The sequence below is a fragment of the Schistocerca gregaria genome, chromosome 7 (assembly GCF_023897955.1).
Source record: "Schistocerca gregaria isolate iqSchGreg1 chromosome 7, iqSchGreg1.2, whole genome shotgun sequence".
NCBI lineage: Eukaryota > Metazoa > Arthropoda > Insecta > Orthoptera > Acrididae > Schistocerca > Schistocerca gregaria.
In genome coordinates, this window is record NC_064926.1 from 236340162 (window position 1) to 236412250 (window position 72089).

Here is a 72089-nt window from a genome sequence, read left to right on the forward strand (position 1 = left end):
TAAAAACATTCTCCAGTGCATTTTTTTATGGTTTGTATTAACCAATTACTCTAGCCCCTCTCCTCACGTTCGGTCTGTGGAATCGATTCGTCAGTATTTGATTTAGTTAACGAAATATATGTATGGTGCATGGTGCATATGAATGTTTAAAAATAAAAAAACTTATGCTTATATTAAATGAGTTGCACTCTTTTGATACTTTACAAGCTGTTCCTGAATGTTCACATTTTCTGTTGCATTTTTCCCTAAATCTCAGAAACCACTTATAGCAGAGTATTCAAATTTCCATGGAGTTATGATATAAATATCCTGAGTCTGTTGAACTAAAAGAAGAACATGATGTCATGTATAATTAAAATTATTTAGGATAACGTACAAAAAAGTACACAAAATTTTTACCATGTATTTGAAAAAATGTGTATCGCAAAGCAGAGGCTGAAATACAATTATTGCAATTCCGTAGACTCAGAACATACAGTTCAATTTCCTGTAAAAGTGTCATGCCAATAGGTGTAGTGGTTCCTGAAATACAGGGAAGCCAAGACACTAAATTTAACATTGACAGGCTAGGGCGTTCCTACTCCCCTTATAACTATGAATGGAGTCACTCCAGCCACAGCCAATAATAGTCACTGATTGCCATTCACTACCTCCGAGTCCAACTCAGCGACTAACTGAAAACTTCAGCTCAGCAATCGTTCCTTCCTGATGTATCTCTCTTTGCTCACACAGTCGTGGCAATCATTGCTCGATTTTATCCCCACAGAGTGGCCTTACAGAGTGGAAGAATCCATTACCTGAGATAGAGTCAAGCAAGCCCTTAAACATTTGTTTGCAAGGTTAGAGATGTCATTTTGGCTCATCAGTTTGTTGAAATAGCGAAAATAAACTTTGTTACTGCCGGCCGGGGTGGACGAGCGGTTGTAGGCGCTATAGTCTGGAGTTCTAGGTGACTGATGACTTCAGCAGTTAAGTCCCATAGTGTTTAGAGCCATTTGAACCATTTGTACTTTGTTACGGTGTTGACAGACTTCTTACGGATAATCACCACTCAATGACTATTGTGATACCATGGCTCACAGGCTATTCAGAATGGGGAAACCGGTGTAATTAAAACGTCCACCGAGGTAAGCTCAGTTTCGTACCTGTAGAGAAGTATAGGACCACCATGTGAAAGAATTTTTATGGCGCTCAGGAGTTCACAATTTTGTGATAAAAACTCTTTCTTGCTTGCATACTGCTGAATGTAAGTTTCGAAATACCGCGGGAAGTAGGACGTCTTGTAAAGACATGAGTTGTAAATTGAAACAGAACAGGTTGTAATCCCTGAAGTTAATGGCCATGATATATTGTTTTAAATTTGTACTCTTTAGTAAAGACGGGTATTTTTTTACAGGATGTTTCTCAATTTTGATAGTAGACTGTCATAACTGGATTTCACTGGCGCTTTGTTTCCAAATACAGGATTGAAGAAAGCACATAGTACCCAATAAAGGATCAAACCCAACATGATGACATGGCTTTGTTCTGTCTTTATGACCCTTTTATGGCAACTATAATTTGTAATCTGATTAAATGAGCAATAAATTCATCCAAGAACTTGGTGATGGAGACTCACATTTGTTGATCACTGTTCAATCTCTTCATCTATGTAAATTTAAATATCTCAACTATATTGTCAACGGTGATTGATTTGTCTACCCCTAGGCTAAAATTACTTCCATCTATCTAATCCCATAATCCTTGTGAATGTTGATATTACCTGGAAATGAACATGTTACTTAGAAACGAAATATGATGAGCTTCTATGGAGGTTCATGATTTTTCTAGAACAAACGGTGATCTATAGGCATTTCAGTATTGTCAAATATGCAATAAAAAGTAAGGACTATCTCCGTACACCACAGACTGATAACATAGGATAATTATCAAGGATGGTTCCACCATTTTACAAGTACATGAAATACTTCCTTGGTTTCACACCCAAACATGTTTCACCATAACTGTGGCATTCTCAGTTAATTTTCTCTTTTATTTTTCTTAAATAAAAATTTATAGATTACTTTTAGGTTACGAAATGCATCACATCGGATTTTGTTCTTATTGCAGTTATGTACGCACTTCACCTTTTATTTTACATTGTGTACGAGCTGTGCCAGTCAAAAGTCTAAATTATTGCACCTTATCATCTGCAAACGTATGTTACAAAATACCTGCCTTGAATTTTTATGTATAATTCAATCTTTAAAATACCTATTCAGATATGAGTCGTAAAATATACCAGTTTTCGGTCTTACTGCTACAGCATCTGGTTAGTCCTGAGCTGAGACAAGTTTGTTTCAGTGTGCCACATGTGTTCTTGTGTAGTTGAACTGAACGTCTTTCTCCTGTTCGTTTGTGAATATTGCTTCATTCTCTGTTGTTCTGGTTTGGAAACACGTTTCATTGCCCAAGTTCACATTTCTGCCACGCTTCCGAATGTAGTTTGTTTACCATTATGCTTTGGTTTTATATAGACGAACTTTGAATCTGTTCTGCTTGTTGTGAATCTGTGCAGAAGCAAATATGAATGCACAGGTGTGTGTGTGTGTGTGTGTGTGTGTGTGTGTGTGTGTGTGTGTGTGTGTGTGAGTGTGTGTGTGAGTGTACACATGTGTTTGTGCGTGCTTGTTTCCATGTGTTTTTTTATGTGTGTTCTCGTGTGTGTATGTTTTCTATTTTGTGTTGTCTGATAATTCATTTAGGGCTGAATAGTGTTTTGTTGCACAGTACTGTCTGGTCATTGATAACTACTTTGCCCTATGTGTATTTTGGATGTGGTAATTTTCTTCTTTTGTTAAAAATTGGTACCTTTGGTTACTATGTTTTAGGATTTGAAGGTCTGTTTCTATGCCGTTAGTAGGGTGGTACATGTCTGTCTGTTGCTTATTGAGCCACAATCTTTGAAGGTTATCTCGTTTGTTCGATGCTTATTGAGTCACAATCTTTGCAGGTTATCTCGTTTATATCTATACTGTTCAGTTTATCTAGGGCATTCTAGGGTGTTTTGAATCTCCCTTGTAGTGTTGTTTGTTTTATATGCGATATGTACAGTTTTCTCGTAATATTTTCTATTTTATCTGTAATTTTGTTGTCAGATGTCAGGGTGCACCACGTTTTCTTGTTTATGGTTTCTTGGTCTTCTGTGTCTTGCATAATCTCTGTTGTGTGGCTGTTGATAGTATGTTATGTTGTGATATTGTTGTGTGTGTTATGTGTCACTTGTGTTTTTATGGTCTAGTTTGTCAACTATGCTTATTTTGTAATCATTCGAAGTTTGCAGATGTCGAACCACACAAAACAGCAAACAAACGACAGCATATCACAAAAACGGTTTAACAAAATAGGCTTATCTAAAAGTGTAATTCTTAAGCATGCCATGTTTAATGCAAAAAACAAATAATTTGCTTCACAATATGCAAAAAGAAACACAAACTTTGCATTACTTAGGACGAAAATACAAGAACTGAATTCGTAGAAATGACTGCTCACCATTAAACTATATAAAATACACTTACAACTAGGCAATCACACTAAACAATCTGCAATAATTAATGACATTATCGATCAGATGAAGTTTCACATACAAACGAAAATAGAAAGGAAACTTGAGAAGTCAGATGAGAAACTAAACAAAGTTTTGTATCCATACCAATATAAGCCCATCCGTTCGCGACAATTATAAACAAGACTCGTCCCACCAGGCAACGTGTTTCCAGTCATCAAGAGTCAAATATCAGTGTTGATGGTCCCAGGCGAAGCATAAAGTTTTGTGTCGTGCAGTCGTCAAGGGTACATGAGTGAGCCTTCATCTACGAAAGCCCATATTGATTATGTGTCCTTGAATGGTTCGCACGTAGACATTTGTTGATAGGTCATCATCGAAACCTGCAGCTATTTGCGGAAAGATTTTACTGCTGTCATTATGCACAATTCTCTTGAGTTGTCATTGGTCCCGTTCTTGTAGGATCTTTTTCCGGCCGTTGGGATGTCGGAGATTTGGTGTTTTACTGGAGTCCTGATATTCATTGTACACTCGTGAAGTGGTCGTACGGGGAAATCACCACTTCCTCGCAACGTTGGAGATGCTGTGTGCCATCGCACGTGCGCCGACTATAACACCACGTTCAAACTCACTTAAATCTTGATAAACTGCCAGTGTGGCAGTAGTCGATCTAACAACTGCGTCAGACACTTGTTACATAGGCACTGCCTACCGCAGCGCCGTATACTGCCCATATACACATCTCTGCATTTGAATAAGCACACCTACACCAGTTTTCTGGGCGTTTCCGTGTACATTCCAGAGATAAAATAGTCCCCCATTCACATTTCCGCTTGGGGACTGCACAGGACGGGAGAAACAAAACTGGCATTCTACGGATCAGAGCATGGAATTTTGGATCTCTTCATCGGACAGATAATGTAACAAGTGAAATAGATAGGATCAAATTAGATATTGTGGGAATTAGTCGAGTCCGGCAATCAGAGGAACAGGATTTTTGTCATATGAATACAAGATTACAAATACAAAATAAAACAGAGGTAATGGAAGAGGAGGTTTAATAGTGAATAAGAAAGGAGCAATTCAGGTAAGCTACAGTGAACAACATAGCCATATACACACTACACCAGTACCCATTACAATAATAAAAGATTATATGCCAACTATCTCCGCCGATGATGAACAGAGTGATGAAAATTATGATGAGATAAAATAATTTTATTCAGTTGGTTAAGGGAGAAAAAAATTTGATTGTGAGTGGGGACTGGAATTCGAAAGTACCAACTGGAAGACAAGGAAAAATTGTAGACGAGTACACACTGGGAGAAAGGAATGGAAGACAAAGTTGCCTGGGAGAAATTTGCATAGAGCATAATGTAATCATCTCTAATATTTGGTTTAAGAGTCATATAAGAATTTTGTATATAATAGAAGAGACCTGCAGACACCGAAAGTTTTCAAGTTGATTGTACAATGGTGAGACAGAGATTTAGGAAATACATTTTTAAATTGTAAGACTTACCGAGGAGCATTTGTATATCCTGACCGCAATTCATTGGTTGTGAACTGTAGATTAAAACTAAAGACGTCGCAAAAAGATAGGAAATTATGGAGGAGGGATCCAGATGAGTTGGATGAACCAGAGGTTCTTGAGGGTTTCAGAGGCAGCATTAGGAGACGATTGAGTAATACGGGGGATAACAAAACAGCAGAAGACGAATGAGTAGCTTTGAGAGATGAAATAGTAAAGTTAACTGAGGATCAAATAGGTGAGAAGACAAGACGTAATAGATAACCTTGGATAACAGAGGAGATAATGAATTTAACTGATGAAAGGAGAAAGTATAAAAATGCAGTAAATGGAGCAAGTGAAAGAGAATTCAAACGTCTGAAAATGAGACTGACAGCAAGTGCAAGATGGCAAAACAGGAATGTCTGGAAGATAAATTCGAAGATTTAGAAGCATGCTTCATGAGATTTCAAGATTGCTGGCATGTCGCGAAAACAAACAAACGCCGACGCCACATGGCAACACACCACTGTCGGGTTGCTTGTCAGCTCAGCCCCTGCAACTCAATGACGCGCCCACTTCGTCACTTGCAGCGCAACCTGAAGAGGGCATCCGCGTTCACCGGACCGCAGCACTGAGGGCGTGTAAATCAGCGGGAGAGGTCGCTTATACCATGATCCTGTACTGCATGAGCCAATGTCACGGGCAGCCAGTCAGGAAGTAGTGTACCTCTGCCGTGCGGGCCCTTGGGACCGCGTCCACGACGATAACGGCAGTTACGAGCAGCCAGCCAAGACAGGAAGTCTGCTCCGGATCCAGCACCACCGACTGCACACCGCCGTTGCTGCCTCGGAAACAGCTCGAGGGCCTGCGTATTCTGTCAGACTCAGTTGGAAAGACTGTAGAAACTGTGAACTCAGACAGACCATAACAATCGTGTTAATCTGTTCCAGTATGTTTCGCTCAAGGAGACCTTGCCCTCGGCGGTTCCAAAGTTCTGCAAGACCTGTTTTCTCTGTTAGACAGGCTCCACCAGGAATAGCAATGGCTTCAGGGCGAGGACATTCTGACACTGGTTTCCAACAGCAGATAAGCTACTCACATTATGGAAAAGCTGAGCGGTTCTACCTACAGCTTCCACTGGACACAGCTTCTCAGGAAGTGCTTGTACTCAACACGCATTTGCGGTTGTTTCACTATAATCAGCTGCCAGTTGGCATAATGAGCGCACCCAACATTTTTTGAACATACCTTGAACAGCTAATCCATGATGTGAGATGTACTCCTAATTACCTCTATGACATCCTGGTCTCTGGCACATCTCTTGACGATCTGGCATCCAACGTGGATGATTTTCTTCAGTTGCAGTGTAATGAGGACAAATGCCTCCTCTTTCGACAAATGGAATATTTGGGATATGAGCTTAGTGCTTCTGAAATTCGCCCTATTCCTCAGTACATAGAGGATATGCAAAGGTTGCCCACAGATAAATCTCAATAGAAGTCAGTGCTTGGAAAACTTAGTTATTACAGGTGGTTTATTCCACATGCTGTAGCACTTGCTCCACGGAAACGTGCTGTAGATCTGGTCACCAAAATGTGACAGAGCGTTTCGCACACCACATCATGCACTCCTGCAGCCCACTTGCCTGACCCCATATAACCCATCCCAACCTCTTATCTTGGCGAATGATGCATCGGATTGTGCTGTGGGGGCAGTCTTGTCACACATCATGCCATCGACCGATCTATAGCTTTTGTTTTGGAGAGCTTGAATTTTGTGCAGTGCAACTACAGCCAGATCGAAAATGAGGCTGTAGCGATTATCTTTGCAACTAATAAGTTTCAGAACTACATTGATAGTCTCACTGACCATAAGCCACTGATTCCAGTGCTCCAATCTACTGCCAAAGTCCCAACCAAGACACCATGACACATGCAATGGAGGACCCTCTTTCTATCGAGCTATACTTATGAGATCCGGTTCTACTCAATGGCACATGACATTAATCCAGACTTACTCTCCAGGTTTCCCATTGAATAAGACCCAATATTTGACATGGATCCAGAGGTTTGTTCCCACATGGATGTGGCTTCAGAGGAGGCAGTCGCTCAACCTCCACTGGGTGTCAGACTTCTCAGACAAGAAACAGCCAGGATTCCAATCCTCTGAGACGTTCTCCACTACATCAACCTGCTCTGGCATTCATACAATAAGATGCTGCCACATCCAGACTTCCAAGTGTTCCGTCTGCAGTGCAAGGTGTCATTCTCATCCAGGGCTACAGGGTTACACATGTGCGTCTTCAACCATCTCCACGAAGGCCACTGGGCATGGGGTGGGGGTGTGGGGCGCAGCAGCAACACATCTACTGGAGGGGCATGGATGCTGCAGTCATCAACATGGTCGCTGCCTGCCACATATGCCAGAGCATGCAAGCTGCTCCAGCTTTGATACTACTCCTAGCCAACTATGATCACACCCTGGTCCTACATCCATCTCGATTTTGCGAGTCCTTTCCTCGGAGCTTCCTCGCTCGCCATCGTTGATACTGGCTCAGGATTTCCCTTTGTAATTAAGATGACCTCCATCTCTGCCACAGAGACAATCGAAGTTCTCACACCCACATTTGCCTTAGAATTTTTCCCTGAAATTATTGTCATAGACAATGGACCACAATATACCCCCACAGAGTTCTCTTCCTTTGCTGCCATGAATAACATCTCTCCACTCTTATGGCTCCATTCCATCCAGCATTAGTGGCATAACTGAATTGTTTATCTGCAAATTTAAGACCCAAATGGCAAAACTATGTCTTCATCACTCCTTCAACTATGCACTCGTTTTGGTATCATGTACGGACACTCTGCAGGAGAGGACCTCCCCAGTGAAACACATGATCGAACATCTTGCTGCCCTCTTTCCGTCCTTCACAATCAAGAACAGCAGAGCTGCCCAGAGAGCACTGCTTCTCCTTGCAAGACCCAGTGTGGATCAAACACTTTGCTTGCGTTCAACCCTGCTGTCTCCCTGCTAAAGTGTCTAACATCATTGGCCATGCAGTGCATGTTACACTCCAAGATGGCTCCTGTGGTTGCAGACGCATCAGTCAGGTCCGACCATGGTGTAGCTCCCTTTCACTGCATGAAAACTCATCTCAAGGTTCTGTTCCAGACACTCAGCATGATCACAGTTTCCCTGGACATGCCGACTTCGATGCTTCTCTTCAGGGGGATAGAAGCAACCAATGTTACAGCCTGACACCCTGATGGAAGTCAATCCTACTCTGCCTGCACCTCCCCCACCAACCCATGATGTCACAAATGATCTCCTCAAGGACTTCAACAGCTGTCTTCGCCTCGCCTCTGCTATGCTGGGACGGGGAAGAGGAACGTCGTGTCACAAAAGCCGCCAAGTGCCGACGCAACACGACAACACACCATCGTCGGGTTGGTTGCCAGCTCAACCCCTGTGACTACACGATGTGCCGACTTCGTCATTTGCATCGCGACCTGTAGATGGCCTTCGCATACGCCGGATCACAGTACAGAGGGCGTGTAAATCAGCAAGAGAGGTCGCTCGTACTACGAACCGTTTGCTGCATCCGCCAATGTCACCTGGAGCGAATCTGGCAGAAGTGCACCTCCGCTGTGTGGGTATTTAGCACCGCCGACCGCACACCGCAGTCGCCGCCACGGGATCTCGGAACCAGGTCGATAGCCTGTTGGTATTTTGTCAGAGGCAGCTGGAAAGACTGTAGAAACTGTGAATTAGTACAGACTGTAATTATAGTGTTAATCTGTTCCAATGTGCTCCGCTCAACGAGTCAAATAATAGAGCGTGAACTCTGGCTGTGAATGCCTTTCTTTTGTTGTCCTCAGCCCTCAGAAATCCTTGGGCCGCCGAATCGGAAAAAAATCTGTGTCCCACACTACAGGAGACATACATCTCTGCATTTGCACTACGAAATCGAGTTGCGACTCAGAGAGAGGCACAGGGGTGCTTCACACAGAGAGCCTCCCAGTGTGCCTCTGAGACGCAGTTTCTTTTTTTTTGGTAGGGGGGAGGGGAGGGGAGGAATCAGGATTCTGTATTTATGATAATATGCAGTCAAATAACCAGTAAGTTTTACATTTTCAGGACACCAGATCCTTTACACCAAGCATAAGCAGCGCCATCTTGAAAAGCCTTACGATGTCCACGGATTCTCGCAACAAAAAGCATCGTCGAATAATAATAAGGTGTAGCAGTGCTCTTACTAAAAGCTTCACCATCACTGAAAGTACGGTAAGCAATGATATCAGGCGTAATAAAACTTTCAAGCCCACCAACTCACTCATAATCCGGTAAGCCACTCACTTCCATCTTAAATATACTACAACAAAAAGCATGAGGTATTCTTTAAACGAAAATTTTCGCTGAAAGTCACGGAAAGAATATAATATGATTATTAAAGCACTGATTGTAATGTAATTCCACGATAACTGAGAGAAACATCCAAAAACGGCGAACCTGATCCAAAGATTCTACATAAATGGCGCTAATGATCGCTATTAAAAGATGACAGTTACGCATTCACATAGCATTTCAGATTGCCATCTGTTTGATGAGGCACGATACATCAAGCCAGTGAAGCAATTGCCTACACCAATGTTCTAAGATAATTGGCCGATCAAATTGAGAAAAATTCTCACGTAACGAGCCGAGAGAGATAAACAGCAACTCGACTTCAGAGAGGTTCTGCTTAGTGTCACAGCATGAATAACGAAAGAACACTAGAAGCTTTTTCTCGTTATACCTTCGAACAATTCGTCACCAAAATTTTCATTTGAGCCTCTGTAAAAAATCTTAGAAAACAGAGCAAACTGCGATTATTAACATAGATTTTATCAATTTCAATGTTACTGAAGAAATTAAATATGGACGTTTGCAACAATACTCTCTATTTACATCAGAAGGAGAGTACATGAAACACATATGTTAACTTGTAAATATAGATTGCAGCAATCAGTCGTCCTTTTTAAATTTTGTTATGCAGATCTGGATTTCGGCTAGAAGCTAGCCATTCTCAATGCTAAGAATAAAAGAAATACATAGTCAGATGTTGTCATAAAGTGTTACAAATGATGGATTAACTCATATTGTTTGTATATTACGTACCACTGTTATTTTCGCTCAAAGCATGTAAGTCCCTGTTGACGGGCTTCACCCACAGTTCATTGAATACTACTGTTTGCGGAAGGCACGCTGTATGGGGAACACATCGGTGCCATCTATATGAACTACGCATACAAAATTCAAGGGAAGTGAACCACTTCAAATTTGCACGAGAATCACATAAAATGAAACAAAAGTAAAATTCTCTACATTACAGTCCCAATTATTTCATATTTTCCGGCAGATAATAAAATTTCCGTGTTCACTCTTTGTGAGTCCGTTATTATTGTTAAAACATCTGAATTCCGTCAAATGGGTAAACTGTTTAAATTCTTTAAAATTTTTAAGACATAAGAAGACACGTGCTGTATTCTCCTGTTAGTTTATATGGCTTAAATATTTTTATCTTTATATTATATCTCCCTTTATTTAAACATAATAATTATGTTGTTCATCATATTTACTAAATAGTTCATAGATGGCGCAAAATGTCAGGGGGACCGAGATAACACATGCCGTGTTGCCAATATGGAGCAATCATTTGCATAATGCTGTACGACTATGATGATTATAATTCTGAACCAACAGAACTTTTTCCATGATACGTTAGCGCAGATGCATATACAGTATTATTAACAGCAATTCAGTATATTGGTTGTTTTGCATTTACAAGGAAAATCGGTTTTACGGGATAGTAAGGTTAGTGCCCTCTATATCTATAGCGGAATAGCCAAATTGCACCAACCACGCATATGACTGACATTTAGCGCCGTATATGAACTATTTAGTAAATATGAGAACAATTACGTATTACGTTTTAATAAAGGGAGCTATAATATAAATATAAGAATATTTGAGCCATATCAACTAATGGGTGTATACAGCACGTGTCTTCTTGTGTTTTAAAAATTTTTGAAATTTTAAAAAAGGTTTTACCCATCTGACATAGTGTACATGTTTTAATAATAATAACGGACTCACATGAAGTTAGCATTGAAATTTCATTATTTGTGGTTCCTGAAGAGTGGCAGCAGCCTCTTCAGTAGTTACAGGGGCAACAGTCTGGATGATTGACTGATCTGGATTTGTAATACTAACCAAAACGTCATTGCTGTGCTGGTAATGCGAACGGCTGAAAGCAAGGGGAAACTACAGCTGTAACTTTTCCCGAGGGCATGCAGCTCTGCTGTATGGTTACATGATGATGGCGTCCTCTTGGGTAAAATATTCCGGAGGAAAAAGAGTCCCCCATTTGGATCTCTGGGAGGGGACTACACAGGAGGACGTCGTTATCAGGAGAAAGAAATCTGGCGTTCTACGAATCGGAACGTGGAATGTCTGATCCCTTAATCGGGCAGGTAGGCTATAAAATTTAAAAAGGGAAATGGATAGGTTAAAATTAGAAATAGTGGGGATTAGTGAAGTACGAGGTCAGGTGACTACACGGTTATAAATACAAAATCAAATAGGGGTACTGCAGGAGTAGGTTTAATAATGAATAGGAAAATAGGAATGCGGGTAAGCTACTACAAACAGCATAGTGAACGCATTATTGTGGCCAAGATAGATACGAAGCCCACACCTACTACAGTAGTGCAAGTTTATATGCCAACTACCTCCGCAGATGACAGATGACGAAGAGATTGATTAAATGTGTGATACGATAAAAGAAATTATTCGGATAGTGAAGGGTGCCGAAAATTTAGTAGTCATTGGTAACTGGAATTATATAGTAGGAAAAGGAAGGGAAGGAAACGTAGTAGGTGAATATGGAATGGGGGTAAGGTTCAAATGGCTCTGAGCACTATGGGACTCAACATCATAGGTCATAAGTCCCCTAGAACTTAGAACTACTTAAACCTAACTAACCTAAGGACATCACACACACCCATGCCGGAGGTAGGATTCGAACCTGCGACCGTAGCAGCCCCGCGGTTCCGGACTGCAGCGCCAGAACCGCAGGGCCACCGCGGCCGGCTGGGGGTAAGGAATGAAAGAGGAAGCCACCTGGTAGAATTTTGCACGGAGCATAACTCAATCATAGCTAAAACATGGTTCAAGAATCATGAAAGAAGGTTGTATACATGGAAGAGCCCTGGAGATACTGGAAGGTTTCAAATAGATTATATGGTCTTAAGACAGAGATTTAGGAACCAGGTTTTAAATTATAAGACATTTCCAGGGGCAGATGTGGACTCCGACCACAATCTATTGGTAATGAACTGTAGATTTATACTGAAGAAACTGCAAAAAGTTGAGAATTTAAGGAGATTGGACCTGAAAAAAACTGACTAAACCAGAGGTTGTGGCGAGTTTCAGGGAGAGCATTAAGGAACGACAGACAAGAATGGGGGAAAGAAATACAGTAAATGAAGAATGGGTCGGTTTGAGGAATGAAATAGTGAAGGCAGGAGAGGATCAAGTAAGTAAAAAAATGATGGCTAGTAGAACTCAAGAATTATTGAATTTAATTGATGAAAGGGGAAAATATAAAAAGGCAGTAAATGAAGTAAGCAAAAAGGAATACAAACGTCTCAAAAATGAGATCGACAGGGTAAGCAGGGATGGCTACAGGACAAATGTAAGGATGTGGAATCGTATATCACTAGATGTAAGATAGATAGTGCCTACAGGAAAATTAAAGAGAAATTTGGAGAAAAAAGAACCACTTGTATGAATATCAAGAGCTCAGATGGAAACCCAGTTCTAAGCAAAGAAGGGAAAGCAGAAAGGTGGAAGGAGTATATAGAGAGTCTATACAAGGGCGATGTAATTGAAGAAAATATAATGGAAACGGAACACCATATAGATGAAGATGAAATGGGAGATGCAGGAGTTTGACAGAACACTGAAAGATCTAAGTCGAAACAAGGCTCCGGAATAGACAACATTCCATTAAACTACTGATAGCCTTGGGAGAGCCAGCCTTGATAGTACTCTACCATCTGGGGAGCAAGATATATAAGACAGGTGAAATACCCTCAGACTTCCAGAAGAATATAAAATCCCAATCCCAAAGAAAGCAGGTGTTGACAGATGTGAAAATTACCGAACTATCAGTTTAAAGTACTAACACGAATTATTTACAGACGAATGGAATAACTTGTAGAAACCAACCTCGGGGAAGGTCAGTCTGGATTCTGTAGAAATGTTGTAACACTCGTGGTAATACTGATCCTACGATTTACCATCCAAGACTGATTAAGGAAAGGAAAACTTACATTTCTAGCATTTGTAGACTTAGAAAAAGTTTTTGACAATGTTGACTGGAATACTCTCTTTCAAATTCTGAAGGTGGCAGTGCTAAAATGCAGGGAGCGAAAGGCTATTTACAGTTTGTACAGAAACCAGATGACAGTTATAAGAGTCGAGAGGCATGAAAGGGAGGCATATGTTGGGAAGGGAGTGAGACAGGGTTTCAGCCTATCCCTCATGTTATTCAATCTGTATATTGAGTAGGCAGTAAAGGAAACAAAAGAAAAATTCGGAGTACGATTAAAAATCCATGGGGAAGAAATAAAAACTTTGAGGTCTGCCGATGACATTTTAATTCAGTCAGAGACAGCGAAAGACCTGGAAGAGCAGATGAACGGAATGGACAGTGTCTTAAAAGGGGATTATAAAATGAAAATCAAAAAAGCAAAACGAGGATAATGGAATGTAGTGGAATTAAATCAGGTGATGGTGTGCGAATTAGATTAGGAAATGAGACACTTAAAGTAGTAAATGAATTTTTGCTATTTGGGGAGCAAAATTACTGATGATGGTCGAAGCAGAGAGAAAGCATTTCTGAAGAACAGGAATTTGTTAACATCGAGTATAGATTTAAATGTCAGGAAGTCGTTTCTGAACGTATTTGTGTGGAGTGTAGCCATGTAGGGAAGTGTAACATTGACGATGAATAGTTTAGACAAGAAGAGAATAGAAGCTTTCGAAATGCGGTGCTACAGAAGAATGGGTAGACCACATAACTAATGAGGAGGCATTGAATAGAATTGGGGAGAAAAGGAGTTTGTGGCACAACTTGACTATAAGAAGGGATCGGCTGGTAGGACATGTGCTGAAGCATCAAGGATCACCGATTTAGTATTGGAGGGCAGCGTGATGGGTAAAAATCTTAGAGGGAGACTAAGAGATGAATACACTAAGCAGATTCAGAAGGAAGTAGGTTGCAGTAGGTACTGGGAGACGAAGAACCTAGCACAGGATAGAGCAGCATGGAGAGCTGCAACAAACCAGTCTCTGAAGTGAAGACCACAACAACAACAACATGCAAATTTCAAGTGGTTTACTTCCCTTGAAGTTTATATACGTAGTTCATGTAGGTGGCACCATGTTACCAACCGATGTATTCCCATACAGCCTGCCTTTCGCAAACAGTAGTATTCAATGAACTGTGGGTGAAGTACGGTCAACAGGGACTTACATGCTTTGACGGAAAATAATAGTGGTAACGTTTTATGAGATAATCTGATTATGTATTTTTTGTATTCTTAGCATTGAGAATGGCTATCTTCTAGCCGAAATCTAGATCTGCAAAATAAAATTTAAAAAGGACGACTGATTGCTGCAATCTATAATTTAAAAGTCAATGTAACAGTCACTGAATGCAATCGTATTACGAATGGAAGGTAACCTGATATATTTTTACGCTACACAGCTAGAAGACATAACAGCACCGTATTATGGCGAGAATGGCTGAAGTAAGCTTTTTCGCTTATTTTTACTATAGCTTGCAATGATTTGAATCATTTCAGTGATCTTGGCTCTTTTGTAAAGTCTTTCGCCAAGTTTGGCGTAAAAGACACAAAGACTTTCGCACATAAAATGAGACGGAAATTTACATTAATTACAGCAGTAACATTCTTATCGATATATAATTATTTTATGATTTATACTTTAGGTGACTTTCTGGGGGTTTCAGAAATATATCTCGTGAATGACATATGTATTGTTATAGTTCATGGTTATAAGGTATTTTTACATGACTGATTTAAAAAAATACCTCCTGTAATAACGTAAGCCCATTGCTAGTGTGGACAGTAACGCCCGTCTCTCAACAATTGCAACACTGGCACACATCACTTAATCTTCAATTTATACTAGAGTTTGATTCAAAAACAAGTTTGTGCAGCCAGTGACGAAAAACAAAACCGCAAACACAATGCACAAATCACAACGTCAGTGCGGAACCGTGTAAGTCAGGTGCATTTTTCATTCAAGCTCTCACTTTGCTTGAAATATTACCATAAGTTCCATATCTCAAAACACTTCCATATCTCAAAACACTTAGTTTGGGATCCTCAGTGTTAGGAACAGCCTGTGTTTGACAGAACGCCAACTGGTAAGCCACCTAAGTAGCTTCCATCATTATCATCACCACTGTATACTGAAACACTGAAACATATGACAGTTTACCTTAACTTAATATTATGGGGACGTTAAGAGTCTGATGTGGTAGCATAACATCAAGAACAAAATATTATTAAGTGCCAAATAATGCTATAATGCAACTAAGCAGACAAATCACGTTAAATGCTTGATACTTGTGTAGGGAGGTGGAAATACTGAGAGGTTACTACCGTTATATTTTCCGATCGCAACTCTCTCACCTGTTGAATCTAGCACTCAGGCGTACTAGATGTGTGGCCTCCCAGGCAAGTGCTTTTGATATTTGTGGATCGGGAATGTTAATATGACTTATCGTAGCCACTGTTACTGTACCTTGATAGCAAAGCCATATCGTCCAACTACTTTGCTATAATCTTTTCTTTTTAACTATGTCAGCAGAATGGAATTAAATGCTGACTAATAAACTTTAAATATGACCCCGTCCGCAACCATTTCCGCCGGATTCACTCCACCTCGGCAAGACCACATTCCCATTCTATTGCATTCCTTTTAATCAGAGGTTGACTATTCCAGTAATAGGGAGTTTATGGCAAAAATGTCTGAACAAAATGTCTACTCTGTACTGAATGACCATGACCACTATTTTGTTTCATTTCTCCTCCTTCATTTTCTGAGACTCTACCTCAGCAGTGATACAAAATTTCCTCCAATACATTTAAACATAAAAGAATTCTCTAGCCAGTGAGCATGATACTATGCACACATTTCAATACCCTATGGTCTCTTAACATTTTTCCTTATTACTATAGTGCTCTTGCTGTATTGGTACGGATATCCACTACCACTACTCTCCCTCCCTCTCTCTCTCTCTCTCTTTCTCTCTCTCTCTCTCTCTCTCTCTCACTCTCTCGTAATCTCATTCATTAATAACTTAGAGAATTTACTAACGGTCTGACTATCACAAGAAAATTCTTGCTTTTTTGTACAGTACTTGTAACTTAGTCACCACCATAAAATTACACAGATTATACCTGTAAGATAAAACAGAACAACCGACTTTCGTCAATACGTATCACATTTTCCCCACGACGTAATTTCAACCCAGCTTCACAAGTCACAGACCTTAGGATTAAATTTGACACGTAACCTTTCCTACAGACCTACCACATACTCTGGAGGATTTATGCTCGTCTCCCACTGCAATGTAACCCTCATTGTGTTGCTGGGCAGATGGCTAACTCACCTTTTTCTCTCCCAGAGTATCAAAATTTCTAACTTAATTCACAAGAATGTAATTAACAACGGTGATTTTGGTATCACGATTACTTAATTATCTCACACACGGATCCTCAACTGAAAGTTTGCACACGCACTTCTGTTTTCTATTGTCTCTTGGTCAGATTGAAACAGAGTCAATACTCATCATGTGGAAGTGATTGTTCCTAATTCAAATTCTGCACTCGCAATTCTTAGCATAAATTTACACACGCAAGTACCTCAGCTTAAAATTATCACACGTGGACTCATTGTGACGGTTGGTCACTTCCAAAGAATCGCAAGTTCCCCATGAGTTTTACCTGCCTACCTTTAAATGAATTTGCCACCAAAAAGTTTTGTTTCCGTTGATATTCAGAAAAGGGAAATCTTTATTTCTAGCTACTCTTAAATACTCCACATGCATACCATACCTATATTCTTTAGTTTTACGGAGCACACTGAAAATAGGTGTTTCAACTGCAGGAACCAGCGACAGAGAGTTGAAGCATACCCGTTCACCAGACCACCCCAAGCTTCTTCAGAAGTGGGGGAGGATCCTGTTACCGTATTGGTCAGCCACACTCCAAGCCCTCTAGTGCTCTGGAATACTTCCTTTCCTTGTTTCTACCAACGGTGACCAGAGGACTGTCTCAAAGATAATTACAGATTCTACATCCACTATCTGTGGTCAGCAGACAACAAATTCACTCATTTCTCAAACATCGCAAAACAGTATATAGGAATCTATTTTTAGGAAGTGCACGTACGAATGATTAAATAAAGAAATTTCTCTTCTTTTCTACATCAGTATTCGGTTACAGTGTATTGAATAAAATTCTGTTACCAAGAAACCGCGGTTCTGACAAGAACTACGAGGTATGTTGTTACACAACGGGTATTCCTGTACCCAATGAGGCATATCTTTTTTATATCGGCTAGTAGTGTACCCTTTCAATACCTATTGAGGTCCAGTGTGGGCTCTAGTTACCGTATGGCATCGAAACGTGGTAGATATTTTAATGCATTAATGTGAAAGCGTTTGACATTGGAAAACAAATTGGTTCCATTTGAGGACACCAGGTGCAAATCTGGCGCTGTGTGCTTTTTGTATGAAGGTATAACATCCGTGATGTCCTTTCACAAGCCGTAATACAAGTGAACAGTATTGCTATTGAGAAGAGAGACCGTGAGCTGTTAGTGAAAGGATTGTATGTAAACGGCAGCAATTACAGTGCTGCATTGAGGGTCTGAGGAGAGGCCCGATGTCATTAAAAGCTCTGATGGGTTAGCGTGGAGTGGCACCTAGAAGAGGAAGGGGTTCTGCCCCGAAAGAAGCTGGCCTTTGCTTCTGGCGTGGTGAATACTTAGATCATGCAAATATTTTATCCTTTGGATTGCTGTTACAATACTATGCTGAGCTTTTACTAGTGAGCGAACACTTTTGTGAGTCTATTCAGACGTACGCTGAATGTAATCTTAAGCCATGGCGTGTGCAGTTTATGGCTTTTATATCAAATTTATGTATGAAGGGAACCGCTAGGCTTCAGTTAATGTCATTTACCAGTTTGTGATGAAACAAGGACCACTCCCTCTGAAGCAGATATGTTTAGAAATATCGAAACCTAGGTCAAGGGCTAAATAAACCTATGATTTGCAAGTGGTTGGCTGATTTTGGTTTCAGCCTCTACAAACCCGTACAGTTGCTGATTCGCAGCCTTTTTCAAAATATTCAAGTAAGGAATGTTTTGTGGTCTGTTTTACCTTGGTGCCCATACAAGATCCAGACGGTGCAACCTCTATCTCTTCATCTTCAGTTTGCGATGTCGGCACTTGTACCTGAACTGTCGTTGTCGGTGTTGGTCTGCGGTCGATCCCGATAAGAACAGCCCTGTCGCTCAAATGTTCATAGTTTCTTACACTCTGCCCTACTTTCTATTCATAACGAATCCGACTGCCGTTATACCATTTTCTTCTTCAGTTCATATTACCGTATACTCATCCGACCACAAATCCTTGTATTCTCTCCATTTCACTTCACTGAGCTGGCCCTGCTGTATCTAGATTGAGCCTATGCAGTTCCATTTTCTGATTTTCTAGCTTCCCTACCTCGTTCAAGCTTCTGACACTCCTTGCCGCGACTCCTTGAACGTTATCCTGTCGTTGGCTATTCACTCTTTTTATCATGGTCACCTCCCCCCCCGGAGATCCGCGTGGCACTTTCAATTACAGGCCACATGTCCTGTGGATACACGTTATGTGTCTTTCATGTGGTTTCCATTGCCTTCTGCATCCTCTTGCCGTTGATCATTGCTGATTCTTCCGCCTGAAGGGGTTAGTTGCCCACCGCACGGAGAAGAGAGTGATCTGGGCCTGTGTCCGCTCTTCTTACGCCGGATCTTCGGCCGCAGATACTGATTACTAATCAAAATTTAATCTGTGGACGGTTTCGAGCCAGGGAGCAAGGACGTTTTGATTACTTATCAAAGACGCTCCCCCCCCCCCCCCCCTTTTTCGTTGCATTTGTTCGGTGCGGATGTCCCATGACATCCGTTCAAGTACAGTGGTGAGCCGTTGACTCAGTTGTTTTATTACAGAGGACATATAACCCTCTGAGCGAACACGCTGAGCTACCGTGCCGGCACCCCTAGAACGGGAATATGTCCAGAGAAAGAGAACAACCTTTTTCTGGGGTAGGTGAGGAAGTTCGTATTCGCCATACTTCGGATACTCTCTGATCTTGGATGACAGTTCCTAACATGGGTCCTCAGTTTCTTTGCCCAGCAATTGGCCGCGGTTTTTTCTGCACCCTGCTGAAACATTTCAAAAGATACAATGTATATTTATAATCTGAAACATTTCTTCTACTATAAATTACAGTTTTTCTGTGTGTAGCGGCCTGTTATCTGGTACAGTACTTAAAGTGTAAAAATTATACACTTTAAGAGACATACAATCATACAAATTGCTGGCAGGAGGTGAAATGCCATACTGGCTACAAATTACCACAGCAATGCACGTAAGTCGCCTATGAACGGGTGGAGGAACAGCTTAACTCAAATAATTTTGTTACTGTGATGTTTGACTGTAACACAAAAGTTTCCTTTGAAGAGGAAATTGCAGTTACGCTAAAGTGCTGAATGTGTAAGGAATGATTCTTTATTCTATGAGGAGCTGCCTCTTCGTAGAATTTCATCAATATTTAGATTGTCCCAAAGCACGTAAATCATTATTGTGTTTTTAATTTATAATTTGTACTTAGCTAATCTGAGTCACATGTTCCCTCGTAAGGATTGGCGACTGTACTTTTCTCGAGAGTCAGTGTCGCTAATCATCGGACTCAAGAGTTTCAAGCACCATCGAGATGGGGCACTGGAGAGTATCCATCCGGTACTGATAATAAAGCTTCTAATGATACCACTGAATGACACAAAGCATCTCGCAGAAGTTTCCCTTCGTACCTCTCCGATAATATCAGTGAGAAACACTTGTGCGTTACAAAAGAAATCTGCTGATTAATGGTGATAAGAGAAAACTGACTAATGTATTTGCGGTTTTGTAATGATGTTACGAAACCACACTGCAACTACATTATATATATGTAAACCTGCAGTAGCTCACATAAAGACGCTGGACACTGAGGATCATGAGGTTACTGATTGCGCTCACGGCTGTGCTCGCCGTTGCTTCGGCACAGACAGCCACTAACCAGTTCCCAGATGACTTCATGTTTGGAGCTGCGACAGCCGCATATCAGATCGAAGGAGCCTGGAATGAAGACGGTGAGTTTAGAAGCATTAGCTGTATTCTGGAGAAAAGTAAGAAGGAACAAAAGAAAACTCGGTACTAGAAAAAGCTCCGTTATTATTTCCTTCATAAACGGGTCCACATTCTCAATATGATTCTTGAGAGCAAAGACCATTTTGAATATATCCGTACAATGTCAAATTGTTTATACAAGATGACCTTCATTGTATAATGTATTATATCACATTACGGGCAGCTTCGTTCAGTGGCCACATCCACATCCCTATTAGGAAATTATTTGTGGGAGAGAGGACAAGTTTTGATGTCCCCGTAGAACTAAATAGTTTTTAGTATCATCGACGCAACTGCACTTGAAAATTGCCACAGGCATAAATTGGCTAGTAATGTGATGTGAGATTGATGCGATGAAGATCATCTTGTATAAACAATTTGACAAGGATACAGTGTTTATTTAGAATGGTTTTAACATTCAACCGTTACCTTACGTGCAGTATTTACAACAGCGTGAGCTGTCAATACGTTCCCTGTTGTTGCTTGTCCACAACAAACCCATTTACAAATTTCTATGAAAATACTTATATTACGTATTGCGATGTTCTGGCATGTCTGTACAGGAAAGGGAGAGAGCATTCAGGACTACTTCTTCCACAACCACCCTGAATATACCACAGGAGACACCGGGGACGTCGCCTGCGATTCTTACCACAAGTACCAGGAGGACGTGCAAATGCTGAAGGCTCTCAATGTAAGTACATTTTTCAAAGCGAAGAGGACTGTTCCCTGTTTTTTCTCGTGACTGCAATACTATGTTTCTCCTCATTTTATCATCCATTCATTAGACATAAAAAAACGCTGGTGACGTACTTATTAATTTTATGTGCGTATGAAGTGTTCTGCATCTACAGCAAACGGGTCGTACGTTCGTTTACAGGTGTAAGTTGCTTTGGATATACACTTAAAAGTGAACTGAATGTTGAATCTCAATTACGTGGTTATGTGAAAAAATTCCTTATCAGTTACTTACGAATGACATGTTATTACGCATATAGTATTATGTAAGTTGTGTGTGTAGTTTTTAATTTTCAGTGTTCACTATCGCATCCATCCGTCTATTGAATAACTGCAAGGTAGTCTTGTTGTGTGTTATAAAGATTTCCCTCTCACGTTCTTCATGTCTATCACTGCACAAGTCTAAATTTATTTATAAGTTACTTATTGCTCTAGAGAATGACAAACAGTTTTTGACCTTCATTTCATCGAATTTTATGTTATGTATCGCAAATACAAGTAAGGTTTACATTAAAAAATCTCAGACTTTTTTAGTTTATTAGATAAAGCGTAAAAACATTGTCCACAAATAACGATGTCTGTGAGACACATTTCGCTCTTCTGTGTAGCTGTCTTGTACTGTATTGGTTAATTAGGTGGTTACCATTTCAATGTGTCTTATTTGTTGAGCTCAGTAAAGTAATGATCACGTATCAGCTATCAATCAACAATATTTTAGCCGAGACTTTTATTGAACAGGCAGAGGTATACCGATTTTCGATTTCCTGGTCACGTGTGTTGCCTACCGGGGACGTGGACGTTATCAACCAGGCTGGTATCGACTATTACAACAACCTCATCAACGAGCTACTCGCCAATGGAATACAGCCTCTGGTAAGTAAGAAGTGACAGAATTCACACAGGCAGTAAACACCCTCTTGCATTTAAAAGCACCTAATATTAATATATAGGACCCCTGTATCTGATTCCAATACTAAACAAACAAACAACAACGCTTTTTTTTTACAGCTATGGCAAAAGTACTAGGGTACTTCTGACACAGGCAGACAATATGCTAATTTTTCCTTGATATATAAATATTAAGGCTGTAAAAGAACAAAACAAAAACTTTTGCAAACTCCTTCTCAGTTGCCGCTGACCGCCTCTGGAACAAACTGCCCCTTACCTTGAGGAAAATTCAATCTCCTGTTGCTTTTAAGAAGAAGCTGAAGCATTTCCTACTATCATCCGCATAAAATTCTCCACAAAATTAATGTGCAAGGCCAATCCTCTCATCTGTCAAATAGCAAACTAGCGTCTCCTATCTTGCTCCTGAGATGCCTTCCTCTTCATCTATCTCTATTAGCCACGCAGTCTCCTTTTCCTTTATATTTTCATTAATTATGTTTCATCATGTCTCTCTATTCTTCTCCTCCCTTACCATGAGTCTCCCTCATACTCCCTGCTGCCAGCACTCCTATCTAAAATCTTTCTCTTCAATAATGTATTTTTTGAGGTGTACCTTTCTAATTGTTTATCTCACTTTTTGTATTAGATGTAATTTAACATGCCTACTAAAACATATGACTGTAAAATAAGTAGAATGCCTGGTTAGATGTAAGAGAGGGCCTGATGGCCCTAATCTTGCCAGGTTAAATAAATAAATAAATAAATTTTGATTGTAACACTTTCGGCACTTAGGATCATGCGTTACGAACATTTCACATAAATATGAATGGGATCATGGTAGAAATTAACAGCGATTGCTTTCAAACCTGCTCGGAAAAACGAGTTAGTTCTACATGTCTTTCAGTAAGGCGGTCATAGTGTGCAGGGACAGCTGGAAGGACATTACAAGAGATTCAACCATACAGCTACATGTTTCCTTCTCCGTGAGGCAATGACCCATGCAGTTGAGTATAGAGGAGTTGAGGTTGGCAAACGACAGAAACCTTAAACTAGGATGTAAGGAGAGAGACTGAATATCATCCTTCCGAACTTGAATCCAATACATTAACTACTGTGCCGCTTTCAACAGCGATAACGAAAGCAATGTTAATAGTAAAACAAATATTAGCAGCTGTGTAATGGTGTCAGAGGCCTACAGAAATTTCATGGTACTCGTTCGTACAACAGTAGCGTCCAACAAGCAGTAATAATTAACACGTAAAATTGCTTTGCTTATGTAAGTAATAGGCCAATTGTGTGAAAATAAACAAGTGAAGCTAGATTTATAACTAACACATTTTCAATAATGTGGTATTTATTTTAATCTAGTACAATTTACGATAATTGTGTATGGGTATCTTCAGAATTAAAGAAAGTGTTCTCATGTGGATAGTACCTGGTGTAAGTCACGGCCTAGGTTAACACTGTTATAACCGACTGCATGAGTGGCACTTTGCGGTTACATTTCAGTGAGCGTTGTGACTGAGGGGTGAGAAAGGATGGCAGGCTGTTTCCACGGCATGAGGAGTGGATTAGTATTTGGTCACCTGGTAGGCACCGTTCGATGAAGTGGCTGAAACACGTGCTGGCACTTTGCTTAGCTGATGTCAGTTATCAGTGCTGGGCCTGCAACAACACCAGTGGTGCGTACTGGGAGCTTGCATAGGAAGCCCGTCTTCGATGAACGACTGCACCCAAGCGACCACGGCGAATGGCAAGGGGTCCTTCCAGCAAATCATCAGAAGGCTGCAGCTGTTTCCGGGCTGCAACCCGCTACCTCGTAGCACGAGTCCAAAAGCTACTGATGTGGACCAGCAAACCAATTGTGCTGTGGCACCAAGTCAAGAGGGTGTACTTACTACAGGAAGCAGGGTCGCGAACACACAGCTGCTGCTAGTGGTTCCATCTCTTCTCTTCATCTGCCATAGCCCCTGCGTCCTAGTGGGAGGAAAGGCCGCTGGACCTGATGGGATACCAGTTCGATTTTACACAGAGTACGCGAAGGAACTTGCCCCTCTTCTTGCAGCGGTGTACCGTAGGTCTCTCGAAGAGCGAAGCGTTCCAAAGGATTGGAAAAGGGCACAGGTCATCCGCGTTTTCAAGAAGGGACGTCGAACAGATGTGCAGATCTACCGACGTATATCTCTAACGTCGATCAGTTGTAGAATTTTGGAACACGTATTATGTTCGAGTATAATGACTTCTCTGGAGACTAGATATCTAGTCTGTAGGAATCAGCATGGGTTTCGAAAAAGACGGTCGTGTGAAACCCAGCTCGCGCTATTCGTCCACGAGACTCAGAGGGCCATAGACACGGGTTCACAGGTAGATGCATTGTTTCTTGACTTCCGCAAGGCGTTCGATACAGTTCCCCACAGTTTAATGGACAAAGTAAGAGTATATGGACTATCAGATCAATTGTGTTATTGGATTGAGGAGTTCCTAGATAACAGAACGCAGCATGTCATTCTCTATAGAGAGAAGTCTTCCGAAGTAAGAGTGATTTCAGGTGTGCCGCAGAGGAGTGTCATAGGACCGTTGCTATTCACAATGTACATAAATGACCTTGTGGATGACATCGGAAGTTCACTGAGGATTTTTGCAGATGATGCTGTGGTGGATCGAGAGGTTGTAACAATGGAAACATGTACTGAAATGCAGCAGGATCTGCAGCGAATTGACGCATGGTGCAGGGAATGGCAATTGAATCTCAATGTAGACAAGTGTAATGAGCTGCGAATACATAGAAAGATAGATCCCTTATCATTTAGCTACAAAATAGCGGGTCAGCAACTGGAAGCAGATAATTGCATAAATTATCTGGGAGTACGCATTAGGAGTGATTTAAAATGGAATGATCATATAAAGTTGATCGTCGGTAAAGCAGATGCTAGACTTAGATTCATTGGAAGAATACTAAGGAAATGCAATCCGAAAACAAAAGAAGTAGGTTACAGTACGCTTTTCGCCCACTGCTAGAATACTGCTCAGCAGTGTGGGATCCGTACCAGATATGGTTGATAGAAGAGATAGAGTAGATCCAACGGAGAGCAGCGCTCTTCGTTACAGGATCATTTAGTTATCGCGAAAGCGTTATCGAGATGATAGATAAACACCAGTGGAATGCCTCTGCAGGAGAAGTTTCGAGAACATACCTTCACCGAAGAGTCAAGCAGTATATTTCCCCCTCCTAGTATATCTCGCGAAGAGGCCATGAGGATAAAATCAGGGAGATTAGAGCCCACACAGAAGCATACCGACAATCCCTCTTTCCAGGAACAATACGAGACTGGAATAGAAGGAAGAACCGATAGAGGTACTGAGGGTACCCTACGCCACACACCGTCAGGTGACTTGCGGAGTATGGATGTAGATGTAGATGTAGTGCAGCAAAGCAAGTGCATAGGCTACGAAATCAACAGTTAATTATTATAGATAGCAGTACATTTGTGGTGCCCACGTGACTGACAGTCCTGGTCATGTACTCAGCAATACCCATGAAATTCACATAATGGAGACATCAACTTGTTTATGCACTCATTACCACTGGCAAGTTACATCTACCAGGGCTAATTCATGGCGCAATAATTTCACAAGTTTCTTGAGTTAACTCAAACGTCGGCATGCCAAAGTCATTGCCCATTAGTGGGTAGTGCAATGTTACAGGCATCACAAATTTTACTCTTAATCTGGTATTGGTGCTACATACCCGCCCTTCCTCCCTGGAGAAGATACCCTATCGTACGTCTCATATACAACATAAGTTCCTCTTAAAAACATCTGGCACTGCAATTTTCAATATTCAATGACAACATTTGATTTCGAACCCTACATGTTGAATGTCTCTTGATGCTTTTTTGTTTTCTACCTTTACCCCATGTAACAGATCATTAACTCCTAAGAACCTTTCATAACTTTGTGATTTTACGCTCCTGTAAAGTTGACCGATGCAAGGTTGCTCAGGATCTAATAGGGATTAAGTTAAGATAATGGTTGGATTAAGAACAAAGTATTCTCATCGTAAATTTGATCAGACCTTCAGCTTTATTTCCAATCAGTTGGTGGAATTCTTCTACCGACTCTATTCTGGAAGTGTTACCTCATCAACATTATCTTGTATTACCGTGTGAGTGGAGTTAGCCCAGCAACTTGATAATGGGCATGGACTGGTGTCTGCATGGAGCTGGTATCCATTACCAGCTAGACCTGGTCAAGCCATGGCTCATAAGAAAACTTTGTTACCCCGAATGATGAGTAAATATTTGCTTAAAATAAAGTATTTTCAATGTTTGCTGGTCCACTCGTACACTTGCCACATTCTGTCAAAACATAAGCTCTTGACAATTTGTAAACATTCCCTTTTATATCATGGCCCTATATCCTATTGTATTCTATCAGATACCATTTCTTTTTAATTCACTATATTCCCTGTCCCGGCATACAGTCTACTGGGATCTGTATTACAAGTGGATCAGTCAGCTGGAAGCCTTCCTCCTCAGATAAATGATGGCTAGGCAAAGCAGAGTTAGTCAGTATGGCTCTAGGTAACTCAAGGTCACAGTTAGTCATTGTTGCCCTTCCTGGTGTTGTTCAGCATGCTGCACAGGCATTACCTCCACTTGAGTGGTTATTAATTGTTACAGTTAGTGGATGAGGTCTGGTTTCTCTCTTATGGTTCAGCAAGGTTAGGTTCTGCCTGGGGAGTATCTCGTCCATCCTGTCCAGCTCGAGTGTGTATCTATTGTCATTGTGGCTCGTATGTGGGAAGTTAGCGATCTTATGTCACATGCTGTCGCATTAATCAACTATCCACTAAATTTTATTTCCCACTGTCTTGCCCCTGCGGGCCTTCCTTGTTCATAGCAAGTCACTACTATTACCAATACACTACCATATGCTGAATTAATCCAATGCAGACCTCGTTTCTGGAAATAAGGCCTATGTTCCACGTCTCTTGTACCACGCCGACCCATGTTCTTCGCATCAGTAACTGCGCTGTACATGTTTTTGCGCGTATGAATCACATGAGCTGAGCATACTGTAACTTTTCACTCCAAAGACAGTAAGATTCTTGTTTTCTAAACTTGTGCAGCCCCGTTTCTTATCGAAGACAGTACTATAGATGTTGTTATAATACCAGGTTGGAATCATCATATATTACCAAGACACTAGTTACAAAAAAAGTTACAGAAATCGTTATGCAACTACCAGCCTGAACGTCTGCTTCAGAATCCCGTAACAACTACAGGTATAATTAAATGAATATGATAACTTGAGCAAAGTTTTGTAAGATTTCTCACTGTATTATGCCCTCTGCAGGTAACAATGTACCATTGGGACCTGCCTCAAGCACTGCAGTACATCGGAGGCTGGTCCAACGAGTTGATGGCCGACTACTTCGTTGAATACGCCAGGGTACTCTTCGAAAACTACGGTGACAGGGTAATCAAAATTTTAATATACTTACAGCCTTCACTCACAGCTAATTTACCTGATAGCATATTGACAGGGTATGGTTTCACAGGTGAAATGGTGGATCACATTCAACGAGCCAGCCGTCTTCGTGAATGGTTACGCGACGGAGGGTTTCGCCCCCTCTCAACCTGCATCGGGCATTGGCGACTACCTAGCGACACACACCGTCGTCAAAGCCCACGCACGTGTCTGGCACCTGTATGACGAGCAGTTCAGAGCCTCGCAGAACGGTCAGTACCTCATGAATATGTGGAGGGGCCTCCTGAGGCTCTTAAAATTTACGATAGATAAATACACTGATGAACCAAAACATGATGTCCAAAGCCGAGTTCGATACTGGATGCCACCAGGTGACTTTGCGACAAATGTATAAGGCGAGATGATTGATAAATTATTACAGCGACGATATGGGCCGCTAAAGGAGGAATCCACTGAGATAAGTGATGTTCATGAAGGACATACTGTTATGAGCGAGCAGCTGAAGCAAGCGTGGCGGAAACAGCTAGAATGGTTCGCTATTTGTGTTCTGTTGTCGTGAGCATCTATGGAAAGTGGCAGATGGATGTTAAAACCACGAGTGAGCGAAAAGGTGTTTGGTATCCATGCATCATCATGGAACATGGATGTCAAAGACTTCCTCGCTTTGTCGATCATGAATCATGAGTGGCGGCTGTCTGTGTCAGATCTGACGACAGAAATCAACGCTAGTGAAGGCACAATTGTTTCGTAGCGTACCGATGAGCGCACATTGATAAAAATTGGGCTTCGTAACACAGCACCCCTATGTGTCCCCATACTGACACAACCAAATGGCTCTGAGCACTATAGGATTGAACATGTGAGGTCATCAGTCCCCTAGAAATTAGAACTACTTAAACCTAACTAACCTAATGACATCCAGGTCCGAGGCAGGATTCAAACCTGCGACCGTAGCGGTCGCGCGTTTCCAGACTGAAGCGCCTAGAACCGTTCGGCCACAACGGCTGGCACACAACCATATCGTAAATAAGCACTACAGACGGTATAGGATCGTCGAGATGGAATCGCTGAAAAATGGAAATGAGTCGGCTGGTTGATTGAATCACGTTTCGTGATACATAAAGTTGATGGTCGTGTCTGGATAGGCCGCCATCCATGTTAGTGGCTGCATGAGGCATGCACTGCATGCACTGCGAGGGACGCAGGCTGGTAGGGCTAATATTCTGCTTTGGAGATCTCCATCTGGGCTTCTGTCGGACATATTATATTTATGCAACGCAAAATGTCAACTGTGTGAAATACGCAAGGCGCTACAGTCTGGAACCGCGCGACCGCAACGGTCGCAGGTTCGAGTCCTGCCTCGCGCATGGATGTGTGTGATGTCCTTAGGTGAGTTAGGTTTAATTAGTTCTAGGTTCTAGGGGACTGATGACCTCAGAAGTTAAGTCCCATAGTGCTCAGAGCCATTTGAACCTTTTTTTTTTTTTTTTTTTTTTTTTTTAGGAGCAAGACAGTGAATTTGCCACCATATTCGTCTCATCTGAATCCGACAAACAGCTCTGAGTTATCAGCTTCCAACTCTGCACTGACAAAAAATGGGCCCATGAATCTCAGAAACCTTGTGAGCTGTGGGTAGGTATCTGTTCTCACATACCTCTGGAGACCTACTAAGAACGTTTCAATCCATCTCACGCAGAACAGCTGCTGTAATGCGTTTCGTAAGTGTATCAGAACGCTGTTAAACTGGTGATCGTAACGTTTTCTCTCATTAGTGCGCGGCACATATTAAAGAATATATTATGTGCACCTGTCATTGGATCAGAGTCATCGACGTAGTAGTGTTCAATCGTGAGAGCTGCGGTGATGTGTTTAGCGTGGACATGGGACAGTGAATTCACTTTGGACCAACCATGCCCCACTACTGTGCAACTGCTGCCTTCATGTGGAGGACTTTGGCGAAGGCTGTGTCTGAGGCAGATATACACTCCTGGAAATTGAAATAAGAACACCGTGAATTCATTGTACCAGCAAGGGGAAACTTTATTGACACATTCCTGGGGTCAGATACATCACATGATCACACTGACAGAACCACAGGCACATAGACACAGGCAACAGAGCCTGCACAATGTCGGCACTAGTACAGTGTATATCCACCTTTCGCAGCAATGCAGGCTGCTATTCTCTCATGGAGACGATCGTAGAGATGCTGGATGTAGTCCTGTGGAACGGCTTGTCATGCCATTTCCACCTGGCGCCTCAGTTGGACCAGCGTTCGTGCTGGACGTGCAGACCGCGTGAGACGACGCTTCATCCAGTCCCAAGCATGCTCAATGGGGGACAGATCCCGAGATCTTGCTGGCCAGGGTAGTTGACTTACACCTTCTAGAGCACGCTGAGTGGCACGGGATACATGCGGACGTGCATTGTCCTGTTGGAACAGCAAGTTCCCTTGCCGGTCTAGGAATGGTAGAACGATGGGTTCGATGACGGTTTGGATGTACCATGCACTATTCAGTGTCCCCTCGACGATGACCAGAGGTGTACGGCCAGTGTAGGAGATCGCTCCCCACACCATGATGCCAGTTCTTGGCCCTGTGTGCCTCGGTTGTATGCAGTTCTGATTGTGGCGCTCACCTGCACGGCGCCAAACACGCATACGACCATCATTGGCACCAAGGCAGAAGCCGACACGTCTCCATTCGTCCCTCCATTCACGCCTGTCGCGACACCACTGGAGGCGGGCTGCACGATGTTGGGGCGTGAGCGGAAGACGGCCTAACGGTGTGCGGGACCGTAGCCCAGCTTCATGGAGACGGTTGCGAATGGTCCTCGCCGATACCCCAGGAGCAACAGTGTCCCTAATTTGCTGGGAAGTGGCGGTGCGGTCCCCTACGGCACTGCGTAGGATCCTACGGTCTTGGCGTGCATCCGTGCGTCGCTGCGGTCCGGTCCCAGGTCGACGGGCACGTGCACCTTCAGCCGACCACTGGCGACAACATCGATTTACTGTGGAGACCTCACGCCCCACGTGTTGAGCAATTCGGCGGTACGTCCACCCGGCCTCCCGCATGCCCACTATACGCCCTCGCTCGAAGTCCGTCAACTGCACATACGGTTCACGTCCACGCTGTCGCGGCATGCACAGTGTTAAAGACTGCGATGAAGCTCCGTATGCCATGGCAAACTGGCTGACACTGACGGCGGCGGTGCACAAATGCTGCGCAGCTAGCGCCATTCGACTGCCAACACCGCGGTTCCTGGTGTGTCCGCTGTGCCGTGCGTGTGATCATTGCTTTTACAGCCCTCTCGCAGTGTCCGGAGCAAGTATGGTGGGTATGACACACCGGTGTCAATGTGTTCTTTTTTCCATTTCCAGGAGTGTAGTTTGCTCCACTGCATCTCTCTTGTGGACTCCAATGCCTTTCGATTAAAAATATTTTTTGGATGATATGCATCACACATCACTACAGCAGTGCCTTATATGTCAATTGTGCCTCAGTTAAGCCTCCACTAACATGGAGTGGGTTGTCAGCGGCTGATGAACGTTGCTTTGCCTGCTAGGCCGCTGTAGTCAAATGAGATGCTGCACAAGACTTCATAAAAGATTACGCTTGTATACTGCACTACTCGAAGGTTAGAAGTAATCTCACACTTTGTGTTCCGCGCAGAAAATTCTCATTCGAGGTTTCAAGTTCCCAGGCGTGAAGTGTCAATGAACAAGTAATTTTGGCCCCACTGTTGCAAGCTAATGTTCATGGAGTCTTCCTTACACAGTTATTACTCAAATGAGATGCTGCATTGATTTGGCACAATTAAAGATAGCTTCTGGAGTTTTGTATTCTAACGAAAAGACGCAAATGATCGTCTATTCGAATCCAATTTCTTCACTTGGTAGCAAACGTGAACGTATCTGCAGCGACAATCAAGATATGTAAACATACTTCCATTAAATGTCTTAAGGGGTCGTTTTGTAATTCATCGCTCTATGCTATTAATTACGTACCCATATCATGTCATTATCTTGTAGCGGATATGTACCATTTTTCATGTGTTCCGTCTCCTTATAGTGTAGGCACTGGCGGTCATTCTGCACCTTTGCCGTGACATGTCAAACGCGAGGGAGTGTCCATGGATGGCAGAGTTAGTCTACAGCTGTTGAAGTCCAGCACTGCATTTACGAATGTTTTGCAGCGCTTTGGTCCATCTATAGACAGTTTTCTAGAATTTATAACGATTCATGTCATAAACAATTTGGAGTCCACAGCAATTAACATCTGACTGCAATTTATGACGATTTACGGTACTTGAGTTACCCCTTTGACAAAGCCAGACGTGAGATGGACAGTGTCTGCACAATCTCGAAAATCGGCCAGTCATCGTCCAGTCACGGTGTTGCCGAGATAAACTGAACTAATGTCCACTCGTGGCACATTGTACGCTCGACTGCTGCTCTGTTGACCTGTACAGAGCTCCACGATATGACAGTCACGCTGACCTGTTCCACTTGCCCTCGAGCACGGGAAGTTATTCTCCAACACAAAGGCTATCTGTAACTGAATTTTTAGTCAGGGTATTGCGCTTTATAGTTGTAGTCGCTTGTTCTGGTAACACAAAGAGTGAAATGAACAGCACGAAGATATTTTAACTGAACTAGTATGGCTAGATTTTTCGTTGTGGATGGGCATATGGCAAGAAGCAGAAAGCTTACTTTCGAAGTAAAATGTAACTATAATGGCGAGTAATATTATCCCTCCGTGAAGAACTACAAGTCAGTCAAGTGTATTCCCCATTGAGAACAAAATGCATCGATTTGAGTTTTTTTTTTATAGTCCTCCTAATGTACTCTCCCATTCCTCCATTCGCGAACTTTAGTGATTTCTTTCGAACACAGATTGTTTCATCATCTGCAAAGGAATGACGATGCACCAAGTATACTTGTGAAGACAAGAGCACCATATTTTAATGCGTTCAGACACATACAGATGAAATAATCGTTTGTGAAACCACTGCTTCAAGAGACAGTTACAAGACAGATTTCTTTCTATCAGTATTAGCTAACAGTTTGACTGGACAGTCTTAACGCATATAATTCGTCTCAGGTGAGATAATTGCAGGGTTGAACGAGAAACAGGGGCAAGTAGATATCTTATATGATTTAACGATACCCATAACACAATTTGTAAAAGACGAATATTTTGGAAAATTTGGAAATTCGTGGTAAGGTCTTACAGGACCAAACTACTGAGGTCATCGGTTCCTAAGCCTACACACTACTTAATTTAACTGCAGCTAAATTACGCTATGGACAACACACACACTCATGCCCGAGGAAGGACTATAACCTCCGACAGGGGAGTCGCACGGAGCGTAACAAGGCGCCCTAGACCGCGCGGCTATCCCACGTGGCGGAATATTTTGGAATTACGAATAACGTTCCAAGTGTATCATTAAGTATCTAGTTACCTCGAAGCGGAAGGCTGTTCTCAACAAGTATCGAATAAGTTTGAATCTGACTAGAATGTTGTATATTCAACAGTAGCACAGTGTCATGCGCAAAGACCTCCACTTACTAAATAGGAGAGCTGGACAGTTACTTCTTTCGTCCATGAAAAATGTTCATTATCAAATAAATGAAAGGCAGTGTAAAAGTTTCGTCAAATACCCTATAGTAGGTTTCAGAGAGTGCATTGTTGCCTAACTGCAGTAGAGCTTACTGATTACAGTTGCAGTCACAGAATTCTAGAAAAATGGAATTCTTGTTATACATTCCTTGTTAGAAATTAAAATGAACATTTTTCAAGAACCTTAATTTTCAATTAAAATTTTTATCAGGTTCGTTACAATTACCCAATTACATTTTTAAAGCCCCTTAATTTTAAATTAAAATTTTTATCAGGTTTGTTACAATTACCCAGTTACAGGCGTGGAAGTGCCGAAGGCAGAATGATGTGCTCTTCTGGCGTATGAACCCAATGTTTGTAAATAGACTCTCCTGAATTTGCAAATCAAAAATCAGAATCTTGATTATATTAGTTTGGATTATATCTGTATAACGTTTGCACAAATTTTGGTAACTGCATGAAGAAATACTCAAGACCACATTGTTTCCGTGTTAGAAATGTAGATAAAAATCTATCCCGATACCACAACACTTTGAATAAATATAAACCATTGTTTCCAGTATATCAACATTATTTTGTTCAACATTTCAATGAATAAACTGATGCGTATGTAAGTGGTTATTTTTAAATGTTTTACAGGTAGTGTGGGAATTACTCTTAATATGGATTGGCCGGAAGCACTGACTAACTCTACAGAGGATGAAGAGGCTGGTGAGAGAGCACGACAATTTCAGGTGAGTGTCATAATTCTGCCCTCAACCAGCTGGACCTTCTATAACTATCCAATATATTGCTACTTATTTAGAGTGTTCAACGAACAATAATCACGGCACCCACAAGGCCTAGATATAGCACACTGAACACTGTGAGGGAGGCTAACGTGTCACTCTCGTCTTCAGATGGGCATCTTTGGGCATCCTATCTACACTCAGGATGGGGATTACCCAGCTGTAGTGCGCCAATTAGTGGATGCCAACAGCGAGGCTGAGGGGCGGCCCCGATCAAGGCTGCCAACTTTCACACAGGAAGAGATCGAATACATTAGGGGTGAGTATGTATAAAAAAAGAAACAGAACTACTGGGATTCAACAACTTAGGACATAACTTTATCCGCCAATGACAGGACATGACTGTGATACAAATTGTCCATCTTAGGTCAGTAGTTCTACTGATATTCTGTGAGTGAGTCCTGTCGCAGGTGACGCCTGTATATAAGAAGGGTAGAAGGACGGATCCTCAGAATTACAGATCAATATCCTTAACATCGGTTTGTTGCAGGATTCTCGGACATATTCTCAGTTCGAATATAATTAAGTTCCTTGAGACAGAGAAGTTGCTGTCAATGCAGCAGCACTGCTTTAGAAAGCATCGCTCCTGCGAAACGCAACTCGCCCTTTTTTTACATGATACCTTGAGAACCATGGATGAAGAATATCAGGCGGACACCATATTCCTTGATTTCCGAAAAGCGTTTGACTCGGTGCCCCACTGCAGACTCCTAACTAAAGTACGAACATATGGGATTAGTTCCCAAGTATGTGAATGGCTCGATGACTTCTTAAGTGATAAAACCCAGTACGTTATCATCGATGGTGAGTGTTCATCGGAGGTGAGGGTATCATCTGGAGTGCCCCAGGGAAGTGTGGTAGGTCCAGCTGTTGTTTTCTATCTACATAAATGATATTTTGGATAGGGTGGATAGCAATGTGCGTCTGTTTACTGATGATGCTTTGGTGTACGGGAAGGTGTTGTCGTTGAGTGACTGTAGGAGGATACAAGATGACTTGGACAGAATTTGTGATTGGTATAAAGAATGACAGGTAACTCTAAATATAGATAAATGTAAATTAATGCAGATGAAAAGGAAAAATAATCCTGTAATGTTTGAATACTCCATTAGTATTGTAGCGCTTGACACAGTCACGTCGATTAAATATTTGGGCTTAACATTGCAGAGCGATATGAAGTGGGACAAGCATGAAGGGCAGTTGTGGGGAAGATGGATAGTCGTCTTCGGTTCATTGGTAGAATTTTGGGAAGATGTGGTTCATCTGTAAAGGTGACAGCTTATAAAACTCTAATGCGACCTATTATTGAGTACTGCTCGAGCGTTTGAGATCCCTATCAGGTCGGATTGAGAGAGGACACAGAAGCATTTCAGAGGCGGGCTGCTAGATTTGTTACTGGTAGGTTTGATCATCACGCGAGTGTTACGCAAATGCTTCAGGAACTGGGGTGGGAGTCTCTAGAGGAAAGGAGGCGCTCTTTTCGCTATCGCTACTGTGGAAATTTAGAGAACCAGTAATTGAGGCTGACTGCAGTACAATTATACTGCCGCAAAACTTAAATTTCGCGGAAAGACCACAATGATAAGATAAGAGAGATTAGGGCTCGTACAGAGGAATATAGGCAGTCATTTTTCCCTCGTTCTGTTTGGGAGTGGAACAGGGAGAGAAGATGCTAGTTGTGGTACGAGGTACCCTCCGACACGCACAGTATGGTGGATTGCGGAGTATGCCATCCGAAAGTGAACGGCAGTGGATGTTGAGTTCCATCCCACTAGATCTTTTCGGCACTCGGTGGCAAGTTCTGATACCGACGTGTTGAGCAGAATCAGAGAAGTATGAAAACTAATTCATCAGGAAAACTTATGAACAAACATAAATTATTCACTTTGTTTCAGTGTGAAGCTATATGCAAGAAAGTGTTTTCTATTAAACAAGAAGCGTCAAGAAATATTAAAAGACAAACGTTCAATACATCTGACTATGATGATCCTGTAATCGGTCAACATCAAGGATGATATCACAGCTTTCTGTGCCTACGACCCTACTGATTGTAAAGAGTATGTATTCCCAACTTTACCATTTTCTTTAGAACATTAAGCACATCGCATACACATTTCTTTCTGAATTCTCCGCTTTTCAAAACAATATTATTTTCATCTAACCTCTGTGTGTAGAGTTAACTGTTGTTCTTATAATCAGCTTCTGTACGGAGAGTGTACTCTTATAGCACGCGCATTTTGAGATTGCTCGTAGGTAATAAAATAAGAAGGCCCCAGGTGAACATTACCTTCAAAAGGAGAATATAAGGATATGATATCTGGAGAAGGTGCCAGTCTTCAAACTGTATGTTACTGTTAATGTTCTGGTGATTGTAATTGCAAATAAAGTATCTTCCAAATAACTGATCATAGTTGAAACTCTGTCATCATGTGACTAATATACACATGACTTTCACTTTTGTTGCTGACAGTCACAGGTACCAATAAACTTAATTTTCAGTTTACCTCTCGTAGTTGGGTATTTTTAGTACAATGGAAAGCACATTGTTTCCCACTATAGACGCAAGTCAAAACCTAACGTTTCGATGTACTCTTCCAGTGCTACATATGTCAGTCTTCCAATGGCACTGTTTCACACGATGATGCATGACTACTGTAGTATTTCTTCAGCTCAACATGAATTGTTTCATCTTTGTAGCCCTGCGGATGCAAAAAGTTATCTCCACAAGAGATTCCACTTTATCTCTGGGTGCGACATTTTCTCTTCTCATCTGTAGCGGCGTGCTGCCCTGTTGTGACACGAGGATGTCAATGTGTACCTGGAGTGCGAACAGACACCTCCAAACCAACACAGAATTAATATCATAACTTGATTTTTGTCAGTCTGGTAATTGAAGTTTGAGAGTAACCCTATATGGGTAGCAAAAATTTTATGTTCTACCATTTAACCAATATGCTTATTTTGGGGCTGGTTTCAAGCGCTAACAGATGATGTATTGTCCCTCTTTCCGCCGCCCGTTGAGAAATCCAAGCAACATCTTTCCACTGGTCGACCAGTCACCTAATTGCTTACTTGTGGCCACTCCGACTGCTCTTACTTGCCGTTCTGCATTGGCCACAATGCTGCAACTCACTAGCAACCTATCGCTCAGTTAAACCTCCCATTTTTTGTGTCGTTGGTCTTCTGACTGGTTTTATGTAGGCTGCCACGAATTTCTCTCCTGCTCTAACCTCAGAGAAGCATTGCACCCTACTTCATCATTTATTTGTTGAATGTTTTCCAATCTCTGTCTGCCCCTACAGTTGTTACGCTCTGAGTCTTCCTGTATTACCATGGACATTACTCCCTGATGTCCTAAAACGTGCGCTCTCATCCAGTCCCTTCTTGTTGTCAGTGTTTTCCATATATTTCTTTCTTTGCTGATTCTGCGGATAACCTCTTCATTACATATATTATCAGTGCTCCTGGTTTTCAACATTCTTCTGCAGCACATTTCTAACATTCGATTCTCTTCTGGTTTTACCGCTGTCAGTGATTCACTAGCATGTGATGCTGTGCTTCCAACGTTCAGATTCAGATATTTCTTGCTGAGACTGAGGCCTGTGTTTGATGCCACTAGACTTCCCTCTGCCAGAAATGCCATCTTTGGCTGTGCTGGTCTGATTTTTATGTTCTTGTTTCATCCGTCGTGGGTTATTTTGCTTCAAACTTAGAGGAATTCCTTAATACCGTTTACTTCACGATTACTAGTTTTGATGTTAAAAATTCTCGCTACTCTCATTTCTCCAATTTCTCATTAGTTTTATCTTTTTCTGGTTTACTCTCAATCCTTATTCTGTACTCGCTAGACTGTTCATTACATTCAACAGATCCTGTGATCGTTCTTCACTTTCACTGGCGATATAAATGTCATCAGGGAACCTATCATTCATATCCTTTCAGCCTGCATCTTATTCCCACTTTTGAACCTTTGTTTTGCTTCCGTTATTGCTCCTTCAATGTATCGATTGAAAATTAGAATCGAAAGACTACATCCCTGTCATATATCTTTCCTAATACGAGTACTTCGTTTTTGTCCTTCCAGTCTTATTGTTCGTCCTTGGTTCTTGAACCTAATGAATTACCCGTCTTTTGCTATAGCTGACTCCTGTTTCTCACAGAATTCCGATCAACTTGCAACATTTTATATTGTCGAATGCTTTTTCTAGGCTGTCTAATCCTATGAGTGTGTCTTGATTTTTCATCAATTTCGCTTCTATGCTTCGGGCCTTTCTGTCTGGTGTCTTTACCTTCCACACCATGACCAATATAATCTTAAGGCGAACTCCTTGTAACATTGCAAACACAGATTTGGAGTTAACGTGTGAGGTATGGTAGGTTAACAAGTCCATATCAGAGTCCTTTCCGATTAATAGCACCAGTGTGTAGCATTTCTGAGAGACGTACTCACTTGATTCTTGTAAGGTATCCCACCTAACCTTTGTGCACCATCCGTTACCGGACGGATCATTATCACGGCAGCACTTTGTAAAAAAATGCTTTAACAGCTCTGTATAAGAAGCTACACAGAACTGTTCCGTATAGCCGGTTACACTCGGTATATGATGTGGCAATCACATTAACGCATGAAAGGCGAGTATAAGATTCCGTGAAGATTGTGATATGGCTGATATGCCTTGTATTCTCTTATACTATGAATTGTTATCCATGGGAAATCAACACAACCGTATATGGAAATATTTTAAAAAGTACTTGTTTCCCCCAAGCAGTAACGGCTGAAAACTGAACAGTTTTTATATTGGTGAGAGAATAATTTGCGCACAAAGCAACGACCATTCCATCGTAATGGATAATCAACTGCATTACGTGGAATGGATTTCTGAAGTTTCATCCTGGACTCCTTTAGAATGAACCATACTGTCCGTCGCGCTGCACCATATGTTTGTTCAAAAACAGCGCAAATACTTTCCACGTTTCATCACGAAGAACAATATCAAAGTCCATATTCAGCGTATTGGTGCTTTTGCAACGTATTCTGGAAGATTAAACGGTACACTAGTGTTCTTGTACATACATACGCTGTTATGTATATATGTACATCAAGACCTGTAAATTTTTTGGTATTTCTAGTTCTAAAACTAATAACAGTGGCTGTACAGAAACTGAAGTGATGCGATTCCAAAAAGTTCCTGGCAACACTGAACCGTTACAACCCTATTCTGTACTTCACAACATTCAGTCTTGTAGCAACATACAACTATTGATCGTTGCAATAGGAGTCCTCTGTAGTACGTTATACATGTCGTTTACTAATCGTTTCTTCCGACATAGGAAGTGAGCTTTATGTGCGACAAAGTGTAGTGACCGTTAACTTTCTACCTTTACATTTAGTAATCCAATTTTAAATTGGTGGTTTCCAGCACTTTTGTTCTACACCACTTACAGACGTCCGAAATACAAATATTACCTACTTACAGTCATATTGTTTTTTATTCATTGGTAATGGATGGAGAATATAGGTGCTCATACAATACTTACTGAACGAACAAAAGCAAAATTTTATATGATTATAGTGGTTAAAAATATCATCAATTATTTGTGAAATTTTGAAACTGTGAACCAGCCTAGTACTGTTTCCCTAATGATGTTCTATAGCGTATAGTCATCTACCGAACACGCTCTTAGAGTCCGTATCAGGGACTGACTGAAAAACTTTACTCGGCAGTCATTCCTTACGAATGTATTTGTCTTTTTAAAGCACATTCACGTGAATTATTACTTGTACATAATTTCCGCAGCATTGCCATTACTTAGTGAAAAAAAGCATCACTTGAGAGAGAGACAGACAAAGCTTTATAAATATGTTCGTGAAATTAGAGCAGTTGTATCGTTTTGTCAGATGGCTGAAATAGCGGAATAAACTTTGTTACAGGGTCGGCAGACTTCTTTGGGATGAACCACTACTCAACGAACTACGTGACGTCTGGCGTGACAGGTGAATCACCTTCCAAAACAAGGGACTCCGCTGTAATTTCATCGTCTTACGAGGTGAGCTCAAATTACTGCTTGTACAGAACTACAAGGGGCCACAGTGAGTTAGTGAACAGAATTCTGGCGGCACCCAACTTTTAATAAATTGGTGATTACAAAGATAATAACATTGTTACTGTGTATTTTCTATAGCTCGCGTTCCCATCCACTTTTAGAAATACATTCTACTTCTTACTATCGGCTGTTAGTACATACTACTGGTAACAACTTCAGAAGTGCGATCAGAGGCTCTTGAATTGAAATATTGTATAATACCTTACAAATGTATTGGTTATAAAATGGAACACATCAGATCTTTATCCCTGTAGCTCATGACCAGATAAATTATTGTAGTTACATTCTCTTTAATCAAGACTATTTTTCGCCAAGTAGTTTTCTAAATTTTGCTAATAGCCTTTCGTAACGGGATACCTTTCGAATTTTGTTTCCAAACATATAATACCACACAGCTCGCATCATGCGATACAAGATCAGGCTCAGCGTTTTGACCCAGCTTTAAATTATTTATTTTTACATTTTTACTACCCTTTGAACATACTGTGATAGGTGAGAAAATGAAATGCAGCCTGCCGTCATAAACGTTTTAGGGAAAACAATACTACTTTTATAATTATTATCATCTTACTGCCATCTTACAAACATGTTTACTTGTGTATGTTGTCCTCTTGTAATAAGCAAACTTCGGCTACATTAACAATATGTTCTTCCACTGACTAGATAATGGAAACGTATATTTATTGACAACTGATTAGATCTCTTCATTCATGTAAACTCTGATACAGACACATAAACATTTTGCACCACGTTATTTCCAAGAGCTCCGGAACATTTACAAAATATTTGAGTAGAGATCATCATAAACATCATATCTTCCCTTTTTATTGCTCATAAATACCACGCATTGCATGTTGTAGCCGGCCGCGGTGGTCTAGCGGTTCTAGGCGAACAGTCCGGAACCGCGCGACTGCTACTGTCGCAGGTTCGAATCCTGCCTCGGGCATGGATGTGTGTGATGTCCTTAGGTTAGTTAGGTTTATGTAGTAATAAGTAATAAGTTCTAGGGGACTTATGACCACAGCAGTTGAATCCCATAGTGCTCAGAGCCATTTGAACCTTTTTTTTTTTTTTTTTTTTTTTTTTTTTTTTTTTTTTTTTTTTTTTTTTTTTTTTTGCATCCCCATAGAGCGAGACCTTCAGTGGTGGTGGTCCACATTACTGTACACACAGGTACCTCTGGTACCCAGTAGCACGTCCTCTTGCATTAATAGATGACTTAATTCGTCGTGTCATACTACCCACGAGTTCATCAAGGCACTGTTGGTCCAGATTGTCTCACTCCTCAACGGCGATTCGGCGTAGATCCCTCAGAGTGGTTGGTGGGTCACGTCGTCTATAAACAGCCCTTTGCAATCCCTGCAGGCATGCTCGATAGGGTTCATGTCTCGAGAACATGCTGGCCACTCTAGTCGAGCGATGTCGTCATTCTAAAGGAAGTCATTCACAAGATGGCGATGATGGGGGCGCAAATTGTTGTCCATGAAGACGAATGCCTCGGCAATATGCTGCTGATATAGTGGCACTACCGGTCGGATGATAGCATTCACGTATCGTACAGCAGTTACAGCGGCGCATTTCGGCCACACATAATGCCACCACAAAACAGCAGGGAACCTCCACCTTGCTGCACTCGCTGGGCTGTGTGTCTAAGGCACTCAGCCTGTCCGGGTTACCTCCAAACACGTCTCCGGCGATTGTCTGGCTGAGGCCATATGCGACACTCGTCGTTGAAGAAAAAGTGATGCCAATCTGTGAGAGATCCATTCGGCTTGTTGTTGGGCCCATCTGTGTCGCGCTGCGTGGTGCGTGGTTGCTAAGATGGACTTCGCCATGTACGTCGGGAATGAAGTTGCGCACCATGCAGCCTATTGGGAACAGTTTGAGTCCTAAGATGACGACTTGTGCCTGCACTAAAAGCATTATTCAAAATAGTGGCATTGCTGTCAGTGTTCCCCTGAGCCATAATCTGTAGGTAGCAGTAATACACTGCAGAAGTACGCCGAGCGCGGCATGTCATCGACAGTTCCTGTCTCTCTGTATCTCCTCCATTTAAGGATACCATCGCTTTGGTTCACTCCGAGACGCCTGGACAGTTCCCTTATTGAGAGCCCTTCCTGGGGTAATGTAACAATGCTGACGCAATAGAATAGCGATATTGACCGTTTAGGCATGGTTGAACTACAGACAACACGAGTCATGTACCTCCTTCCTGGCAGAACCTCTGGAACTGATCGGCTATCGGACCCCGTCCGTCTACTAGGTACTGCTCATGCGTGGTTGTTTACATCTTTGGGCGGTCTTAGTGACATCCCTGAACAGTGAAAAGGAGTATGTCTGTGATACAATATCCACATTCAACGTCTATCTTCAGGAGTTCTGAGAACCAGGGTGATACAAAACTTTTTTTGATGTGTGTATGAACGTACATTATCAATGGATATTGATTTCTGTACCCCTATAGCTGTATAAATCAAAATTTACCTCACGTGCATTTAACCACAATATCTTGGTGGATGCTGATATTTCAGGCTAGACTGTAATGGGCAGATGAGTGAAACCGAGACAGATGGAAAGCAAATAAGTAAACTCTTGTTTATTTCAAAAATAATCGCCATATCTGTCAATGCATTTAGCGCATTCTGAGGCAAGATGGTCAATTCATCCATGGAAAAGTAGTAGTTGTACTCAGGAAAGCACCTCTTCGTCAGAAGCAAATCGACAGCAGTGAAAATCTTCTTCAGGACTCAAAACATTTGGAAACCGCATGGGGAGAGGCGGACTTTATGTGGGATGTATAAGGACTAAGGACTAACGTTGCCCAGGTCTCATTTTCTTAGTATATATATGACTAATTCTTTTAGTTATGAGAAATCCCCACAGAGTACATGCACAGTATACAGTGTAATATAGAAGTCGGAGGAATCGAAAAAAGAAAGATGTAATTATTACAGTGTACTAACTGGCTAACTAGCATAGAAATAAAACTTCCTAAAAAGTAAATATTATAGCTGCACATCGATTTTTAAGAAACTCGTAGGGTCAGAAATAACGTCTGTAATTCGTACCTTAACTTTCAGCGTCATCCTTGGGGACTGCGGAATCAACTGAACTGGGTTGCCAATCAGTATCCAGGATACCCAATCATCATTTCAGAGAACGGTTACTCCAATTCTGGAGGACTAAACGATACTGACCGCATCCAATATTTTACTGTAAGTAGAAATTTGTACACAGATTTGAAAACAAATTTTATCTTTCTAAAGACATACCATTACCAAGAATGCGCTCTTATTTCTAGGCATACCTCGGAGCTGTCCTGGAGGCGATACAGACTGACGGTGTTCCGGTTATCGGATACACAGCGTGGAGTCTCATGGATAACCTGGAATGGAATGCGGGGTTCACGTGAGTAACTGTCATTTTCTCACGCTTTAAATGAAGTAATTTAGGTAAAACATAGATATATTCCATTATCAATAAGCCACCGAGCCATTCTTTGTGTTTAATACAACATAATGTCAAGCTGACTGTGCTACCATATTTACAAAATTGTTTCACTCATTACCGGGACCTGATGGAGAATTTAAAACGAGGGGAGGAGATGAGGAGGACTATCACTTCTACACCTCTAACCTGCATACATTGACTGAATGAAAACTGATTGCTGCTGCCTAATCCCCTAGCACTTGGTGATGATCTAAGTTGCCGCTCCTCTTGTGTCAAAACAAGAAGCAGCCGTTAGAGTTTGTTATTCCAGAATAAAAGATAAGATACACATTCATAAAAGCATAGGGGACCACTTCCTAGACTTCCATTTTGTTGAGCTCCAACCAGTTGTGGCAATGAGCTGATAATATTGACACTAAATTCTTATAGGGTGCTTCGAGGAGAAACAGTGTTATGCCAGAACGATCATATGAAAAAAAAAGAAACTAGAAACTTCACATGGACGTAAGTCCTACTCGGAATGGTTTTCTGGGTAATACACGGTTTCTGTATTATTCAATACAATATTAGGTTAAAAAATGTATACATTACAACATGTATACAACATATATACAACATGTATACAACATATATATATATAGTTTTAACACATTCACCACTAAGCATTATGGTACACATCACAATACAGATGTGGTACAGTTCACAATAAATGTTCGAGTATCCCACCGACAATTTGAAGGCATTTGAGCACTCTTGGGAGAACATGTTACGTTGCATGCCTGAGAGCCTCTGCATTTTCCGGAATGAGGACACCAGTGGGCACGATGCGAGCAAGCAGTTAACCTTTCGTATGCACCTGTCATTTATACGCCTTGTATTGTATTGTATGTTAACCGGGGACCTAGACGGAGAGGCTCCATCACCGTCGCAGCCGCAGTAGTCCACAACCCCACGACGACTACCGCAGTCCACTTCACCCCTCCGCCACCCCCCACCGAATCCAGGTTTACTGTCGGGTTCGGCCCCCGATGTACCCTCCAGGGAACGTCTCACACCAGACGAATGTAGCCCCTATGTTTGCATGGTAGAGTAATGGTGGTGTACGCGTACGTGGAGAACTTGTTTTTAAATCAATTACCGACATAGTGTAACTGAGGCGGAATAAGAGGAACCAGCCCGCATTCGCCGAGGCAGATGGAAAACCGCCTTAAAATCATCCACAGACTGGTCGGATCACCGGACCTCGACACAAATCCGCCGGGCGGATTCATGCCGGGGACCAGGCGCTCCTTCCCGCCCGGAAAGCCGTGCGTTAGACCGCCCGGCCAACCTACGGGCTTATACGTCTTAAGACTTCGTCCAAATCCATAAACACCAATCTAACGGCGTAAGGTCTGGCGATTTTGGTAGTCAGTTAGCTGTATTACCATGACCAACACTGCAATTGTGGTAAATTTCAACAAGTTTCATATGTACAAGGCACTTTACTGGATTAAATCTCTGATACATGAGTACGCTTTGTTACTCATTTGTTTGAAGGTGACATTCTATAACAGAATCATGAGTAATCAGACATTTTCTATCGGTGCATGGACGAGATGATTGTGCTGTGACCACATGGATGTATTATTTAAGAGAAGATCGAACATATCCCTAAGTCACAGTGTACATAGGAAAATTACACACACTAATCCCTATCTCCACCCCTTGTACCATTCTCATCCGTCACAAAGAAATTCAGTGCTGAGGAATCTGATCTATGGATCTCAAACACTAAGACACAGATAGCCTCGCTATAGCATTACAACGCCGACGACTGGTGTTCCGAAGGTATGGATACGCATAGCATCGAAATGAACGGATGATGTACTCAAAATCAAGAACGTCTGGGAAAGATGTTGAGACTGAGACCGAGGAAGAAAAGCCAAAAGTCACTTATGTGCCTTACGCTGGTCCAATATCCGGAATGATCGGTAAACTTCTAAGGGGACATGGCATTCAGTGTATTGTATTTTGCTTCCTTCAATTAAGATAAAAAGTAGTCTTTCCAATATTAAAAACAATCTTGTTCTTCAAAAGCTGGGAGTTCCATGTAAAATATGGCATGTCTTACGTTGGGCAGAGTATCAGAGCAGCCGATGAGACATGGAAGACAAATAATCGAATCAACTGTCGCCAAGCTCTGCCTTCAATATAATCATGAAATGCAACATGTGAGGACCAGTGTCGGGGCGCAAACGCCAAGTTTCTGGGAAAGCATAGTTAAAGAGTTTTCGGAATGAAGTTGTCAGAAAACCTAATTAACAGCAATGAAGGTTTCAGTGTCAGATAATGTTTGAATCAGCCACTCAATTTATTAAAGTCTCGCTTACTGTCGCATCAATCAGAGTTGAAAAACGCTGAGGGAATTGCATTTCATTGAATAGAAGTGCGCACTCTATTATAGAAAAGAAAGAGAGCAACAAAGAGTGTAGTGGATATCGGGAAACGAACGCAGCTGTAAATGGTGGCGTGAGGCGAACAGTATTTCACAATCCGGTTGGAGTCTAGGTAGCGAGTACACGTAGCAGCAAACCTTGCAGCACCTGAGGAAGACGGTTAGGTCGGCCGTCGAAATATTGTGCAGAAAAAAGAAACTATGGCTCGTCTAAACACCCGGAAGCTTGGTGTTATTCAGCAAAATCGTTAATGTAAAATTACCACCGTTACGCTAATGGCTCAGCATGTCGCTGCAAAGGACACTGAATGATTTATGCTGACTTATACCACTGAAGCCTCCTGTATTTGTGATGGATTTGGAGAAAGTGGAGTTTATTAATTAATGTTGGCAGAATATGACGCGCATGATACTGAGGCATCTAAATCAAAATACGTGTTCATGAATATGCTAAGTTAAAAAACGTTTTTAGATCGGAGGTGGCACGATTGTCACATGTGTGATTTCCCATTCGATGGCAATCAGTGGAACGGACATTCGTGTTGAGTAATGAAATAAATGGAATGTTTCTTGACACCAACGACTGGAATAAACTTAGCTGTTTAATAATGAAGGAACTGTTATTTCTCTCACAACAAAATGTATGTCTAGAAATTTTTGTTTGTTTTTTTCACGCTTCCTTTGTAACATATTACATAAAGAAATATTTGGTTGTTGATACTTCGGCGCAATATGAACATGTTCTTCTTGCTGACTTCACTGTAATGAGCATGCAGGCTGAAATAGCTGAAGAACTGCATTGCCCAGCACAGGAAGTTTATCTGAGGAAAGTGGCTATTAGAAAGGCAAATCTTGATTATCATCAAGCTGATATGTTACATTTAGTTCTATATTCCAAATAAAATTCAGGCTATGAAAACCTAGCCGGCCTAAGTGGCCGAGCGGTTCTAGGCGGTACAATCTGGAACCGCGTGACCGCTACGGTCGCAGGTTCGAATCCTGCCTCGGGCATGGATATGTGTGATGTTCTTAGGTTGGTTAGGTTTAAGTAGTTCTAAGTTCTAGGGGACTGACGACCACAGAAGTTAAGTGCCATAGTGCTCAGAGCCATTTGAACAATGAAAACCTATTAATAGTAATGTGTATAGCAAAAATGCATGAATCGCTGTTCTAAGGACTAAAACTGATACACAGACTGCAGATGTGCTTAGAAAGACGAGCGGAAGACGCAATAGGAACCTGAAACATATACAAATAGTCTTAGGAAAGGAATTTTACAATACTCATTTCAAGGAGCTAATGCAGAACGTAAGATTAATCTCTTGGGACCCATTGCTTTCAGCTTGAAAGCTGCAGTCGTGGAACAGTTCAGTAGAATTCATAAGGGTAAAATGTTTTAACATCGAACTGCTCAGGGCATTTTTCAGTTGGTTTGATATGGTGCAAGACCTAGTAAATTTGTATACTCACGAAATATATCGATCAGTTAATATGGGACTTATGATATGAAAGATAGTAGATAATAGATTTTTTGTCTGGTGTGTATAACAATATTAAGATGATAGATCCAAAAAAAAGCTAAATGATATGTCACTAGCCTTGTCGCAATTAGCAAATATAATATAATTTCCGAGAAGGCTTCACACCAAACCGGCTTGATGAGATATTCAGAAATCGAGCTATTCAGGTGTCAAGATCAAAGTCAGTATCGACGGAGCACAAGCTCGGATTCTATCAAGAATGGATAAGGAAATTGGCCGTGCTCTTTGAAAGGAACTATTCTGACATTTGTTGGAGCTGTTTAGGGAAATCGCAGGAAACCTAAATCTGAACGGCCAGAGACGCTGGTTTCAACCGTCGTCCTGCCGAAAGCGGATCCAGTGAGCTAACCACTGTCCCGTCTCAAAAATGTTCAAATGTGTGTGAAATCTTATTGGACTTAACTGCTAAGGTCATCAGTCCCTAAGCTTACACGCTGCTTAACCTAATTTATCGTAAGGACGAACACACACACCCCTGTCCGAGGGAGGACTCGAACCTCCGCCGGGACCAGCCGCACAGTCCATGAGTGCAGCGCCGGAGGCCGCTCGGCTAATCCCACCCGGATGTGCCATCTCGCTCGACTATCCCATAATGTATATGCTGGAAGATTATAGACCACAATCCCTAACTGGAAGTTTCTTCAGCAAGGAAATACGGAAAATGACATACCCATCCATACAAGTAGTTGAAAGTATCATGCAGGGAAAAGGAAACAAAGCTTTCCTAAAATGGATGAGTTTGGATAAAACTTACAAATTCTGGATTACCTTATAACAGAGTACATGTGTATACAGGCATCTCACCGCAGGGTGGGAATCTCTAACATGATGCATTTCTTATCATGTTTTGTCTGAAGCTTTGCCATGAAAACAAACAATTCATTGTTGACTTCACAGGATGCCAGTTATTTAACACTGATATGGCGTCCGCCCGATCTCTTATTCGAGCAGCCAGCAGGAGTATTCTTGTTGGGAGATGTGTGCATAAATTTTTCTCAGGTGTGTGAGAGAGAAAGAGGGAGGGAGAGGGACAGGGAGACGGAGAGAAAGAGAGAGACAGGGAGGGAGAGGGATAGAGACAGAAATTTGGATATTTGTGGTATTATCCTATGGGACCAGACTGCTGAGGTCATCGGTCCCTAGGCTTACACACTAATTAAACTGACTTAAACTAACTTTCGCTAAGGACAACACATATACACACACACACTCATGCCCGAGGGAGAACACGAACTTCTGGGGGGGGGGGGGGGGGGGGGGGGGGGAACACCGCGAACAACCCTCGGCTGAGAGAGGCAGAGAGAGAGTGAGTTCTCAATTTGTTGGATGATGGCACCTTACACATTACAGGTGAAGCTTATATTTATATACTGATGCTGTGTGTGCACAAGGAAAATGATGATTATCTTTACTGTAACGTCAGAGGGGCGTGAGGTGTTACAAAGCACAATTACGCTATTTTATTCATTTTGATTTCATTAATTTACCTATCAACGCCACCTTGCATTTTTTTTTAATTTCGCGAAAATGTGACATCGTTAAGAGGTTATGTGGCTTGTGGAGTCATGATTGTGACATTATTCATAAGATAACCTAGCTTGCGTTCACACGCCTAGATCGCTGACCTCCTGTGTAAGTGATATCACAAAAGTAAACAAAGTGTTTCAGGTGCCCAACAGCTATTCTACTATCACAGCATAAACTATATATAAAACTGTCTTTTTCTCAGCTACGGAAGAAGTAACACTTATCAACTAACTAATCAATTGAATTTAAGACACATGAATGGTATATACTGACTTCCACTATCCTCAGAACTCCACCTGCATACATGAAACCAACAGCACAGACAATTTGTAATAGAAGTCAAACGAGTAACAGTACTACATACATGTACCAGCGATATTAATGGTATACAGTGCCACATATCAAGAAGGCAGAATCTTTGTGATATGGTTGAAGGCTCTATACCACAATGGATTGATTTGGGCATTGAATAAAGAAACTATTTAAGCTATACTGTACTCAGATATGCCGTTATCATAAGGTGTTTCGTGATATTAAACACCGATAGTCCACTAAAATATTGGGCATGGCCTTTAAATTTGAGGTTACTGTTTCCAGACCTCCTTCATGTGACCCATCTTATCATATATTTTCATTTCTCAATATAAACATTTTTTGGTCATTAGAAAGAGTCTCGATTATTACAAATAACCCTGCATATGTTCAGGATAGTATGAGATTCAGAGTGTAACTATACAGGGTGGTCCATTGATCGTGACCGGGCCAAATATCTCACGAAATAAGCGTCATACGAAAAAACTACTATGTCTAAAATTGTGAGCCATATGTTTGTGACTCTTACAGCGCCATCTATCACCAAGCGAAAAAAGTGGTCCACCTGAAACATTCATATTTCTTTACGTAATACACGAATATGTAATAAAAATGGGAGTTCCCATTTTTAAAAAAACAGTTGATATCCGTATGACCTATGGCAGCGCCATCTAGCGGGCCAACCATAGCGCCATTTGGTTTCCCCCTTCCAGCTAGACGAGTTTAGTTCTTTGTAGTTTTTACGTTTGATGCTTATGTCGTGAGATATGTGACCCGGTCACTATCAATGGACCAACCTGTATATGCTGGTACAAAATACTTTAATAAGCTGCCTGCTACAGGACAATAAGAAATTGGAAACCCAACATGTCACTGAAATTAACTGAAAACACTGGTTTTTAGCCATTAACATTTTAATTTGTAGAATACGGAAATGCAGATCTGAGAGTGGCACTGAATGGAATAACATCCGTAGTTACTGTAAGTCATTCAGTGAAACACAGTAAATTGTGATACTTGCTTCTCTCTGTTAATGTACTCACTGTCTCGTCCGACATTAGTGATGGTCCCTTTACATGTATGTATCACTGCATCATGACATTCGTCTGAATTGAGATGCTCATATTTCTGTACACAGGGTTAAGTATGGTCTGTACGAGGTGGATTTCAGCAGTCCAAACAGGACCAGAACGCCCAAGGAATCGGTCGGCTTCATGGCAGAACTCTTCAGCAGTAAGCAGCTACCAGACCAGTACAACTAGTAGCAGGTTCCGAGCTCACCACAGGAGAACTGCACATCATCATGTCAATGTAGTGACTAAATGGATCACTTGTCAAATTCACTACAGTTACATGAGGTAATAAATGTGTCGTATGCAACTACTGTATGTAGATGTGTCCACGCACTGCCTATGTTAATAAATTTCCAAAAAGAAAGTCTACACTTCGACCAATGTCTTTTTTTCTGGTACAAAAAGAGTATCAAACGAAAACGAACACTCCACTGATGGAGTATGGCAGAAGTATTCAGTAGTAAGTAGCTGCCAAACCATCACAAAAGGCGACGAGAAGGTGTCGGCGTTGAGTGACTGTAGGAGGATACAAGATGACCTACACAAAATTTCTTGTTACTTTGATGAACTGCAGCTAGCTCCATATCTAAAAAAGTATAACTTAATGCAAATGAGTTAGAAGGTAGCCTCACGTAGAGCATAAAATAGAAAAATTGAGAGATTAGATCAAACCAGTCAGAAAATGAATGACCTATTGACAATCCCCACACGCATTTTATTCTCCACATGTTTCCTTTAGTTTTTCGCTGAAATAGAAATACATTGAATAATTTAAAACCATTTCGCCTTTTTAAGACTACAACAAGTGTTAGGCAGAGTAGGGACATTTTTTTCATAACTTTACGAATTAAGATTATGTCACATAAACTTGAAGAGGTTGAGCATCAATATGGAAACACTGCGGGAAATACATGCTTGAACATAAATGATGATTCTAGCCAAGCCTGCAGGTTGCGCTGTTGTATTCGCTCACCAGCGACACCTCTGCAGTGTCCTCAATACGTTGCAAGTATCGTCAAATTTACCCTGATCCTCAGGCACACATTCCTGAAAGGATTCAGTCTTGTTGGCTAGATCTTTAGCCCTGCAAGCATTTCTCGAACTTCCTCTCATTCTCCTTCCCCTTTGGAAAAGGTAGTACCAACACGAAAGGCGACGAGAAAGTGTCGGCGTTGAGTGGTTGTAGGAGGATACAAGATGACGTACACAAAATTTCTAGTTGCTTTGATGAACTACAACTAGCTCAAAATCTAGAAAAATATAACTTAACGCAAATGAGTAGGAAGAATGAACGTTTTGTTTCACGTATCAATACCGCTCCACAGGCGTCAAAGTTGGCAACGGAATTCCCCGTTCCTGTCAGACGCTGATGGCAGACATTTGGTATCCAGCGGATCCAATGGCGCACACCTGTTGAGCCACGCATCCAGCAGCAGTGGACTACGAACGCCCTCTGCCGCTGCTTTATAAGTCGGCGGCATTCCTACAACGACAGTTGCTGCACCCCTCTGCAGCCCTTCTCTCGTTGTCGTCGTGTATAAAGTCGTGCATAAAAAATCCCATAAAGAAACTTCCTGGCAGATTAAAACTGTGTGCTGGACCGAGACTCGATCTCGGGACCTTTGCCTCTCACGGGCAAGTGCTCTACGATCTGAGCTACCCTAGCACGACGCACGCCCCGTCCTCACAGCTTTACTTCTGCCAGTATTTCGTCTCCGACCTTCCAAAAAGTCTGCAGCAGCAGCACAGCTTGTTTGAGAAAGCACGCATGCCCTTCCTTGAAACGTCCAACACGAGGTTCGATAGACGCTCTTTGAACATACAAGACGTTTGCTTGTAGCTTTTAGAGTCCTATGCGTATTTGTATCACGTTTTTAAATCATAGATCTTGGAATAATGGGCGCATTTTGTTTACGTTTCAGAGTGCCTTGGTAAAAGACAAAAAAGGTTATATCCTAAAGTAACAGGTGGGCCGTAATGGAATTATATTTATTGAAAATCATCGCTTTCAAACCTGCAGCCTTTCTGTGTCACAGATATACTTTTGGTGTGTATTATTTGTGCGTCGTGGAGAAATGAGAGTGTATCAAGTATACTAACAGCAGACTGAACACACAACTAAAGGCAAAGATAAGCAAAGCAGTCGGCAGTAGATGTGCGTCAATCAGCTTACTTTTCCAGTCTTTGTCGACCATTGCTGAAAATTTCCAAAAAGTATATTTTCTGTTTATTAAACGTATTCTGGTATATGCTCGTATGTATCCCTAATGAACCTATTCACATAAAGTAAAGGCTATGCTGCTTGCAGTTTTTGTAGAACGACTCTACTTAGGAATTGTAAATGATAATTTTTTGGGCAGAAAAACTTCTAGAAGTAAGGAATAATACAGCATTTTGTGTTTATAACCGTCTTTGTCACAGTCACCATAAGATCAATCTGCCATTGTTCAAAACGACACGCAAAACTATCCACACATGAATTTAAAAAAGCATGTAGATTGAACGCTTTCCGTTATACAGATTATTACAAACATATTGTGTAGCATTTGAATGTTCAGGTTACTTTCAAAGTACAACTGCTTATTCTCAGAACGATGCAACTGGTGCTCTGATATCAACTCAAGTTTTCAGGTCGTGTCGGATTATACGACTTTATTGTTCATCGAATAGTAGATGAAATCGTTGTCTGATGGTGGGCATTAAAGTTTCTTTAATGGCTAACACTCATGGTACTGTCTTTGATTCAATGCTTGCTCTTGACAATAATTGTGGGTAGGCCCGAATAATTATTTAATCAGTTAATTAGATAAATTTTGAACTGAACAACTTTACACAACGGATGACACAGTGGAAAGAGCAAGCAATCAAAGTAGGTACGTAAATGAAAATATTTGCGTCAGTCCCTGACACAATCATTTACCAATGAGTTTATGATGTAGAGAATGATTGATTCAATAGTATTTTGGGATATTTGGCTTGGTGCAGCTCTCCATGCTACTCTATCCTCTGCAATCTTCTTCGTCTCCCAGTACCTACTGCAGCCTACATCCTTCTGAATCTGCGTAGTGTATTCATCTCTTGGTCTCCCTCTACGATTTTTACCCTCCTCGCTGCCCTCTAATACTAAATTTCTGATCCCTTGATAACTCAGTACATGTCTCACCAACTAATCTCTTCTTCTGGTCAAGTTGTGCCACAAACTCCTCTTCTCCCCAATTCTATTCAATAGCTCCTCATTAGCAATGTGATCTACCCATCTATTCTTCAGCATTCTTCTGTAGCAGCACATTTCGAAAGCTTCTATTCTCTTCTTGTCTAAACTATTTATCGTCCATGTTTCACTTCCATACATGGCTACAGTCCATACAAATACTTTCAGAAACGACTTCCTTACTCTTAAATCTATACTCGATGTTATCAAATTTCTCTTTTTCAGAAATGCTTTTCTTGCCATTCCCAGTCTACATTTTATATCCACTCTACTTCGACCATCATCAGTGATTTTTCTCCCCAAATAGCAAAACTCCTTTACTACTTTAAGTGTCTTATTTCCTAATCTAATTCCCGCAGCATCACCCGATTTAGTTCGACTACATTCTATTATCCTCTTTCTTTTTGTTGATGTTCCTCCTATGTCCTCCTTTCTAGACACTGTCTATTCCGTTCAACCGCTCTTCCAAGTCCTTTGCTGTCTCTGACAGAATTACAATGTCATCGGCGAACCTCAAAATTTTTATTTCTTCTCCATGGATTTTAATACCTACTCCCAATTTGTCTTTTGCTTCCTTTACTGCTTGCTCAATATACATATTGAATAGTATCGGCGAGAGGCTACAACCTTGTCTTACTCCCTTCCCAACCACTGCTTCCCTTTCATGTTCCTCGACTCTTATAACTGCCATTTGGTTTCTGTGCAATTTGTAAATAGCATTTCGCTCCCTGTATTTTACCCCTGCCGCCTTCAGAATTTAAAAGAGGGTATTCCAGTCAACATTGTCGAGTCTACAATTCCTAGAAACGTAAGTTTGCCTTTCCTTAATCTCTCTTCTAAGGTAAGTCGTGGGTTCAGTATTGCCACACATATGCCAACATTTCTACGGAATCCAAACTGATCCTCCCCGAGGTCGGCTTCTATAAGTTTTTCCATTCGTCTGTAAAGAATTCGCGTTAGTACGAGTATTTTGCAGCCGTGGCTTATTAAACTGATAGTTCGGTAATTTTCACATCTGTCAACACCTCCTTTCTTTGGGATTGGAATTATTATATCCTTCTTAAAGTCTGAGGGTATTTCGCCTGTCTCATACATCTTGCTCACCAGAAGGTAGAGTTTTGTCAGGACAGGCTCTCCCAAGGTTGTCAGTAGTTCTAATGGAATGCTGTCTACTCTCGGGGCCTTGTTTCGAGTAAGGTCTTTCAGTGCTCTGTCAAACTGTTCAGGCAGTATCATATCTCCCATTTCATTTTCATCTACATCCTCTTCCATTTCCATAATATTCTCATCAAGTACATCGCCCTTGTATAGACCCTCTACATACTGCTTCCACCTTTCTGCCTTCCCTTCTTTGCTTAGAATTGGCTTTCCATCTGAGCTCTTGATATTCGTACAATCTTTTCTCCAAAGGTCTCTTTAATTTTCCTGTAGGCAGTATCTATCTTACCTCTATTTGGGATTGCCTAACAGGGTCAGGTTTATGATATTCTTACAATGACATTGGTTCTCATTAAGCATACAATTTACTGGAGGGCTTCCTTCTAACCTTAGTAGAAAACAAAGCATGTACAACGTACTTGATTCGCCAAGGATGCTCTGTATCTAAACCTAAGCTATCTCGTCTATTTGCATGGACGGTATTTGGAGAAAGATTATGTTGGTTCGGGGATTAAGGTGTTTCTCGGATGTAACCGCCGCTCTCATTGTATCCATGCACATCTAATGCTCGGTCATTGGGGGACTGAATAGCTTTGGAGGAATAATCAGTGGATAACTTCAAGATATTATCAATTGGGCTTGTGGATATCAAACAGATAAAAACACACGTGATAAAATACATATAAATCATCACTACATCATAGCAAATTCTTCACACGCTCATTTGTTTAGCAAACTTGAAATACTACAAGCTCGATCAGTCTGCACTAACGTGCATTCGACTACGTTGGCTATTGGGGTTCAAAGCCAGAAATACGTATTCGTCACTAGGACCGATCTTGGATTAATAGCAAAGCTTCACACGAAACACAAGTTGTGAAGTGATACAGATGTGTAAGCTACGCACTTGAGTAACCTAGAAAAGTGACACTAACACTTTTACAAATATCATTTGCTAAAACTTTACCCACATAATAAACATTCATATTAGTTTAATTTTATGAACTGGGTAACTAAGGTCTAAAACCTGATCATATTATTGCAAAGGCAATCCATCCAACAGAAATAAATGTGGCTGTTGTCGAAGCACTGTTCTCTATGACTTTGCTGCTTAACTTGGTTACCACTCAGACAGTTTTATGTTATCCACGAAATAATAGTACCATAATTCGCAACTGGGGTGGAAACCATATAATCTTACTTCACATTTGTGTTGTGGTATCTCGTGACGACACCACAGGTAGCAGAAGCGAAGACAAGTGAAAGAGGATGGTGTAGACACACCCAGAAGTTTTTTGAGGATATTGTTGTTATGTCGTTGCAACTACAACAATACGTGATTTTTTAACCAGTCATTTTTCGCTTCATTGAGGTAAAGCATCATACATTATTCATTATAAAGCGACTACGGACACTGTGACCACACAAATGAAGAATTTACACCCAGAAGAGCTTCGACACCCCACCGCATCAGATCGCTTACTTAGTCTGACGGAGTTGCCAATCAGCCCAAGTCAGCAGTCAGCGTCGAAGACGACAACATTGTCTCTCTACCGAGCCAGAGGTTCGACAATTGAATTAGAACTATGCACAAATGTTTATCGTCAGCTCTCTGACAGGAGACCATTATCTTATTCTGCATACTCTGTAATAGAAACAGATACTCACGACATTGCTGTGGACATCAACTGTTACAAAGTTATGTATTTCAAGTTGTAATAAGGCGACCTGATATTTTATAAGTTGTACTATTATTTCGGCTCATCCAAGTGTAAAGCTAAGATGATGATGAGGTCCCATACCCCGAGATGCATAGGAGACGATGCCGGAGACGCGCACCGCCATACTAGGCAAGGTTCTAACGGAGGTTGTTTGCCCTTGCCTTCCTCCGACCGTAATGTGGATTAATGATGATGATGAATAAGTCGACACAACACCCTGTCATCTCGAGGCCGGGAAAATCCCTGACCCCGCCAGGAATCAAACACGGGAGCCCATGCTCGGGAAGCGAGAACGCTACTCCAAGACCAGAAGCTGCGGACTAAAGCTAAGAACCCACTGTTGAGCCCACGAATGGTATTGCGCCCAGCACAAAAACATCCATTAATGAAAAAAACATTACAAAACATAACAGGAAACTGCTGCCAGCCTCCTGAAGGTACAAAAATAAAATCTTCGTATCTTGATAAAAATGTCATTCAAGACACAAAGGAGTTAAAGACTTTTTCCATCGATGAGCACTGATTTATATCAATGCGAAAGTTGAAAATCTGTGACAGACAGGATTCGAACCTGGGTCTTCCGCTTTTTTTGAAATCACTTTTTGTTCGTTTTCGTTCGTTTCATCTGCTCGGGGCGGACGTCGTAAGACATCCGTGTAACTTCGTTATTGATCGACTAACTCAGTTTCTTTATTACACAGGGCTGCTCACCCTCTGACCGAACACGCTGAGCTACCGTGCCGACTGAGACATTTGGTTCTATTCGGAGCTGAACCCGCGAGCTTAGAAGGCAGACGCGCTGACCACTACGCCATCTGGACACTGTAGTCAATACAACTACCTTGACTTCTCTAGGATGCCACCCTTCAGAACCAAGTTCTGAACTGATCCACTGTTTCAGATGCGGTGCCCTCACCCATTATCTTCATTGCTCAAATGACCGACCAAAGAACTGCAAACGAATATAAAATACTTTGCAAGCAACGAAGTACGGAACGTAACGATGAAAACTTTAGGGAAATAAATAGTCCATTGACCCTAGCATTGTTTTTGTAAGACTTCTATATTGTTCCAAACAGTTACCAAGAATATCAACTTTAACTGATCTCAGTGCTACAATTCTAAAAAAATAAAACGTTCTGCCTTCCAAATCATGGACAGACGTGAGAGCAATAATCGGCCAAGATGCTGGAGTGTTTCATTTCTCTTTCAACAAGTTAAGCTCCAGCTCATCATCTTGCTGCTCTGTAAACAACATGATTGCAGTACTTTTTACAAATTGTGGACCTAGCAACTTTAACCTTACACTGCCTCAGAAATGTTACATCTGTGGCGATAACACAGGATGGTCCATTCATAGTAACCAGGCCAAATATCTCACGAAATAAGCATCAAACGAAAAAAACACGAAGAACGAAACTCGTCTAGCTTGAAAGGGGAAACGAGACGGCGCTATGGTTGGCCCGCTAGATGGCGCTGCCATAGGTCAGACGGATATAAACTACGTTTTTTTTAAATAGGAACTCCCATTTTTTATTACATATTCGTGTAGTTCGTAAGCAAATATGAATGTTTTAGTTGGACCACTTTCTACGCTTTGTGATACATGGCGCTGTAATGGTCACAAACATATAAGTACGTGGTAGCACGTACCATTCCGCCAGTGCGGTCGGTATTTTCTTCGTGATACATTACCCGTGTTAAAATGGGAGTGTGCTATGAATGCTGCTCGGTATCCTGGACCACGTGATCGAAGTGTCCGACTCTTCGCCGGTTAGTTACGTTATTTAAGAAAACAGGAAGTGTTCTGCCACATGTGGAACGTCAACCACGACCTGCAACAAATGATGGTGCCCAAGTAGATGTTTTAGCTGCTATCGCGGCTAATCCGCACATAAGTAGCAGACAAATTGCGCGAGAATCGGGAATCTCAAAAACGTCGGTGTTGAGAATGCTACATCAACATCGACTGCATCCGTACCATATTGCTATGCACCAGGAAGTGCATGGCGACGACTTTGAACGTCGTGTACAGTTGTGCCACTGGGCACGAGAGAAATTACGAGACGACGACACATTTTTTGCACGCGTTCTATTTATCGACGAAGCGTGATTCACCAACAGCGGTTACGTAAACCGGCATAATATATGCTATTGGGCAATGGAAAATCCAAGATGGCTGCGACAAGTGGAACATCAGCGACCTTGTCAGGTTAATGTATGGTGCGGCATTATGTGAGGAAGGATTATTGGACCCCATTTTATCGATGGCCATCTAAATGGTGCAATGTATGCTGATTTCCTACGAAATGTTCTACCGATGTTACTACAAGATGTTTCACTGAATGACAGAATGGCGATGTACTTCTAACATGATGGATGTCCGGCACATAGCTCGCGTGCGGTTGAAGCGGTATTAGAATAGCATATTTAATGACGTTCACCGGATCTCACGTCCCACGATTCCTTTCTGTGGAGAATGTTGAAGGATATTTGATATCGTGATCCAGCAACATCGCCTGACAACATACGTCAGCGCATTCTCAATGCATGTGCTAAAATTACGGAAGGCGAACTACTCGCTGTTGAGAGGAATGCCGTTACACGTACTGACAAATGCATTGAGGTTGACGGACATCATTTTGAGTATTTATTGCTATTTACAGGTAATCACGCTGTAACAGCTAGCGTTCTCAGAAGTGATGAGTTCACAAAGTTACATGTATCACGCTGGAACAACCGAAATAAAATGTTGAAACGTACCCACTTTCTATATTTTAATTTAAAAAACCTACCTGTTACCAACTGTTCGTCTAAAATTGTGAGCCATACGTTTGTGACTATTACAGCTTCATTTATCACAAAGCGAAAAAAGTGGTCCAACTAAAACATTCATATTTCTTTACGTGCTACAGGAATATGTAATAAAAATGGGGGTTCCTATTTTAAAAAAAAACGCAGTTGATATCCGTTTGACATATGGCAGCGCCATCTAGCGGGATCGTCAGAAGCGTCTTCCAGCGGCCCTCCTCCAGTAAAATTCGCTGTATTTCCCCTACTGAAGTAATGGAAGGCTACATTCAGAAACAGGTAAGCATAAACTGATTACATTGGGTACTAATATTTTCGGCAAAGCTAACATATTCTTTACTATACTAAAGTGCCGTAGAGACTGGCATAGCCATGCGTATTCAAACACAGAGATTGTAAAGAGGCAAAATGCGGTGCTGCGTTCGGCAACGCCAATATAAGAAAACCAGTGTCTGGCGCACTTATTACATCGGTTCCTGCTGCTATTATGTCAAGTTATTAAGATTTAAGTAAGTTTGAGTGTGTTGTTATAGTCAGCGCACGATGGGACACGGCATCTCCGAGGTAGCGATGAAGTGGGGATTTTCCTGTACGACCGTTTCACGAGTTTACCGCGAATGTCTGTAATCCGGTAAAACATCAAATCTCTGATATACCTGCAGCCGGAAAAAGACTCTGCAATAACAGGACTAACAACAATGTGACAGAAGTGCAATCCTTCCCCAAATTGGTGCAGATGTCAATAATGGGCCATCAACAGGCGTCAGCACACGAACCATTCAACAATATATCATCGATATGGGTTTTCGGAGCCGAAGGCCGACTGGTGCACCATCGATGTCTGCACGATACAAATCGTTACGCCTTGCCTGGGCCCGTCGGTACGGACATTGTGCTGTTGATGACTGGAAACATGTTGCCTGGTTGGACGAGACTCGTATCGAGCAGACGGACGTGTACGGGTATGGAGACAACCTAGTGAATCCATCGACCCTGCATGTCTTAAGGGGACTGTTCAAATTAGTGCACGCTCTTTAATAGTGTGGGGCGTGTGTAGTCGGAGTGATAAGGGATCCTTGATAGTCCAGATACGACTCTGTAAATACGACTCTAACAGGTAACACGTACGTAAGCATCCTGTCTGATCGCCTGCATCCATTCGTGTCTATTATGCATTCCGACGGACTTGGGCGATTCCAGCAGCGCAGTGCGACACCCTACACGAGTAGAATCGTTAGAGTGACTACAGGAACATTCTTTTACGTTTAAGTACTACCGATGGCCGCCAAACTCCCCAGACACGAACATTATTAAGCAAATTTGGGATGCCTTGCAATGCGCTGTTCAGAAGAGATCTCCATTCCCTCGTACTATTATGGATTTATGGAACTCCCTGGAGGGTTCTTGGTGTCAGTTTCCTTCAACACTACTTCAGACATTAGTCGAGTCCATGCCACGTCGTGCTGCGGCACATCTACGTTGTCGTTGTGGCCGTACACGATATTAGGCAGGTACACCAATTTATTTGGCTCTTCAGTGTATATGAAAAATAGTTTGACATCTAACATACCGTACATTAACATGATATATACTATATGGGCCATGTTTTTTCTACATTTTGTGGAATGTTTTTAGACTGCTCGTAATCGTAATGAAAATAAAATTGGAAATAACGTAGGGGATGCAAATATCGTATTCTTATGTGAAGAGCTATAACGCGTCGAGTTAATGGAGTGACGGGAAAACACCTTCCAATGTTTGTCAATGTTTTGCCGTAGAAATGTCTTTCTCACTTGTTGGAAGAGCTCCCCCACTAACTATGATGTACGACAATGCTGGACGTATCCTCCTATGGTGAGACGTAGAGAGGTAGGAACACTTAACACACCCAGGAAAACTGTTTAATAAGATCATTTTGGTGGTCCGAGTTGTTATGTTGTGGGGAGGCACAACGTTGCGTGGGCATACTGACCTCCAAACCTTCCAACACGGTAAACTCGCCGGTCAACTAGTCCTTCCCCATATGCTTCTTTACAGGAGTGCATTCGGTCTGGATTTCATTTTTATTTATCACAATGTGTGACCGCATCGAAGAGTGCAGGCCGGGATCTCGTGAAGCGAGAGGCTATTCGCCGAATGGACTGGTCTGTCCGTTGCTCTCACATGAATCCCATCGACCATGTGTAGATGCTTATTCCAAGAAATGAAATCTGAAGTAGAGCAATGCATAGCCACACACAGCATGTTCCGAAGTTACCTCGGCACGATAAGATTCTGATTTGAGTTTGAAATGTATTTTGTTGATTAACTAGAGAAAACTGTATAGAACTTATACTGACGAATGATCCAATGAGATACTTCATCGTGTACTTATTTTGCTCTCCTAATTTGAAAATGTTTGGCACATTATACGACGTCATCTTGACCATAGCTCAAAAATTCACTTGCTATTACCCTATTAGAACAAGAAGAATTCAAATAAGATTCTAAATTCACTAGAAAGTCGTAATCGATTTAGAAGGCCTAACCGTGCAACTCCAACGGTAGTTTCTTTTATTTGTCACAAAGACGTTAGCAGCTTGGAATATGAAGTCGATTTAAAACCTTAAGTAAATGGAACATGAGATTTCTATTGACAGCTGCCTATTCTTATCCGTTTCAAATAAAATGTATATACACTATGTGATCAAAAGTATCCATACACCTGGTAGAAAATTACTTACAAGTTCGTGGCGCCCTCCGTCGGTAGTGCTGGAAAATATGGTGTGGATCCACCCTTAGCCTTGATGACAGCATCCACTCACGCAGGCATCCGTTCAGTCAGGTGCTGGAAGGTTTCTTGGGGAATGGCAGCCCATTTTTCACGCAGTGCTGCACTGAGGAGAGGTGTCGATGTCGGTCGATGAGGCGTGGTACGAAGTCGGCGTTCCAAAACATCCCAAGGGTGTTCTACAGTATTCACGTGAGGACTCTATGCAGGCCAGTCCATTACAGGGATGTTAGTGTCATGTAACCACTCCACCACAAACCCGTGCATTATGAACAGGTGCTCGATCGAGTGGGAAGATACAATTGGCATCCCCGAATTGCTCTTCAATAGTCGGAAGCAAGAAGGTGTTAGAACAGTATTGTAGGCTTGTGCTGTGATAGTGCCATGCGAAAGAACAATGCGTACAAACCCTTTCCATGCCAAACATAACCACACCATAGTACCACCGCCTCCGAATTTTACTGTTGACACTACAAACACTCGATGGCAGATGACGTTCACTGGGCATTCGCCATACCCACAAACTGAAATCGGATCGCCACATTGTGTACCGTGATCCGTCACTCCACACAACGTTTTTCCACTATTCAATCGTTCATTGTTTTCGCCCCTTACACCAAGCGAGGCGTCGTATGGCATTTACCGAGATGATGTGTGGCTTATGAGCAGCCGCTCGACCAAGAAATACAAGTTTTCTCAACTCCCGCCTAACTGTCATAGTAATTGCAGTGGATCCTGATGCAGTTTGGACTTCCTATGCGATGGTCTGGATAGATGTGTGCCTATCACACATTACGACCCTCTTCAACTGTCGGCGGTCACTGTCAGTCAACAGACGAGGTCCGCCTTGTGCTGTACGTGTCCCTTCACGTTTCCACTTCACTATTACAGTCGACCTAGGAGTGTGGAAATCTCGCGTACAGACTTATGACACAAGTGACACCCAATCTCCTGACCACATTTGAAGTCCGTGAGTTCCGTGGAGCGCCCCATTCTGCTCTCTCACGATGTTTAATGACTACTGAGGGCGCTGATATGGAGTACCTGGCAGTAGGTGGCAGCACAATGCACCTAATATGAGAAATGTATGGATGGGGGGGGGTTCAGGATATTTTTGATCACGTACTGCAGATCGTATTTGATCTACTTAAACCAATCTCAAAAGCAATCCTTTTAACTCTCAATTGAAATATAAGTAGCACTATAAGAAGCTAGCCAACAGTAAACAGCACGACATTCACCGATCAAAATAAAGTCTGTAAGTGAGCACTGAGGATAAGTCTGTCTGGGGCAACGAAGTGTTGGTGCTGATTTTCCATTGCTGTCCTGCGACCTGCTACAAAACGTCTACTACTTTACTCTGCAAGGCGAACTGATGATGTGTGGTTCAAGGTGTCACGTGTTCCGCGATCACTTCCTAGATTTCCTACGCCAGTCGTGAATGGTTCTCGCGAACCATGATTGATGGTAAGTGCACATGTGAACTCCAGTCTCTACTGTTTTACTTTCATTGCCCTTTTACTTGATATTCTGATCTGTCAGAATAAAGCATGCCCTGAAGCACAACACCTCTCATGTAACATATAACACAGGACTCAGATGAGCATCTCAGTCACTTATTCGGACCGGTTTGCTCGTCTTACGAACTTCTAAGTGCTCTACATTGGTCAAACGAGGGTTTCGTAAAATACCTCTTTTGTATGTGGATCTTCCAGTGAATTTGTCTGACATTTACTTTGCCTATGATTTGTTTTATGTGGTTGTTACTTTTAAAATCTCTCTGTAATAATACTTCCAGATATTTGATGATCTTTGTGAATTTCACTACACTTACCAAGTGTTCCGACTTCTCTGTCTGCAATAGCTTCATCCGCAAAAGCTCTCATGGACATTCCGTCGGCATCCATTTGACCATTTGTAGATATTCGGTACAGTAATGGGGCTACTGTACTTTTTTTATGCTCTCGCAGTTATTTTGGCGTCTGACAATTTCTCTCCGTTTAGTTACATCACGCTTGCATTTTCTTGAACGATGCATTACGTTGACTATTTTCCCTCGGCCCTGATGACGTTTAAGGATTTGTGTGTGCAACGTTAATTATTAATTTTGGGGTGTATTACACAAATTTTACTGTCATTCGGATGTGGCCGCTCTATGGGCAAGGTATTTAGGATGAGATTCTCTTCTGCTAAAAGTATGCTAACAAGTTTCGTACAGGTTAACGCCATCGCTCTAACGTCCATTACAGGCTTTGGTTACAGTGGGAATTACGTACTCCGATAAAAAACAGAATTAGACTTAACTGAGGAAAAAGTTCACTTACGGTTCTTGTTATCACTCGACCCTACGTGCGCCTTTGATATTATCAAACACTGCCCTCACACACTTGAGTTCTTCCTACGAGCTCGACAGATATCTCAGTGCATTTTATCGTGGTCTAATTATCTAGAAGAATATACGCACTGTCTCGATGGCCAACATGTTATTTCCCTTTATGTAAAAGCAACGCCAGTGGAGAAGTAAGTAACAGTCCATGGTATGATGTTCACTCAAGTGTAGAGGCCGCTCTTTTTCTTGACCTATCAGTTCCTCAGACTTTCCGTGCTACTACCTGAAACACTATAGAATATCAGTCCTCTTTTCCTAATCAACGCCTTTAGTTTGCGCGGATAAACCAAACCGTTAGGACCACTTGGATATTACGTAAGCGGGACAGAGACGCATAGAGAACCATTCTAGCGACGAACAGGTCAAAATGGGAAAATGTGATGACAAGAGACTTTGACGGAAAATTATTATGACCTGGGACCAGGAAACGTACGCCTCGGAAGCTGGTTAGCACTTTGCGTGCTACTGTCTTGAAAATCTACGGAAGGATAGAAGGGCGGTATGCGTGTTGCGCGTCTACGCCAAAGACGTGGAGAACGGAGGCTTTTCCCCTCCATATAGGAGAACAGGTGGCGACTTGTGACAGATCTGTCGATAGAGTACAATGCTGTCCAGTGCTGATGCGCGTCTAAGTGTTTTAGAGCGCTCCGTTGAGTGCTCGTAGTTGGACATGAAGATCCACAACAGACAACCCCAATGTGACCCCACGTTGACCCAAGAACTTCATCAATTATGAGTTCAGTGAACATGGGACCATTCAGAAATGATCACGGATCAATACAACGTGTTTCTCTTCTAAGGAATCATGTATCCTGTTCTACCAGGTCGTCGGTCGCGTCCAGATACGTTGTCATGCAGCCGGACGACGTTCTAAAGATGCACAAAGCCACAGGCATAGGCCGTGGCGGCAGTATTATTATTTGGGCAACATTTACCTACAAGACATATGTCACTGTTCGAAGCGACCATGGCAGCTGCGGTCTACGTAAAAAATCCTGCAGATTATCTGCACCTTCCCTTGCTACATGCTTCCAGCTGGATAACTGACCGTGCCAGCATGCAGAAATGGCGCTACAGTGGTTTTGTGAGCACACCAGTGAACGCTTGTTAATGTCTCCTCCACTACATTCACCTAATCTGAACCGGATAAAGCGGATCTGAGAGACTATCTGGCGTCAGAGCTCACAGACTACCGCCCCATAATCTGCTAATCCTGTGCATAGCCACAAATCACCGGAAACTTCCCAGGGAGTTGGTGAATCCGTGCCACACAGAATCACTGCAGCGTTGCGTTTCAAAATGGACCAACACGTTATAACCAGGTCATCATTGTATGTCGCACTTAGGTAGACCAGGTATGATTATTGACTACGAGAATCAGGCCAATAGCTGTATTCGATAAAATTTGTGTGATTATTGGCATTGCTGTTCCTTTTCTAAACAATACAAACAGACCAAAATCTGTAAAATTGAAGATTTTTAAGGGTGCAATCATTCAGCAATACACATGGTTGATAAGGTGTATCTTTAGGATACTGAAAAAATATACTGATATGTTCGAATAACTTAACGGGGATACAGCTGGACGGTTTCGTTATCAACTGCCATTTTCAAGGAGAAGGTGTTAATAGAATACTGTATAAGCCAGGAGAATCTAAGGTCTCCCAATAAGCTGAAATTTTTTCTGTAAATGAATTGGTACCAAGCAACTTTTCCAGAGGAAAGTGTAAACCTCAGTTATAGAAGTGTCCTATAAGGTGAGTATATCATTGGAAACCTCGATGTCACCTCAGACTTTGGCTAATTCCTCATATTTAAAAATATGGTGTAGGTAGGTAAATCCACTCTGAACACATACCAATTTTGATTTTGAACCTTGATAATAAAAAGCACCTGTGAGAGGAAGTAATGGTTTATAGAAGCATTAAACTCACTGGAACGTAATATGAAGCCTTGTGCTGGATTTACCGATATCAGACTAGTGACATACGAAGCTATAGCGTCATAGCAGCACAACAGAGTTGGAAGAGGCCATGGGCAGCGAAAGTGTTCGACATGAAAATGAAGACAGCAAATAGTATGAGAGTATTGTACACATATTGAGATAGTTAACGGTTTCAGTCAGAATACTGAGGGCATTGCAAAGAAGTGGCTATTGAATAAAGGAAGTATCAAACCACTTTCTTTGTTATACAGTGGTGAACAGAGTGAAGTAATGTGGTAAAGGTGTATAGCAACACTGATGCCGAATAATAATTGGCAACTCAAAGGAAAAAAAATTGTATGTCAATTATTACTTTCAATCACGATGAAACCTTCACTTAGAAAAAGTTATGAATTACTGTGTTGGAAAACCTCTTACGTTATTTGATTTTAAAACAGCTGAGCAGAACTGAACGTACTCACACATTTCTCTCTTTACTTATTCTGATCAACACTAAACTGACACGCAACATTTTTAGCGCAACGCAATCTGAGTTTTAACAATCGCTACAAAAAAAATGGCCCTGACTGACAATAACCTATAACTTTAATGAGTCACTTACCTCACAAAAATCTTCGTCACTCGAACTACTGCAATACAGCGAGCGCCAATACTGCCAGCTAAATAAAAGATTCTAACTACTGAAGGCACTAACTACTGACAGGCATAGTTAGCAAATGAAAGATTTTGATAGAGAACAAAGAATGTATTTACATTAATAGTGTTCAAAAGTCATATATATACCTCAGTTCATGACTTCCAGTCTTACAAATTTACTACCTCTGATGGACTCACGTCCAGATCATCCACTCTCAAAACTCCGCCACCTCTCTCCCCACATTCACCACTGCTGGCGGCTCACCTCCAACTGCCCAACACTACAATAGAGACTATTCCAACAATGCCAACCAGCCCCAGACTTCACACAGCACAGTCAACATAGAAACCTAAACAGCCTACTTACAACGTAACATACGAAATAACTCTAAGAAAATGTCCACGTACTGGAACTGAGCTCACAGTCATTTTAATGATAGACCAGTGCAGATTTTAATCATGTTTAGCAGTGTAATACTTCCAGGATCAAGTCTCGGGAATTTTTGTGATCAGAATTAAAATTTACCTGTAGCAGTTTCTTTCAATAACACATCATAACATTCAGATGACAGCATATGAGCAAAAGATATAAAGACCTGCAGCTCACATAAGCATTTAAATACTAGCACTCACAAGTCAGCGAACAATTTAGTAAAGCAACCTGATGCAATATCTTCCTTCCCATTCCCGTACAAATAAAACCCTTCCATTTTACGTGATGCCCCACGCCCAAATGAAGAATGTGTTGAGATACGATTGCGACAGTACCTAATTTGTTACATGTGGTAACTTGTTGCCGTGAATCTGCAGTCAAATTGTCTATGCATTGGTTACAATTAACAAATGAGACAGAAATATAAAACAAAAGCCAAATAGTTAATTAAATGACAACGGTCATATTCTGACGTATGCGATTGATTTAGACAACAGAGAATTATGTTGAATAAAGTTTGCTCACAAAAGGATTTCTCGGATAGACAGAAAATGGTCCTACGATATTCAGTTGAAATGAAACCTTTATCAGATGTGGTAAAATTCTGTTGAGAGCGATACAAGAATAGTAACAAAATCATCAAGTAAATAGTCATCAAAGGCTCGCTAAAACTAAGTCCATTTCGTGCTCACAATTCATGAAATATTCACCAGCTGAAAAAAATTCAAACATGATTATTCAAAAACTGACACACGCTATAAAAAAAGTAACTCTCTCTGTCTCTATCATCAGTATCATAAATTAAAAGGCAAAAGTGACTACCTTGGAGCACATTTGGACCTCTCCCAATACAAAATCCCTTCAAAAATTAAATTATGGTAGCGGCCATTCACTGCCCACAATCAATCACTTATACGGCCGAATCATACGCGTGACCCACATATAATGCAGTCGCTCTCTTGAGTTCTTCACTGGAAAATTCCCAGTTTCCAGTTGACTCCCGCAGGCTCCGACACGGTCCAGCTCTCATTGGCTGAAAGCCATTCACACCAAAAGTATACCGTTTTCTAGCTACAGAGGTGATTTGACTCACTTGTCCACTTTCCCGCACTAAAATAATGTATTACAACAGTAATCAAATAAAATAAATGTTACAAACATTCGTTTATATTCAGACCATTTACAATAAATAAAAGTAATAGCTGCTTCAGAAATAAATGAGCCGGAATTCTTGCGCAACTGCGCTCATATCAAATGACAACAAGTTGTTGTTACTTGTATTTTAAACACTTATTGAGGCCCTCTTGTCAGAAGTGTTATGAATAGGAAGGTAGGGCAGAGTGTGTACTACTGTGAAAAGTTCAATGATAGGGTAGTTCTTATCACAATCGACAGCAAACCAACACTGACAAGGATAATTCACGTATACAGCCGACGTCGCAAGCTGAAGATCAGGAGATAAAGAAAGTATATGAGGATACTGAAAGGGAATACAGTACACAAAGGGAGATGAAGATCTAATAGTCGTGGGGGACTGGAAAGAAGTTGTAGGGGACGGAGTAGCAGAAAAGGTTACAGGAGAACAAGGGATTGGGAAAAGGAAAGTGAGGGGAGAAAGATTAATTGAGTTATGCAATAAATTTCAGCTAGTAATAGCGAATACACTGTTCACGAATCAAAATAGGAGGACGTATACTGGGAAAGGGCCTGGAGGTATGGGAAGATTTCAGTTTGATTACATCATCGACAGAGACTCCGTAATCAGATACTGAATTGTAAGGCATACCCAGGGGCAGGTATAGACTCAGATCCTAATGTAGTAATGATCAAAAGTAGGCTGAAGTTTAAGAGATTAGTGAAGAGGATTAATACGCAAAGAAGTGGGATGCGGAAGTACTAAGGAATGACGAGATACCTTTGAAGTTCTGTAAGGCTATAGATACAGCAATAAGGAATAGCTCAATAGGCAGTACAGTTTAAGAGGACTGCACATCTCCAAAGAGGGCAGTCACAGAAGTTGGAAGGAAAACAGGTACAAAGAGGATAACAGCGAAGAATCCACAGGGAGCGGAAGAAATGTCAGTTGATCAATGAAAGAAGCAAGTATAAAAATGACCGGGGAAATTCAAGAGTACAGAAGTAAAAGTCGTTAAGGAATGAAAGAAATAGGAAGTGCAGGGAAGCTAAGACGAAATGGCTGCATGAAAAATATGTAGAAACCGAAAAAGGGATGAATGTTGGAAGGACCGTCTCAACACATAGGAAATTCAAAATAAACTTGGCTGGAATTAAAAGCAAGTGTGGTAACATTAAGAGGGCAACGGGAATTCCTCTGTTAAATGCAGAAAAGAGAGGAGATACGTGGAAAGAGTACAATGAAAGCCTCTATGAAGGTGAAGATCTGTCTGATGTTATTGAAGAATAAACAGAAGTCGGTTTAGAAGAGATAGTGGATCCAGTATTAGAATTTAAGTGTGCTGTGGAGGACTTAAGATCAAATAAGGCAGAAGTGATAGATAACATTCCACCAGAATTTCTAAAAGCACTGGGAAAGTGGCAGCAAAACGACTATTCTCGTTGATGTTTGAGTGTATGGGCCGGGCGACATACTATCTTACTTTCGGGAAAAATGTCATCCACACAATTTCTATAATTACAAGATCTGAAAAGAGCGAGAATTATCGCAAAGTCAGCTTAACAGCTCATGCATCTAAGTTGATGATAAGATTAATATATGGACGAATGGAAATGAAAATGGAGGATGTGTTTTATGGCGATCAGTTAGGCTTTAGGAAATGTAAAGGCTGCAGAGAGGCAATTCTGACGTTGCAGCTGTTAATGGAAGCAAGACTACAGAAAAATCAAGAATAGTTGCTAGGATTAGTCGACCTGGAAAAGGACTTCGACAGTATAAAATGGTGCAAGATGTTCGAAATCCAGAGAAAAACAAGTGTAATCTATAGGGAGAAACGTGTAATATACAATACGTACAAGAGCCAAGAGGTAATAATAGGTGTTGACGACCAAGAACTAGGTGGTCGGATTAAAAAGGGGGATAGACAGGGGAGTAGTCTCTCGCCCCTACTGCTCAATCTGAAAAACTAAGAAGCGATGATGGAAATAAAACAAAGATCCAGAAGTGGAATTACGATTCAAGGTTAAAGGGTATCAATGATACGATTCACTGATGACATTGCTATCCTGAGTGAAAGGTTTACTGATCTGAATGAACAGAGTACAGAATATGGACTGAGAGTAAATCGAAGAAAGACGAAAGTAATGAGTAGAAGCAGAAATGAAAACAACAAGAAACTTAAGATGAAGATTGATGGTCACTAAGTAGATAATGTTAAAGAGTTCTGCTACCTAGGCAGTAAAATAACCAATGACGGACGGGGCAAGGTGGACCCCAAAAGCACTGGAAAAAGGGCATTACTGGCCAAGAGAAGTCTACTAGTATCAAATATAGGCCTTAATTTGAGGAAGAAATTTCTGAGAACTTACGTTTGGAACACAACGGTGTCTGGTAGTGAAACATGGACTGGTCGAAAACCGGAACAGAAGAGAATCGAAACATTTGAGATTTTATGCAACAGATGAATGTCGAAAATTGGGTGGACTGGTAAGGTAAGGAATGATAATTCTGCGCAGAATCAGAGAGGAAAGAAATATGTGGAAAACACTGATACGAAGAAGGGTTGATAGGACATCTGTCAAGACATGAGTTAATCACTTCCATGGTACTATACGGAACTGAAGAGAGCAGAAACTGTAGAGGAAGAAGAAGACTGGAATACGTCCAGCAGATAATTGAGGACCTAGGTTGCAAGTGCTACTCTGAGATGAAGAGATTGGTACAGGAGAGAAATTCCTGTGGGTGGGGCATCAAACCACTCAGAAGACAGACGACTCAAAAAAAATCTAACCTTATAACTTCTAATTTTGACTCAGTCAACATTTCTGTATGTCATTCAGTTTCCTTCACGCCAGCGTTTACTGTTTCTTCTACATTTGTCTCGACTGAACATATCTCGGTTTTAATTGAAGCTATCTCTGTGCCCAATACCCTTGTTTTAGAGTTCAAATTTGTCAGAATTTCCCTCAACCACGCCATGGAATCATTTGCAATAATATCTCCCTTATCTGATTTTGGACTTTTTGAAGCATTACTATCGTCCCCATCAAGTTACCTATCACCACATTTCGATTTTGGACTACATGGACCACTAATATATGCGAACCATTCATGCTGGGTGATTGTTTAATCGTTGGAAGCTCAATTACTACCAATAATCTTGTGGATTCACACTTATCGGAGCTATCAGCTTCAGTACTTATCTTATCAGCCATGCTGACTGCTTCTGCTGTACTGCTGCTGCCCGAAATGTCGTTGCTGATGGAAT

At 41.6% G+C, this 72089-nt stretch overlaps 1 protein-coding gene across 1 annotated transcript; it reads left to right on the plus strand.

Moving 5' to 3' along the window:
• Positions 1-20371: 20371 nt before the first annotated feature.
• On the plus strand, positions 20372-50989 carry LOC126281381 (myrosinase 1-like). Its single transcript, XM_049980300.1, has 11 exons — positions 20372-20599; positions 21200-21330; positions 22113-22247; positions 27621-27743; positions 27826-28006; positions 34019-34113; positions 34279-34426; positions 40100-40215; positions 43353-43487; positions 43574-43680; positions 50678-50989. The coding sequence occupies exons 1-11, from the start codon at positions 20464-20466 to the stop codon at positions 50799-50801; spliced, it is 1431 nt and encodes a 476-aa protein (XP_049836257.1). The 5' UTR covers positions 20372-20463; the 3' UTR covers positions 50802-50989.
• Positions 50990-72089: the final 21100 nt, after the last annotated feature.

What these genes read in the sequence shown, in the direction of transcription:
- LOC126281381 (XM_049980300.1), top strand. Translation starts at nt 20,464, where the DNA reads ATGAGGTTACTGATTGCGCTCACGGCTGTGCTCGCCGTTGCTTCGGCA. An exon ending in AGAGAGCACGACAATTTCAG is followed by an intron (nt 34,114 to 34,278) that starts GTGAGTGTCATA and finishes TCTCGTCTTCAG; the next exon opens with ATGGGCATCTTTGGGCATCC. An exon ending in AGAGATCGAATACATTAGGG is followed by an intron (nt 34,427 to 40,099) that starts GTGAGTATGTAT and finishes ACTTTGTTACAG; the next exon opens with GGTCGGCAGACTTCTTTGGG.